General features: G+C 31.8%; 7 protein-coding genes and 3 long non-coding RNA genes across 14 annotated transcripts; 5 read left to right on the top strand and 5 right to left on the bottom strand.

The window, feature by feature from the left end:
* Positions 1-19,089: 19,089 nt before the first annotated feature.
* Positions 19,090-24,621, bottom strand: LOC121207727 (mRNA-decapping enzyme subunit 2). The gene is made up of 8 exons (XM_041078098.1): positions 24,165-24,621; positions 22,920-23,071; positions 22,272-22,399; positions 21,741-21,836; positions 20,970-21,122; positions 20,458-20,561; positions 20,298-20,365; positions 19,090-19,640 (listed from the first exon to the last, which is right to left on the bottom strand). The coding sequence occupies exons 1-8, from the start codon at positions 24,242-24,244 to the stop codon at positions 19,456-19,458; spliced, it is 966 nt and encodes a 321-aa protein (XP_040934032.1). The 5' UTR covers positions 24,245-24,621; the 3' UTR covers positions 19,090-19,455.
* Positions 24,622-29,579: 4,958 nt separating this feature from the next.
* On the top strand, positions 29,580-32,410 carry LOC121207726 (uncharacterized). Of its 4 annotated transcripts, none has more exons than XM_041078096.1 (4): positions 29,580-29,988; positions 30,246-30,300; positions 30,410-30,806; positions 31,916-32,410. In XM_041078096.1, the coding sequence occupies exons 1-4, from the start codon at positions 29,965-29,967 to the stop codon at positions 32,205-32,207; spliced, it is 768 nt and encodes a 255-aa protein (XP_040934030.1). In that variant the 5' UTR covers positions 29,580-29,964; the 3' UTR covers positions 32,208-32,410. The 4 variants fall into 4 exon arrangements, with proteins under 4 accessions (XP_040934030.1, XP_040934031.1, XP_040934029.1 ...); XM_041078097.1 differs by having other exon boundaries at positions 29,606-29,988; positions 30,410-30,731; XM_041078095.1 differs by lacking the exon at positions 30,246-30,300 and having other exon boundaries at positions 29,610-29,988; positions 30,410-30,731.
* A 56-nt stretch (positions 32,411-32,466) lies between these two features.
* LOC121208106 (RING-H2 finger protein ATL73) lies at positions 32,467-32,886 on the bottom strand. The gene has a single exon (XM_041078606.1). It carries the CDS (start codon positions 32,884-32,886, stop codon positions 32,467-32,469), a length of 420 nt encoding a protein of 139 aa, XP_040934540.1.
* A 2,421-nt stretch (positions 32,887-35,307) lies between these two features.
* LOC121208105 (uncharacterized) lies at positions 35,308-36,967 on the bottom strand. Its single transcript, XM_041078605.1, has 5 exons — positions 36,850-36,967; positions 36,288-36,349; positions 35,826-35,921; positions 35,527-35,681; positions 35,308-35,447 (listed from the first exon to the last, which is right to left on the bottom strand). The coding sequence occupies exons 1-5, from the start codon at positions 36,965-36,967 to the stop codon at positions 35,336-35,338; spliced, it is 543 nt and encodes a 180-aa protein (XP_040934539.1). The 3' UTR covers positions 35,308-35,335.
* Positions 36,968-41,704: 4,737 nt separating this feature from the next.
* LOC121208104 (uncharacterized) lies at positions 41,705-43,567 on the top strand. The gene is made up of 4 exons (XM_041078604.1): positions 41,705-41,729; positions 41,893-42,289; positions 43,084-43,164; positions 43,462-43,567. Exons 1-4 carry the CDS (start codon positions 41,705-41,707, stop codon positions 43,565-43,567), a joined length of 609 nt encoding a protein of 202 aa, XP_040934538.1.
* A 444-nt stretch (positions 43,568-44,011) lies between these two features.
* On the bottom strand, positions 44,012-44,428 carry LOC121208102 (RING-H2 finger protein ATL73). The gene has a single exon (XM_041078603.1). It carries the CDS (start codon positions 44,426-44,428, stop codon positions 44,012-44,014), a length of 417 nt encoding a protein of 138 aa, XP_040934537.1.
* Positions 44,429-46,671: 2,243 nt separating this feature from the next.
* Positions 46,672-47,585, top strand: LOC121207725 (uncharacterized). Its single transcript, XR_005902842.1, has 2 exons — positions 46,672-46,924; positions 47,285-47,585. It is a non-coding gene; the product is annotated as an uncharacterized lncRNA (long non-coding RNA).
* A 535-nt stretch (positions 47,586-48,120) lies between these two features.
* LOC121207724 (phosphomannomutase/phosphoglucomutase) lies at positions 48,121-54,603 on the bottom strand. 2 transcript variants are annotated; one of them, XM_041078092.1, is made up of 18 exons: positions 54,452-54,599; positions 53,503-53,727; positions 53,182-53,248; positions 52,498-52,681; positions 51,983-52,035; positions 51,376-51,464; positions 50,961-51,188; positions 50,710-50,774; positions 50,534-50,594; positions 50,330-50,447; positions 50,172-50,253; positions 49,978-50,050; positions 49,845-49,906; positions 49,246-49,341; positions 48,946-49,100; positions 48,770-48,866; positions 48,616-48,693; positions 48,121-48,525 (listed from the first exon to the last, which is right to left on the bottom strand). In XM_041078092.1, exons 1-18 carry the CDS (start codon positions 54,456-54,458, stop codon positions 48,418-48,420), a joined length of 1,848 nt encoding a protein of 615 aa, XP_040934026.1. In that variant the 5' UTR covers positions 54,459-54,599; the 3' UTR covers positions 48,121-48,417. The 2 variants fall into 2 exon arrangements, with proteins under 2 accessions (XP_040934026.1, XP_040934027.1); XM_041078093.1 differs by lacking the exon at positions 53,503-53,727 and having other exon boundaries at positions 54,452-54,603.
* Positions 54,604-57,691: 3,088 nt separating this feature from the next.
* On the top strand, positions 57,692-58,410 carry LOC121207722 (uncharacterized). Its single transcript, XR_005902841.1, has 2 exons — positions 57,692-58,005; positions 58,122-58,410. It is a non-coding gene; the product is annotated as an uncharacterized lncRNA (long non-coding RNA).
* An 884-nt stretch (positions 58,411-59,294) lies between these two features.
* LOC121207721 (uncharacterized) lies at positions 59,295-62,267 on the top strand. Its single transcript, XR_005902840.1, has 2 exons — positions 59,295-61,189; positions 61,281-62,267. It is a non-coding gene; the product is annotated as an uncharacterized lncRNA (long non-coding RNA).
* Positions 62,268-71,379: the final 9,112 nt, after the last annotated feature.

Here is a 71,379-nt window from a genome sequence, read left to right as displayed (position 1 = left end):
ACAAGTTTTAGATATATAAATATATTTCAATTATATACATATAAATATACTTATATTTAATTTTAAATCTATTTTCATACCAATCGGTGTATGTAATAACAAAAACTAATATTGATGGAAACAGTTGTTTAAATATATAAAATAAAAGAAAAAAAGTGAAAGAAAAAAGAATAAATAGAGTTGGAGAAGATAAGGGTTGGGGAAGTAATTGGCAGCAGATGAGTGAAGTCAGAATGTAAGAGGTAGATATTGAGGCACTTGGAAATGCATGTAGGATGTAAGCATTTTGTAAAGACAGATGTAAGGTTTGATTTTCATATCACTTCACTTCTTTTTCAGGCAAAAGACAAAATTTCATAATCTTTAGTAATATTTGCTTTTTTTTTTCTTGAGAGAGAGAGAGATTGATTCCTTTGCTTTAATTATTACCAAAATTCATTCCTTTGCTTTTATCATTACCAAAAGGTTATATATAAATGGAAAAGGTTATATTATTTATTTTTTTAATAGTTTAATGTGATATTAATATTTTTAAAAAAATAAATTTAAATAAAAATCTTGAAATTTAATATAAATTTATTAATGTAATATTAAATGATTAAAAAAATAATATCTCTATTTTATATAATCATTTTTAATATATGTACATATAATTGAAAAAGAAAACCAATCTTAAACCAATGGGATATGCATGATTGTGGTTTCCTTTTTGGAACAACCATGTAATTTATAGAATAGAATTATTAATCTATATAAAAGAAATCATTCCAAATTTAAGGGTTTGATTTTGGGTTAAAGTATTATTTGGGGTTTGAATAGTATTTTTTTCGAGTTAAGTCTTGAACTTGATATTTATTTTCATATTGAGGTCTAAATTAGACAACTATTTTTATATTGGGGCTTGAACAATTTTTATCCATATTAATCCCTAAACTGGCAATTATTTCTACATTGCGGCTTGAAATCTAAGATTTTCAAGGACTAACTTGAACAAAAAAATTTCAAACCCCAATATGTGAATAATTGTCAAGTTCAGAACCTAACTTGAATAAAAAAAATTTAAACTTGATTGTCAAGTTTAAGGTCTAACTTGAAAAAACTAAAATTCAAACCCTTATATAAAAAGTTATCGAGTTCAAGTCCTGAACAATGATTTCCCAATTTAGGTAGGACATGTTATCTTAAACTTTTAAATTTGTTTAAGAACTTAAATTTAAGGTTATTTAATAGAATTTAGAATGTTGTTCACTTTTGTGTTTAGCTTAGAGATAAAGGGTTGATCACTTTTAAAACTCGCTCGAGATGAATTTTTAAAAAAAATAAGTAGTAGATGTTTATTTGGATAGCTTCATTCTAATGCGATATGAATTTACATAAAATTTCTTAATTTATATTCTTAATTTTTTTTATAATTTTCTAATTAAATTAATACTTGAAATCTCTCAAGTGTTGAATTAACTTATAATTAAATTTAATCACTATTACATATTTAGCATATGTTTATAATTAAATTAATTGTGCTTGTTACCCTCTTTCTAATTGCCAGTCAGTCATTTTGTCATTTTACTCTTTTTGTTGCATTGGGTGGCCTTTCTTCTACTTAGCATTTTCTTGTTTTAACAACCCTAATTTTCTTCCCTTTTAACCTTAGAAGGCAATAAAATAAGGAGTAAGTTTCAACTTGTTTTATTTTTCTTCTTCCCATTTGTCATTACTATAAATATGAACATCCAAATAAGAATAAAGTTTCAACTTGTTCTATTTTTTTTTCTTCTTTCAACTGTCATTACTCATTGCTATAAATATGAACACCCACTATGGGATTTAAAAAATTAGTGGGTGGAAGAAAATATGTAGAAAAAAATTAAAATATATTATTTTAAATTAATAAATATTAAGTATAATAATAAAATACATTACATATTATACTTTCAAAAAATAATTAATAAACATCGAAATAATTATTTTTATAAACTGTAAAATAGATATAAAAGATAAGATAGATATACTATAAATATTTTCACTAGAAAAAGATAATAAAAAATTGAAGAAGTTTGGGGGAAAATCACGTGAACCACAATTAGAGGGCAAGCTTAGGGTTAGCCAATGAGGGCTTTTCCATTTGGCAAAGGGTAAGGACAAGCCATGGTGCGCACCGTTTACGACCTGACTATATGGACAGCCTTTCTAATGTCTCTAAGTCAATAACTGTTTTTGTTTTTTATTTTATTTTATTCTACTCTATCATTTAGAAAATTGAAAATTATAAAAATAGTTATTTTTATTTGTCTTGGGTTATATTGTAATCACTTATATTTAAAATGTTACGTTTTAATCACTTACGCTATTGTTTTATTACAAAGTAATTACTTTGTTATTAAGCTCCATTACCTCCCTAACAACAATTCTACCTGACAATATAAATGGGTTTTAAATGCCAACTTAGATGTCCAACTAGGATGAGAATAGATTTTTAATTAAATAATTAATTAATTAAATTTTTTAAATTAATTACAACTTAATTATTAGAAAAGAAAAATGTTTGTCTCTTTTTTCTTTTAGTTTTCTTCTCTATTTTGACTAAAAAAACTATTCTCATCCTAATTGAACATTTAAGTTGGCATTTAAAACCCATTTATACTGCCACGTAGGATTGCTATTAGGGAGGTAATGGAGCTTAACAACAGAGTGACTACTTTGTAACAAAACGATAACGTAAGTGACTAAAACGTAACATTTCAAACATAAGTAACTAAAATGTAATATAAGACAAACAAAAGTGACTTTTTTATAATTTACCCTTAATAATAAGATAATGAATGGGAAACATATATTTGTAACTTACCCTATAAAAGTAGCCTTAGAGTGGTTTCCCTGAACCCTCGTCTTCAACGTTGTAAACTTTACTGTGGGCGACCAAGCTCCGCTTAGTATATGCATATATATACACACCGTCCATGAAATTAAAAATTCCATAAACATGTTAAAACTATAATCAATATTTTATTTTATTTATTTATATTTATATTTTAAAAATAAAAAAATTATTTTTAAACTTCACGAGTAAAATTTTAAGGATGACATATATTTAATTTAAGATATAGTAAAAATTAAAAAATTAAATAAAGAGACTTGTGAAAATATTTAAATTAGTAGAATTAAAATATTTTATTGGAAATGTATGAAATATTGTGGAACTTTAGTTTTCATTTATTATGTACTAAATAATAACTATTTATAAAACTTTTGAATAAATTAATCAAACACCATTTAATTAAAAAATAAAAAACTAAAAATTATAAATGTATTTATATATATATTAAAAATAAATAACTTAAATTACAACTCCAAAGGAAATCTTAAAATGAATGATTGGTTCTAAAATCTTTTGAGTGTGGGAATCTGATGCTTGTTTCATATATTTTTAAAGTATTCATCATTAAAATTTGATAATTCTATATTTAAATTAAATAAAATTAATCATGTATATAATTGTCTTCTTTAACAATTCATATATTATATATAAAATATGCAAGTTTTATAAATAAATAAATAAGTCTTAACTAAAACTTTGATATCTCAAGTCAAGTTCCATTATGTATAAATAATATATGGGTCTCATTTAAATTTATTTTTGCCATAAATACGGATATATTTCACTTATCAATTTAATTATCTTTTATAATACTTAATTATGATCATAATTAAATGTATTGATTCTAATCGTCATGACGAGAATATTTATAATTATATTTATAATCTCTTAAAAAAACCATTGTCTAAAGTTAAATCATTTTTTTATTTAAAAGCAATATAATCAATTTTTTTTATTTAAAAGCAATATTATTGTACTAAATACAATAGTTGATAATGTCAAGAACCCTAGTACATATTGGGATATAATAACCTTAAACATCATCCTTCGCTATTTGTTAGTAAAAGCTTTAAAAATATATTAAAGGGAAAGAAGGATGGTTGTGGGCTACCAGTCTACCACCATATTGGATGGCAGAGTTTGAGAGAATCTTTAATCATAAGTTAATTGCTAATGCCCTTATTATTAATTTTATTATTTTGTTTAAAACATGTCTTCCTGCCTTCTTAATTTAATATAAAGTTGGCGATTAAGTTTTAGTTCGATTGATATGGATATTGTTATTAATAGAGGAAGACATAGGCTTGAGTATATTAAAGTATATTATCTTCATATTTATGAGTTGAGGAGGAACTATGAATAATTTTAAATATTATACAACTTATAATATAAGATTATTAAAAAAATTATTCTCTATCATCCAATTATAGGAATTAGGAACCCATCTTTATTTCTCTTTTCCACCTTAGCACGTAAATGAATTTTATTTTATAAGATAAAATAAAAATAGGGAATTTTGAGTCCTTAGCATCGCATAATAATTTTGAGGAAAATTGCTTTATAATTTCTCAAGATCCCAAAAAAACATTGTGGATCCCATACTTGAAAGAAAGATGTTTGTGATTGGTCGGTTAGCCAGCTAAGCAGCCTCCATAAGCACGTGGAAGCCCACCGAAGGTGACCCATTTTATCTTGTCTTTTAATCAACTTATCATCATATCAAAAATAAATAAATAAATATTATTTTAGAAATTAAAGTAAAAAAAAAAGGGAATCCAAGCTGCTTTTTTTTTTTTTACTTCCCTTTGGATTCTAGGGGGTAATGGAATATGCAAGAGAAAAAAAATAGTAAATTTTTGAAAATTTTAACTATTTTATAATACAACAAGTTGGGTTAAAAATATATAAATAAATATAATTGGGGTTTTGTTTTAATCTTCCAAAGCATTAGCAATGGCATCCCTCTAGTTTTTGTTGGGTGATTTGGAATTTACCGTTTGGTAACATGCATGAAAATAGTAAATAATTTTACACATTTGAATCTATAGTAATTTCCATATTTTCAATATAAAAAAAAGGTTCCAATGGTAAAATTATATATTATTTAGGGTTCGACTCTCACTGTTTTATTTAAGAAAATTATATTATAATTATAAACGTGCACGTACATTAGAAAAGCAAGAACAGTGTGTGAACATGAAATCATTTGCTTATTTTAATTGATTAACGTGCATGAAAAAAAACACAAGTTATTTGAGGCATAAAACGAAACCCCAAACCCTAAGTTCGCATGATCTTGCATGCCACCTTTTTTCTTAAAAAAAAAAGATTTGATTTTGATTTTCGGTGCCTAAATCCTAACTGGCAAAATCGGATTAAAAAAATTGAAATTTAATTGTAGCAATTTTTAATAAGATTGTGTTGGCTAAATGCATGGTTCATAATTCAAAATGGAATAATCAAGTTGTCCCTAAATAATTGTATTTCATATTTTTTGCAACCTTGGATTCAATCTCCTTTTATTTTTATTAGTATTTATTTTAAGTTTTGGGCTTATCAAAAAAATTAAAATCTTGTGACCTATTTCGACATTATATAGAAATAGATGAAGAATCATTGAATATTGGGTTACATAAAAAAAAAGGGATAACTAATTAATCCCAAAAAATTCCAACCTTGTTTTATGAGCATGATTTATACTTAACGAAATTACAATTTATTTAATTATGCCAACAGTTAGGTACATAAGACGTTCAACTTTTAGTTTTATGGATTAAAACCTTGTTAACTTCAAATAAAAATAAAATAGAAAATCACAGGGGATGGTTTCATTTAGGAAAGATATTGGTTAGGTTGAGTTCCTTTTTTTTTGGAATTTTTGAATCACCATCTATCATAATTTGATTCTGTTCTTATTTTTTCTATATTAAAATTTGATATTATTAGAGATTATGTGACCCGAATTTCGTCATTTGTTGAAGAAATAAATACAGTGGTAAGATTCCCATTAAGCACAAAACTGGATTGCGGTTGCAGGGGCAAAGCCCCTACGATATGGACTGTAACGCCTCAAAATTTTAATATTTGATTGTGGAATTTTTGTTGTAATTAATTCTTTATATTTGTGGTTCTATGTTCTGCTTATGTGATTAAGGTCAAGAGTTTGAGTTGTGTCTTTAGAAGTTTTACCGTTTTATTTTAAAGATAACCTACGATAACGGAATTTTTTTTTTTTGCTAAACGTGGGAAGTCTGGTTGGTGGTTAGTTTAAATTATTTTGAACTAATTCTATCGTTCTTTTCTTTTTGTTTCCTTTCCTATTTTCTTTGTTTTTCTTCTTCTTCTTTTTTAATCTTTTTGCTTGCTTCTATAATTGATATTGCGTTAATCGAGAGTTCTTTTGTTGCTCATTGCGTCGATTTTATGGTTGTTGTGTAAGTTATGTCGTTATCTCATTCCATCACTGCGAGTTTTCGTCTTGTTGTCATTCATTCTGTCGAAATAGGATTTTGCTCGTTTTATTTGAATTCTTAGTTTAAGTGTTCAATTGGTTACCTTTTTAGGCGAAGATCTTAAGGGAGACACCCCTCCATCACATTAGTCCGATTTTCCACTATTATGTGCAAGGTAAGTATGTGAATTTAAGTTGAGGTTGTGTCTTCGACATAAATTTTGGAAATATGTCAATCTTAGCGATGATTTGAGAATAATTGTGTAATTGATTATTGGATTGTCGTTTTAGGTTCTAGGATTCTTCTATGTTGTTCCTACTCCGAAACTATTGCAGGTGCAAATCAAAAACTCAAGTTTTTTCAAATTTTGGATGTTGGAAAATATGACTGTCGATGCCACACGGCCATGTGCTAGGTCGTGTGGTAGGCCTGTGAGCCACACAGTTGTGTGACAAGTCATGTAACACACTATTCACCAAATAGGAGCCCGCACATATAAGAGACATGGGCGTGTGTCTAGGTTGTGTGTGGCCATGATAGTGCAGAGTTCACACAGGCCAGAGAAACGAGCGTGTGTCTAGGCCGTGTAACTCACTGAGTTCACGATGAGGACCACAAGGGCAAAGGACAAGGGCGTGTGCCCAGGCCGTGTGGCTTACTGTCGTTTTTAGATATTACACGGGCGTGTGTCCAAGTCATATGACTCACTGTTTACTATTTAAAACCACATGGTCGAGCACACAGGAGTGTGCAAGGTTGTGTAAGCCACACGGGTGACCACAAGGGCATGTGCAAGGACATGTGGAGTGTAATAGACTCTAAAACTTGTCTCTGAGGCCACAGGTGTCGTCTGACACCTGTATTAGTCTCCACAATGTGTTATGCTCTAAATTAAAATCTATGAGTACTAGCTAATGCTCTAAAACTGATATCCGAATTATATAAATATATACGTGTTGTGATGACTATTGATGAGATTGGTCTTTATTACGTACTTATGAACTGAATTGGAATGGCTAAACGTATATTGTTGGCATTTGTTATCTGCATTTGCATGGGTTGGGAATTATGTAAAGGAAGAAGCAATATATTATGACTCATTGGCTAAGCCATGACTTATATGTGAACCTAGTGCTTGTCGCAACATGATTTGGTAGCTAAACTGTATTTTAGTAACTGTGTTTGATTGGCACTATATGGTGTGTAGGGTTGGATAGGTATTGAATGCTCTTAACGGTGTGTTGAAATGACCAAAGATGGTGTGTAGTGGATGGAGGTTGGAATAACTGCCTATGTTTTTTATTTTGTCTGTATCTAAAACTGGAATTGTTTATGTCATATAACTGATACGTTAAATCTGTACTGAATGTTTCTGATCCCCACTAAAACTTGGGATTCAAGAACTATCTTATAATCATGCTTAAGTTAAATATACATCTTTTATGCACTAGGTTCATAACTCATTTCATTGTTGATTGAATTTTAGGTAATTCTCAGACTTGAACGGGTTGGCGCTGCGGGAGCTCGGTCAATGCACTTTATCTTTCCTTTTAGTTATACTATTAGTAATTTCAGCTTTCTACGATATTATGACGTCTTAGGAAGGTTGAGTAGTGGGTTGATTGCTATGACAGTTATAATATGTTGAATGGTTTCGTTTTATTTGCATTTATAAAATGTGGATTTTCCAATATCGTCAATGTAACTCTCTGGATTTGGTCTGGACGTCTAGGCCGGGTTTACGGTGTTACACAGGCCATACAGCATAAGTTGAATTTATATAGAACTATTCTTCTTCTATTTGACTTTGAATAGAACAGGGTTTTTCAACCCTTAAATAGATGTAGTCAAAACTTCTCTTGTACCATTTGTTTTTCAACATTAGCGAATTTCTCCTCCTCTGCCCGTAGTTTTTCTTGAAAGGATTTTCCATGTAAAATCTGTGTGTTCTTATTTTTACTTTTCTTATTGTTTTACGATTATTCTACCATCATTATCGACGTTTATTATAACAGACATTGAATTTTTAGACTGATTTTGACAATATGAGTTTTTGTTAGTTTTTTTTATAAATAATTTTTAAAGTAAATAAAAAATAATCAATAAATTGTATATTATTTTTTAAAAAATATATATAAAACTTTTAATTTATTTTCACTATTTTAAATACAATATATTTATTTTTATATCATAAAAATCAAAATTAATTATAATTAAATAAAAATAGAATTCGATCCCGTTTCAATTTCTAAGTAAACGTAATTTTATTAACTTGCAATCCATAAGTTGTTCAAACACAATAAATTATTTAGATCAATTTTTCGGTTTTTTTTTTTTACTTAGCCCTAATTCCATTAGGTACGAAGAAAAAACTTATATATGTAAATATCTTAACAACTAAACTCGAAATTTAACTCAGGTGATTTATGCAACTTCTCTTCAAGAAGTTAGAATTTATTCTTCTATCTCTAAATTATTATCCCATTTTTTTTTAAAAAAATGAAAAACTAAATTATTGGTGAATTAAAAAATGGTAAGGATGAATCTTGGATCTATGTATATTATTTATTGTTAAAGAACAACTAAAAAAAAGGAACCCTAAGTTTAACATCAATCGAAAGTATGATATGCCATATCATGTCCAAAGATCAAATTCCATTATAACAAAATAAAAATTAAATTGAATTTCCCCAAAAAGAAAAAAAAATCATGGCTTGGGAATATGGTTTCCAACATGTCTAATCCATTCCTCTTACAACAAAAGTACAAAAAAATAATAATAATAAATTTGTTCCTAAATTATAATAATCAAACCAACAAGTCCTTGAAAAAAAACAACTTTTTTTTTTATCAATCATGATTCAATTATTATGGAAAACGAGTACATTTATACCAAATTACAATTAAATTGTTATTCAAGTTTTTTTTAATCATTTTATTGTAATTAATTGAGTCCTCAAAATTGAATTTCCCCTGATTTTGTCATTAATTGGACGGACATTGATTAACAAACGTCATTTTTACTTGCCTTACGTGATTACAAGAGCCTAATTTTAGTGGAAATAAATGTCCATTTGAGTTAAAATAATTGTTTACAAGGCTTAATTAATATTGCAACAAAAGTATAAGAATTAAAGGATAACTTAAAATACTGATTAAGTCTTAGCTCGATGAGTATGGGTATTATTGCCAATATAAGACGACGTGGATTTGAGTGCGTCAAAGCCTATTATTTTTCTATTTACGGGTTGAGAAGGAATTGTAATTATGTGAATTGATAACCCAATTAACAAACAAATTAAAGTAATTTTCCAAACATTTGTCATCTCCATATAACCTAAAATTCCCACTTAGAATTAGAATCACATAGTATTATTCATCAATTACCTTTGAAGTCAGTACGTAAGCTCTACCTAGATCTATTTTAGGGGTCAAAAATAAATTATAATTTTTTAAAAGGGTCAAAGTATAGTTTTATCATTGTATATACTTATAATTTTAGAATTTTAAAGGGATTAAATTAAAATTTTATCATATTTAAGGAGTCAAAATGTATTTTTACCATTAAGCTAACTTATAATTTTAAAAATTTAAAAGAAATAAAATGATATATTGCCTTTTTTTTTATGGGGTCTAGAGTTTCAAATTGACACCATCCCTATATTGAGTTCATTTTAATTCCAGTTGATGTCCGAAAAAAAAATTTTAATCCTTACAAAACATTGGAGAAAGATGTTGAAAATTGGACTTCCATACTCATAATCTCCATACAAAATTAGCACATGGTTGGGAAAAATAAATAACTAAATGTGATGAAAAGGAAATTTGAGATTTTTTGGGAGTGAATTATGAGCTTACATACATATATATATACAAAAGAGGCCCTTTCACGTTGAAAGTGAGTAAGAGGACCACTTTAACATAACAAAGTAAGAATTGATGGAAGCTTTTATTATGAACAATAAACCTCTCAATTATCATTTAAAGCGCATCAATGAATTTGTTCTGTCTCTAAATTTTGATTTGAAATTATTGCATTTATTAGAACTCGAATCCTGAAATTGCGATGTTAAAATTGAAAATAAAAATAAGGGTATGTTAAGATTCGAACCTTAAATTTATAAGATTTTTTTTTTACAAAAATAATGGAGTACACGTGAATTGCTACGTGGAATTACCATGTCAGTGCCAGCTTTTCCATTAAAAAAGAAAAGTAATTGAACTAAAATTTGAAATTTGAGTGCCAACGTGATAAAGAAAAAGAAAATTGTGACCAAAGTGACAGAAAAAAAGGTTTAAGGACTAGATCAAGCATTATGCCAAATAAAGAAGGAATACCTTGGAGATAGGGACTGGACTGAAGGGTTTTGAAGACAAGAATAAAGCACGTGATTTTATACATAGTGAAGATAGTGAATGGAGGGATGAGTTGGTGATGAATCATATATATATATATATATATACACTTTAGTAATCTAATTTAAAAGAGTGAAGATAGTGTATTCGTCACATGCAAATGAACAATTCTATTTTATTTTAAAAATATAACGTAATTCAATTTAATACAAATTTCTCAATTGGATTTTAATAATTAATCAAAAGAATAGGAAAATTGAATTTTTGGATTTAGAGCAATGAGATTTTCATTAGGAAAAATTGTATATTAAAAAAAAGTTTAAATCCAGTGTTTAGGTTTAATTCCCACTATGTGCAAATTATAGGTAAAAGTACCATAGAGGCTATTATACTAGGAGTCGGATTGCATTTTGTCATTTTTATTAAAAAATGAGCAAATTAGCCTCTGTATGTTAGATCAAAGAGCAAATACGTCCTTCTGTTAAAATTTAATCTATTTCTACTGTTAAAAGCTTGTCTTTATACATCAACATGAGGTAGTTTCAATGCCTAGTTATTACATCAGCCATGCCAATTTTTACCAATAGAAATGGATAAAATTTTTAATCGAAAGGATTGATTTGTGTTAGGATTTTAACCCGATTAAGTAACGAACAAGAAAATAGCAGAATAAATTGAGAAATTGAACACACAAATTTAACATGGAAAAACCCCTCCAAAGAGGATAAAAAACTACGGGCAAAGATAATTTTATTATAATGGTAAAAGAACGAAGAGTACAAAAGATGGAGATAAAAACTAAACCCCGAAAACTCGAAAATAAAGAACCCACAAAACGTAAACACAAAATTCTCTAAATGTGTTATGAGTTCTAATCTCTAATGGGGTGTCAATTCTAAGGGTGTAAAAGAGCCTATTTATAGGCTAAATTCATAAGTCAAATAATAATAAAATAATCTAAACTAATCAGTGTTTGATTGAAACAAGTAAACATAGTTTAACTGAAATATTATTTCTCAAATTTGACTGAAAATAGGAGTCATATTTAACAAATCTCCACCTTGACTCATATTTCCACAACGCCATCTTTTCCAAAGCCCGCCACGAGCCTATCTTGAACTATGCAGGGAATTAACTGAGTCGAATTTGTGCTTAGAAACTGGACTAGCCTTCGACTTGTACACTGCCAAATCAAAACTAACCTGGGTCTGATTTTCATGAACACAGTGCCCTAATTTTTCAAAACCTACATCCAAAAGAGAACCTCTCTTAAACGAAACAGTCATACCTTTTTCCCTCCTATGACCAAGTTGCCTCCGCTCCAAACAAGTTGACTTCAACTCCGTAACGGACGAGGGACGTCTGATTTCACTGGTCACTGTATAACCTTCCAGAATATAAAGACTGTCGGTTCTTTTACCTTTTAACAAAACGAGAGCTCCACGAGATACTTTAATACCGCTCGACTCGATGTTGATTTTGCATCCTTTCAAGTCTAAAATACTTAAGGAGATGAGATTCTTTCGTAAATCAGGTACATATCTGACATCTAAAAGTGTCCTAATCGTCCCATCGTGCATCTTAATTTTAACAGTACCAATACCAATTACCTTACTAGATGAATCGTTTCCCATGCGCACAACTCCACCTTCAATCGAATTGTATGTGGAGAACCATTCTCTATTGGGACACATGTGGAAAGAACATCCTGAATCTAGGATCCACTTGGACGTGAGCTTGGTGTTATCACTTGTTGACACTAACAAGAAATCATCCCCATTTTCATCGGCCAAATTAGCACCAGCTACATCTTCCTCGTTTCTCTCAGCAGCTTTTTTTATTTCGCAGTTTATAACAATCTGGTTTGACATGACCTAACTTTTTACAATAGCGACACCTTTTATCTCGTTTCTTTGATGCTACCAAAATGGAAGCTTGCCTATCTGTCTTGCTATCCAAATGAAGCTTATTGTCGAGTTTGTCTCTACTCAACAAATGACCCTTCACATCTTCAAACGAGAGTTTGTCTATGCCATAAATTAGAATCTCCCTGAAAGACTCGTATGAAGGGGGTAAAGAGCACAATAATAGCATAGCCTAATCTTCATCGTCAATATGAACCTCAACATTCTTTAAATCATTTAAAAGAGTAATAAATTGACTGATGTTGTAACGACCCGAACTTTAAGGTTTTTATAAAAGTTTATTTTCGGGTCATCGTTTCTGAAAAATGGATTAGAAAATATTTATTAAAAAAAAGTAAAAATATTTATGAAGTTAAGTGATTAATTAAAGTTTAATTAAGTAAATTTAGCTTAATTAGGGATAATTGAATAAAAGATTAAATTGAATATAATGTGAAAGTTTAGTTTTAAAGTAATAGAAAATAAAAGGATCAAAATGGCAATTAAGCCATACCCATGAAATGAGGCGGTGAATGGAAGAAAAATCAAGATTTTTCTTGAATTATTTATATTATTAAATTATTAAATATATATGTATATATATATATAAAAAGAAGAAAAACAAGTGTATAAAAATGATTGGTACAAGTGTTAAATAAATATTTGTTATTAAATAGATTTTTATTATAGTTATTATTGTCATTATATATATAAAAGAAACAAAAGAATAAAAGGAGGAAAGAAACAGAATAGCAGGGGACGAAACAGAGAAGGGAGAAAGGAAGAAAAGAAAAAGGGAAAAATAAGGTTTTAAAGGTTCCAAGTTAATTTGGTAAGTCAATTTAGCCCCTTTTCTTATGATTTTTGAGTTTTTGGAATCCTAGAGATAAATACTACTTGTTTTAAGTAGAAATTTTGAAAGTCATTAGATTTCTAAGTATGGTTCATGTTGAATAAAATGATGGAATTGGGGGTTTATTTGATAGAAATTTTGATTGGAATTGAATAAAGGATTGAATCGTAAACTAAGCTATAAGTTTTGAGTTTTAGGGATTAAATGGAAATAAATTCGAAATTATGAAAATATGCTGGAAATTTAATAGTTAAGTATGAGTTTGGACAAAATTTGAATAGAAATGAAGAATGAATTGAGATAGAAAAAGTAAGTGAATCTAGTTAAGATTAAATTGAAATTAAAGTAGAAATTGAATAAAAATTGTATTAATTAGATATAAATTAGTAGTGAATTAACGAATATGAATTGTTTTAATTCCCGTAGCTAATGTTGTCTCGGGAAACCTCGGCTAAGCAAGGAAAAAAATGGCAAAGACAAAGGAAGTTAGCTCGAGAAAATACGGTTTGTATTTCTATAATCTGAACCTAGTTATTAATTGTTATATTTTTTTATTCAATGCATTTAATAAATGTTGAAGTGAGAATTATTGTGTTTATAATGGAAATGGATTAATTTGGTATGTGATGAATTTATATTGATCGAATTAAATTGAATTATATATTATAAATATATAAATATATATATGTGTGTGTGTGTGTGTGTGTGTGTGTGTGTGAATGAGATATTATGCAATTATGATAATTGAATTTTGGATAAATATTATGATAAATAATTAAGATGGGAATTATTTGTATTGTGTCTTTATAATTGAAATGAATTGATTTAGTGTGTGATAAATTTATATTGAATTGATTTATGAATATCTGTTTTATTGAATTTATATTGATTGAAATTATTTTAATTGAATTTATATTGATTGAATTATATAATATATATGATTTATGTAGAAATTTGAATATTTGATATTGAAAAATGAATTGAATTGTACTGAATTATGAATTAATGTGAATAATTGAAATATATTGTTAAATTGAATGAAATTGTATGAATTGTGAAAATGGATAAATATATGTAATTATCTGAATGAGATATTGATGAAAGAATTATTAAATTGAGAAAGTGAATGAAATACCCTATTAACTAGTCGGCCTAAGTCGGATATAATTGGCATGCCATAGGATCTGAAAGTGTACGGGATTTGCCGGCTTTACCGATTAGGCACTTTATGTGTCGTATTTCAGGCATCTCGTGTGTCGTATTAGGCACCTCGTGTGTCGTTTTAGGCACTTTATGTGTCGTATACTGATCAGGTACTATGTACCGTTTTAGGCACAATGTGCCGTACTGGTGTGTTTGGGTTGGAATCCGTGTATCCGTTAAAGTCCGGGTTTATTAATAGGGGTAAATAAGTGAAAAGATAAATCGAGTGAATTTGATTGATTGAACTATTGGAATGAAATGAGAAATTGAATTGAGAATTGAAATTGAGATATGAGATTGAAAACATGAACCAAAAGGTTCATGAAATGAGTGAAGTTCAAATGGATGATGATTGATGTTAGAATGAATTAAAATGGTATATTGTTAAGAAGTAAAGTGTGAATACAAGTGAATTGTGAATATATTGAAAGAATTTATACAGTAAGCAAATGAAAAGAATTGAGCAAATATGTTGTTGTGTTTGTTATATGGCTTGTATAGAATGTTTATGGTAAGTAAATGAAACTTATCTATAAAATAAATAAATGAATGGTTATATTTATCATTGTGATTTTAAGTTTAATTGCTATATTACCAAGTGTTCGGATTATAGAAATACCACTGAGTATACCATACTCAGCGTACGGTTTGTTTCCTTGCGCAGGTTAAGTAAAGATAGTACGTTGAATCAGCATCCCAGTCCGATCCCGAATTCATTAAGGTAAAGTGTGTTAATTATTGGTAATGGCATGTACTTAGGATGTCTTATGTGTATGTCATTTTGAAATTGTAAATGTAAGGATGAAATAAATAAATTTAGATTTGGCTATGGTATAAAATAGGATTTGACTAATTTGGTATGAATTTGAATTTTTGTGAGACAATGTCAGATTGATTTTGGAATTCCCTATTCTGAATTGGGAAAATCATTAAAAATTGTATAAAAATAATTACAGGCTATAATTTATATTCTTAGAATCTTTAATGAGTTTATTTTCAAGAGAAATAAACGGGAACATCATCCAAGTCCTGTGCTATGAGATAATTAAAGTTTAGTAAAGAAAGGTCGAAACTGTCAAACAGCAGATCAGGGGTAACTTTGAGGAATAAACTGTACTAATTGGCTAAACCAAAAATTCTGAAAATTTTATGGTAGAAAGGTATATGAGTCTAGTTTTAAGAAAAATTAACGGAACTTAATTTGGAGTTTCATAACTCTAGATATAAATATTTTAGTGACTGTTACTCAAGAAGACAGTTTTGACATGAACATAAGAAAGTAAATGAAATTGTGTGTAATTATTCTATAAACTCCGGTAATGCTCCATAACTCTCTTCCGGGACGGTTTGGGGTTAGGGGGTGTTACAGATGTGATCTCTAAGAAGCTTACCTTCGTTCATGCGAAACGTAAATAGACGTTGTTTCAACACTAAATGATTAGCCAGAGACTTAGTCGCATAAAGAGTTTCTAACTTTTTCCACAAAGCGGATGAGGTCTTCTCCATCAATACCTCCTGCAATACCATATTCACGAGGCACAACTGGATTGCAGACAAAGCCTTTTCATCAAGCTTTTCCCATTCTGTTTTATTTAGATTCTCAGGCTTTTTCCCAGTAACAACCTTTTTCAAACCGGATTGAACTAGGATTGCCATCATCCGAACTTGCCACAGATTGAAATTTGTCTCACCATCGAACTTCTCAATTTCAAACCTTGTTGTTTCCATCTTTGAATGGGTTGATCTATGAAAATTGAACTAGCTTTGATACCACTTGTTAGGATTTCGACCCGATTAAATAACGAACAAGAAAATAGCAGAATAAATTGAGAAATTGAACACACAAATTTAACGTGGAAAAACCCCTTCAAAGAGGATAAAAAACCACGGGCAAAGATAATTTTACTATAATGGCAAAAGAACGAAGAGTACAAAAGATGGAGATAAAAACTAAACCCCGAAAACCCGAAAACAAAGAACCCACAAAACGTAAACATAAAATTCTCTAAATGTGTTATGAATTCTAATCTCTAATGGGGTGTCAATTCTAAGGGTGTAAAAGAGCCTATTTATAGGCTAAATTTATAAGTCAAATAATAATAAAATAATTTAAACTAATTAGTGTTTGATTGAAACAAGTAAACAGAGTTTAACTGAAATATTATTTCTCAAATTTGACTGAAAATAGAAGTCATATTTAACAACATACAGAAACTAACTAGCCCATTTTTTTAGCAGAGGAAGCAAAATACAAACTTACTCTTAGTACAAGTGCCTCTGTAGTATTTTTACCCAAATTATGTGTAGGTTCTCTCTAGATTTATGACTTAAGATTTCACCATGTAAATTGTATTATGGTATATAAGTCGCTTGTGCTTTGAAATGCTTGATTTTGATTATAATCAACTCAGATATGTTAAGTTTGTGTACATGTATTGTTATAATAAACATCGATCATGGCAATAAAATGATCGCAAAGTAATAAGAAATAAAAAATAAAAAATAAAAAATAAGAACACAAATTTTACATGAAAACCCTTGTTAGGAAAAATTACGGGCAGAGAAGGATAAATTCATTATGTTGAAAAACACACAATACAAGGAGTTCGACTACATCTATTAAAGTGTTAAACAACAATGTTATAATCAATGTCTAATCCTATACTAATTCAACTTGTGCAGTATGGTCCATATCGATTTGCTGCTTAATGGGGATTTGTGGTAGGCTATGACCTCGATCCTTCGCCCCCACAGATCCCCCTATTTTGCCTCTTTATTTTATTTTTTTAATAAATAACGGGATTTAAGTCACACAACTCTAACATGTACATCTAACTTCAAAAAGAAATTCCTAAATTAAAAGTAAGAGGACTAGATTTAAATGTCCTAAAACTATAGAGATTAAAAGCATAATTAAACCCTTAAATATATATACAGCCGTGGTCCAGCTTGAAATCCTTGATGGTATAAAAGGTAAGGAGACGGGTTTGCTGGTGGTCCCTTGGAACTACCATCATGCTTTGCTTAGCACTTGATGTGATAACATTAACAGCCAACCAAAACTCCATATAGAAAGAAAACAACACTCAGTTTTCTCTTTAATTATTATTTAGTCTGTTTTTTAAATTATTATTATTTATTCATTCATGGCTGATTTTATTTTTTTTTTAACATTAATTTTATTTCATTTTCTTTTTGATACAATGTTTAAAATTACCTATAGTTCCTCCTCAATGCTTAAATAGGAGAATAAAATACTTCAGCACATTCAAGCTCATTTCCTCTTACATTGATAACAATGTCAATACCATTCGAACGACTCAATCGACGATTCCATGACCTTTAACCATCAATCACTTTTAACTTGTTAGCACCACAATTTATACAAAAAAATCTTATCTTAAAATCCTTATTTTTCACATGACAAAATTACCTAAATTCATTTTCTTAAAATAATATATATATATATAGACGTTGTAGATAAATTATTTTTAAGAAAAAAGCATCTGAATCAATTTGCAGATATCATGCCAAAGAAATGGAGTAGACGTTTTCTTATTTATTTTATTTTCTGAATATTCAAAGAGATTTTTTTTTTTTTAGATTTTTACGACAAAATACAGTCCTTCTGTCTGTGGTAACAATAAAGCAATTCAAAATGAATTTATTTGATGTTAATGTCATAACTTTGATTATAATGTGTTTTACGTTTATATAAATTGATCTATTAATATATTCTTTTATGTCTTATCTTCAATTTCTTTAGTCGCATTTCATTTCTTAACTACAATGTTTTTTATATCCAAACCATCTCATGAAGCCCTACTCAATAAACCAAATTTACTATTTATATATTAAAATAATTATTTTATTTAATTAGAATTCAAATCAACCCAAGCCAATCGAAAACAAAAAAGAGTTTTTGTCTAAAACCCGACAACAAAAAAATGTTTTTGTCTAAAACCCAACTTCTGTATAGAAGTCGGGCCTACAAACCACCTAGTTCGTGCACTATCTCACCCAATATTCACTAGATCTATCTGCTCATGGATTCAATATTTCTTAAACCAGATCAATGGTGGTCGAATCGCGCACAGATTCAACTGATTTGATTAGAAGTTTCAAAAAATAATAAAAAAAGATTTTTAAAAAAAAACCCAATCCAATCAATCCATATCGATTCAAAATCCCTCTCCGAATTAGTATCTAATTCATCAGATTCAAACAATTGGATTCTTCATTTTCTCAAGTATTCATCTCCATCACCCATTGTATATAACATATCCTAATGACCATATGAAGACCTCATTTTAGAGTTTAAAAAATATATATTATAACGTATTCATATATTAGCACATACATATCCGATTCAAATCAGATAACATAGGCAATTAAGCACTAAATCAACCAAGTCCATGAATCAATTACATTAAAGAAACAGGGATCTTAATCGAAATGCTACTAAGAAGAGCAAATACAACATTTTGATAACAAGAAATCAACCAAGTGAGCAGCGGCTTTTAGCGATGTAGCTGTTAGCCGTACAAAGGGGACTATAGTATTTTAATATTTCACCAATCACCAGTTTTTGACTTACATATAACAATGAACAAGACCACAGCATACATTGCCACCAAAGGTTCTTTTTCTATACAGAATTTACATGTCAAACAAACCCCGACATGACCACAAGAATATACAACCGATTGGGGCGATGATGCTGTTTGGTTTTACAGGTGAACAAGTTCTAGCAACCAAAAGTCCCACCTATACCAACATAAAGGACGTCACAGTAAGAACTTGGTCTGATCTTCAGGTAGAAAAGCTACCTTCCAATGCTCTTAATACTGCTGCCGTATCAAATCTAAAGTTTCTGAAGCTCTTTCCAGGACCAGTATCAGGCGGCTTAGCATCGGATTGAAGCTTATTCGATTGGCTCTCTACAATCATTGAGTTACTTCCTATGGAACTGTTCTTTGCTTTCCAAATAGAGACCCCTTGCCAATTTGAAAAACTCGTCAGAAAACACACACTAAAACATCTCCAAGGTACCCGAAGTCTTTAGAGAACATATAACCTTAAGTAATTACACTACAACCAACTAATCAAAATTACAAGCGATATGCTTTTGAAAATATAAGGAGTCATAAGTAGATTAAGGTAAGGCCAGAATGCAAAATCACAGTGGTTGAGTTTAATTAATGACAAAGATAAGTACTTATAAAGCAAAACATGCAACGCTCATATCAAGCTCCAATTAGTGTTTTAAATTGGTTAGCTCAAACATCTTAAACAAACTGACATTTACATTTACGAATACTTTTATGCGATTCAATTATGAGCTATAATATCATTCTTCTGCCCAAACCAACCAACAGGTCACAGGCTGAATTCTGAGCAGTTATATTATCTTATCTGAATTTCACCTCTTCACATATAATCTCTCTACTAACGAAAGAACTGTTGGAGATGGAAAGAGTAGATTTGATTATTTTACTTTCTCCAACTGCCCTTGTCACTTAAGGTTCACAAAATCCCAACTCCTCCATTCACTCGACTACTTTTCCTTTTCATCCCCTTTTCTAGTCTTCCGTTGATAAGATAAACAAAAGCCTAATACTAATCACCTTCTAAAATAAAGGGAAGGGAAAAACCTTTTAGAGGCAAATCTGGTCTAGGAGGTAGTGGGGACGGATGCTTTGAAATCCATGATTTCAGAGATCTGCATACAGACATCATATATGAGCACTTTACTCAACAATTGAAATGCATGTGAAAATTAATCACAATGTAGTTGAAAAAAAAAATACTGACGCTAAGAATGGGGCCACCATATAAAGCTTTAGGCCAGTGATCCCACGAGATATTACTTCATTAGTTGCAGGCTGAAGATCATCAATCCGGTGCCATGCAATTTCCTGCAACCAGATAATAGCAGGCAGGCTGTCAACATCATTAATTTCTAAGAGATGCAATGTCTCAGATATCCTCTCCATCCCTTGGTAAAGACAGTTGTTTAAAGGACTCTCTTAATTTTTGTCATTTCCATAAGGCGGCAAAATACCAAGTAATGACAGGTAAGGCAAATGCCTAACATCTATAGTGGACAGGCATTAACCATTAAAAAAGCCCAAATGTGAAATTGCTCGAGGACTGAGCATTTTGAACACAAGTTAATTGGATAAATGCTCTGATGTTGCAAGGAGAAGTCAACTGCATATACAAGGGTTGCTTAAAACTGGAATTCTATCAGGCCACTAAATCTTTTGTAACCTTCCAAATCTTATGAACAAGTAATAACACTTATCAACAAAAGAAACACATACACTGATCTCCTTTTTCGTAAGTGGGGCAAAGGGAGTATCATCCTTTACGCCAGCAATTATATAGAGCCGCACTCTCTGCTGGCCAAATATTACTTCAATGTATTCATCTTTGTTTAGGAGAGCTGAAACATCGAAGCCTGTTTCTTCTAAGACCTGTATTTTCATTGGATGCACATCAACAATCACAGAAGTATAAAGAAAAAAGAGAAAACGGGAAACAAAGATTTCAAAGAGTAATCAGTAGTTATTTGGATTCCCTTATCATCAAAAACCAGATGCATCCCTTTTGGTGCCACAATATCAGCTCTATTATTTCTCCAAACAAGAATGGAAACATGCAGTGAATAAATTACAAGTAATGATTTACTCATACAATGGCTGCCTACCACTGATGAAGTTAAATGACAAATTTAATAGAGAGACTGGCAACCCTACTCTAGCTTTTATTTTTGAGAGGTAAATGAACCGATATGGGAAGTTAGTTAATAAAGTAATGTAGATTCCACATTTCTTCCTCATCTATGTCAGTTACAACTAAAGACCAAGATCATTCTGAAACAACCATTGACTCTGTAGCCATCTCCACCTAGTAGAGTCTAATTACAACCATCTGAAGGTCTCAAACCACGAGAATAGATTCACCTTGTCACAAGAGGTTAAACTATCAGTCAAAGGAAATACACTTCCAATCTGATTCTTTAGGAATCAGTTTCCAGCTCTTCAAAAAATAGCCAACAATACTAAAACCTAATCCATTATAAATAAGCTTACTTCTCGAATGGCACATGCATGGTCCTCCTCGTCTTTGTTCTTTTTCCCACGTGGGAAACTCCAGCTTGTCCCTTTCCATCCCTTCACTAGGATGCACTATTAATTGCAGCAACAAACACAAAGACATCATAGAATGAAAGTTCAGTAATTAACATCAACATATACGATAATCCTAGAAAATGTTATACAACCTGAATTTAATTGCAAAGAATAGCTTTCATTGAGTTCCACCAATTAGAAAACAACATTTGAATGAAAAACCCAAGAAATACAGTTGCACTAACACAAAATCTCCGATGAATTTATCAAGAGAGTGAAGAAGTGATTTAAAAAAAAAAAAAGATACGAGAAAAACTTCTGCTCTTAAGCACAAACACATGAATGCCTATGCCAGAAGTGTATTAGAGTTGAGCATAGAAGTGCAATGAAGTCAACTTGGGCAAAAAGCGAATTACTCAAAAAAGAAAAAAAAAAAGGAACACAAAGGTCAAAGGACTTCTTGTTTTTATCTAGCAAAAGGAAGAGACTCACCCGTTCATATGTTTCATCCAAAATAATTGCCCCAGTTACAGGAACTCGAACCTTGTAATCAGTGAAATCCTTAAAAATATCATCTATATGAGCAACATAAGGCCTTAAAACATCGCAGCTGTTAAACACTGGAACCAGTAAAGGAAATAGAGAATATTGATAACAGAGACAAAAACACAGACCATACTCAGTATGGAATAACAAAAAGAAATCAGAAAATGCCATAAAGATAATCTTCCAACAGTAAAATAAAATGTTAACTCAAAAAGAATTTAGACTAATACTACACTGAATAGTATAAACTCTTGCATTCAATTGCATCGAGGAAAAAAAGGATGGAATCTGAGGCCATCATCTTCAAAGAGAGAAGATATAATAAGCTCAAGCTCCAACTCCCTGTTAAAAAATATTATTTTTCCTTTTCCTAATAGTACAGATTCTATGAAATAGAAGTTCAAACTTCTGCAATCATAACATAAACTAGGGGAGTATATCACCTATAATAAATTCAATGAAATTAGCCAATCACAATATTAAAGTGTGCAGAGCTCACAAAATCATTATATAGAACCCATGCTTTTAAGTGGTGGACCCTTATTGATAACAACATATCACATAACAGTAAAAGATGCATAAAATATAGGATACATAAAGAGGTGAACTCCTTTAGGTTCAATGACTTCAGTGATGGATTTTTTTCCACTGTGTTGTCCTCATAGAACCAATGTGCATACTCCACAAGGAAAAGAATTCTCTCAAATGACTGCTGGTCCTCTTTTGGAACATTTAAAACAAACCGACTGCACAAAAATTATTAGCAGTAAGCTTTAGATAAAATCAAGAGGGGGAATAAAAAGAAAATGACAAGGATCTAAAGACTCTTAACCTTAAGCCTTATACTTATGATTAGTCTCACAAACAGCTACTACAAAACCAGAGATATCATTTAACCCGTTTAGTGCATTCCCCGGAACAGGATATACCATCTATATTGCCCTCTGACAAAAATAAAACTTTAATAAATAAATAAAATAAGGTATTTGAATTCAATCTTTTCTCTCAAAGTCAATATATTTTATACCAATTGAACAGATCGCACAATATTCAGTCTTTTTCCTCTTTTTTGAGATTCAGGATACAGTAACCGATTCAATAACATATGTGGTTCCAGTAAATAACTTATTTATCTTGTTATTAATCAAGGATTTCGGATATAGCTGGAATGACCCTCACAATTTGCAACTACAAATTTGTTAAGAAATGAGGCAATAACATCATCATTTGCTAGGATAGAAATATCTGCATGGATCACAGTTTGTTTCGATTAAACAAACATTTGAAATTACAGATCAAAGTTCCATAACTCCATGCTCATCAAGCAGGCTGGTAGCAGTACAAACTAACAACTCCACAGTCCCACTAAGTTTTAATCTATACAGTAATCTGCACACCACATTATTAGTCCCACTCACTAACAATCTTCAAAATACATCATTATCAATCTATCAACAGCAAAAAAAAAAAAAAAGTTATCCAACTAAAAATACATGGCCTAACAATATTTAACAAGGATCTGAACATTGAGGGTCTAAACACCAGCTTCTTCAATTAATACAAAGGATCAAGCTTCCAAATCAAATTATTTTTCTATCAAGTTCTAAAGCAATGCAATTAAGAATTCCCTATACCAAAATATGCAATATGAAACTAGGTTTAACTTTCATAATAACCTCCAAAACAGATATTTCCAAACAAGGAACATGAGCTAATAAACCTAACTTAACAATTTATTCTATAAAAAGCATTTTAAAAAAACCCAAGAACTAGTCAGAAAAACACTAGAACTCAAACATTAAATTATCGGTCAACAAAAGAAAAAGAAAAAGTTGAAACCTGCAGAGATCGTCAAGAAGCTCTTGAGGAGGAAGACCGTTCTTTAATGGCGCACTCGAAGACCGATGTAGACCAGACATAGCTCTTTCTAGTTTCAAAAAAGAAAAACAAAAAGAAGAAAAAAAGAACTAAAACCCTAACCCTAACTATTTCTTAGAGAAAGATCCAGAAGATTCTAATAGAAGCTTCAAACATTTATCGTAAATTCTTTTTTCTTTGGTTACTAAAGTTTATCGGAAAATGGAGATGGAAAGGTAGAAAGAGAGGTCCCGCCGGCCGGGATCTCTCAAGGGGGGATGGTGAGTGGTGACCCGAAAAAAAACCGTTTCTCCGCCTGCCTCTTTGGTTTGAGTGACCCCCTTTTTGGTGGATTTTGGGATTTTATATTGACCCGTTTGGTTTTTATGAACCGGGTTTTGAATTATGGGTTGAAACTGAAAACGATTTGGATATTCGCAAATATGTATTTATTATGGCCAGTAAGGTATAGATTGAAATAATTGGAAGAAATAAGAATAAATTATTTCTTTTGGCTTAATATAATATTTGGTACCTAAACTTGGCTTTTTTTCTAATTTGGTACCTATTCTTTTTTTGGTCCAATTTGGTGCCCAAACTTGACACTTTTTCTTAAGTTGGTACTTAAACTTTTTGGGAGGTCAAATTTGGTACCTAAACTTGACTCTTTTTCCTAATTTGGTTCCTAATTTTTTTTTGTTTAATTTGGTACTTGTCAAACGTTTTACAAATTACTCCAATATATTAACAATGTTATTTTTTTTATGAGATAGCATAAATAATCAATGTATGATCGATGTGTGACAAATGATATGATATTTTTTTTGTGTTTTATATGTTCAATTACTTTTAGTTTATTTATTTAATTAATTAATTTATTAATTAAAAGTAATGGATTTCTTTTAATTTGGGTTTTAAAAAAAAATTTTCCTTATTTAATATTAATTCGTTAAGCATATCTCAATTCCTATTTTTTTAAACATGAATTTCCTCTAATACTGATAATATTTTTGTAGCATAACAAAAAAATTAATATCGTTAGTGTTTTGCGTAATTTGTACAACATTTAATAAATTTAGATATCAAATTGAACCTAAAAAAAAGCTTAAATACCAAATTGAACCCAAAAAAATTTAAGTATCAAATTAGGAAAAAGCGTCAAGCTCAAGTACCAAAATTAAGCTAAAAAAAAATTAAATACTAAATTAGAAAAAAAGTACCAGATTCGGGTACCAAATATTACATTAAACTTTTTTTAAATTTCTTAAACTTAATATTTTTAGTAAGTGAAACATGAATTACTAAGTTGGAGATATAAGAAATGGAAGTAATAAAAGATATTAAAATAATAATATAGGCTAAACCACCTAAACCATATCGATACCTCAACCTTTTTTTTTTTTATAAGTAATACTTAAATTATTATTTTTCCCAAGTTAGTGTCTCCATTAGTTCTATTAAGTTTATTTAAAAAAGAAGCTTAACTCATAAATTGGACCTAAATCATATATTTTTCTCATTTTGGTACCTAAATATTTTTTAGTTACAAGTGGTACCGAAACTACTTTTTTCCCAAATTGGTACATTTGTTAGTTCAACTGTTAGTTAAACCATTAAATCATTTTTTTATAAAAAAGATAACCAATTAAAATTTGACATGTGACAAAAAAGATAAAAAAAAATATTATTTTCTCTTTATATATATATAAATATATATATTACCGTTTTTATTTTTTTCTTTCTTTGAAATCAGGAGATGACTGAATCAATTAAGTCATCAGTTCTCAACTTAATTAGTTCTTCTGGTTCAATCAAATAAATTATTAAAAATCATAAAAATAAAAAAAATTTATTTAAATAATAGAGGAAACCAATTTAATTGTTTTCTATCTTGGTTTAACTGACCTATATCAGTTTATAAAACAATCAGTTCAATCTTATCTTCGGACCGATACCCCAATCGATTTTCAGTCCAATCAGTTTGACTAGCCATTTCGGTTTGGTTTTAAAAATACTAGTTTTGATCAATAAAATAAATTTTCCAGTCTTGTCAAGAAAGCAATGAAGTTCAAAAACAGAATTAATCGCTAGCATATTAATCTCAGGAGGACGAACTTCGAGCCATCACTGATATTGTCATACATTATAAAAGAATAAGGAGAGAAAAAAAAAGGAAAAAAGAAAAAATAGAAAGAGAATGTAAGAAAATAAAAGAATTTAAAAAATATTTTTAAAAATTTAATGACATGACTAGACTTGATTATGGGCTGGGTTACTCATCTAGGCCTAATGACCTGCCTAAAAAATGAGAGGGTTTGTGTAAAAATATAAGCCCAAAAAATGAGTTTGGACAAAAAATAAGACTCGTTTTCTAAATGAGTCAAGCCTCAAGTAAGATTTTTTGGCCTGAGCCCAACTCGACCCGAATAAGCTTAAACTTTTTCCATTGTTGTTTTGTTCCTGTTATGTTGTTGTTTTATTGTTGTTAGGTTGTTGTTTTGCTACCATTTTACTATTATATTGCTACTATTTTGTTTTTATTATTTGGATATTGTATAACTCTTCTTTTATTGTTAATTTTGCTACTATTTTAGAGACATTTACTTGTTAAGTTGCAACTATCTTAATGCTATTTAAATATAAACACTTTTTTTAATGTATTTTTAATTTGTTGGGAAATATATATTTTAATGTTTTAGTGTATTTGATGTATTATGTTTTTTAAATTTGTTTTTATATAAAAATTCTAAAAAAATTAATGCGGGTGGGTCGAGTATGACTTGGGTTTAGCATTTTTAATCTAAGATGGGTTTGAACAAAATTTTAGGCCCATTTTTTAAGGGTCGAGCAGAACCCGAACCTAAAAAACGAGCCTATAATATTCTTCAACCCAACTTAGCCCATGATCAGGTCTAGACGTGGCAGACTATTATTGACTGGATTCTTTTTAACGAATATAACAATTTTGTGTAATATGGGTAACTGAACGATAGTTTAGGTACCACTTGTGATAAAAAAAAATTGTTTAGAGTCAAAATGAGAAAAATGCATAATTAGGTAGCATTTTATAGATTAAGCATTTTTTTTAAATAGATTTAAGAGTTTGATTAATAGAGATATTAACTTAGAAAAAAAAATTTAAATACTACTTGTGTCAAAAAATTAAATACCAAAATAAAAAAAAATTGTATAACTTAAGTATCAATTTGTGAGTAAAGTGAATAACATATAATTATTTTAACTAAAAATCCTTTTCAATATTTTATTTTTTAAAATTTCTTTTACTTTTCTAAACTTCTTTTTGCAATTAAAAGATATATAATATTTGTCGACTGAGTCTTAGTTTAGTTGGTATTAATATTGTTATCAGTCTAGGAGAACGTAGATTCGAGTGCGTTGAAGCGCATTATTCTCTAATTTAAAGGTTAGAGATAGATTATAAATACTTTTAAGTATCTCCTCTATGTATATCTTTTTTTACAATTAATAATTAATAATTAATAATTAATGTTTTTCTGGTTACAGTTATATATAAAAATAGAATATTCCATGATTAGAAGCTTTTGTCTCTTCTAATTATATATAAGTAAAATAAAATTAATTCTTTCGGTAGGAGTTGGTTGAAGTACATCGAATAATATCAAAATTAGAATGATTCATTCATTATCCAAGTTGAAAATAATTGGATTTAAATATCACCCTTTTTAGCCCTTAAAAGTTAATTAACTTTGTCAATGTGACATACATATTGACAACCACGTGAATGTCACTTTAGTAATTAATTAATTTTCTTAAAATTTAAATATTCAAATAATATTTTTAAAAATATTTAAAAAGTATAAAATATTTTGTAATTTTTTTAAAAATAATTAATTGTTAACGTGGCATACACACGGATTGCCATGTGGACGCCACATCAACAAAGTTGATAGACGTTAAATTTTCCATCAATTTTGGGGTGATTTGATAATAGTACAAATTCAAGGTTTAAAATAGATAAAATATTAAATTGAAGGCTGAAATGACTTTTTTTTTGTAAAATTGAAAGGTCAAATAAGTAATTATGACTTGTTTGTAATTTCACATGCATGACATATTTGGTGTAATTGGAGCATGAGAACGAGAATTAGAGTAATTATGCAAGTAATTACAAATAACATCCCAATTACACTATTCAATTCTTAGCTGAGAGTGAGACTTAAAATAATTGTGTAAGTAATTACAAATAATTACATTGTGCTTGACCACCATAGAGTAATTAGATGGAAGAATAATTACTATGGATGGTAGTAACTACATCCTATCGAAATTACAATAAATTATAATTTGCTAACAAAATGTAATTATATTGTAATTCTTTGTGTTGTATTTGGTAGTAGAAATTGTAACTACACAGTTGCATAATTTAAATTTAAAAAATATTAATTATTATAAAACTTATTAATAATACTTAAAAGAAAAAAATTCTAAACAAATATCAAAATTAAAATCAAATCATTGTATGTAATATGTTAGTCCAAGAAAAAAGTTGACAATACAAGTACAAATAAAAATAACAAGAAAGTAGTTGACATTGGCATTATTGCTAATGCATGAAAACTTGGTTTCGAGTGTGCTGAAACATGTTTATTCTTTTTTTTAGATTAGATTGAGATGGCGATGTTAATATGGGGAATAAAACCTTAAAATAACAAATTTCCTCTTAATTATATTCCAAACATTTCAAAGTTTCAAATTAAAAAGTTTATAAATCGTCTTTAGTGTTTGTGTGTAGCTTTATCTCTTAAACAGTATCGCATCTCATCATATGATATAAGAGAATTTTTTTATATCTACATAACTAATTTTGTGGATTACCATATACAAATTTTAAACTATTTTGGGGTCTCTCCTAAATAACATTTCTTAACACTCTATTATTTGAGGTGTAAACCTACTTTGTAATCCTTTAATTATAATAGTTTTTATAAACTTAATTTACATCAGACTTATGTTAGAGTGTCAAATATTATACTGCATGAGAAAACATTACTTTTTATTTAAATTATAACTGATAAATTAACAGATCAACATAATTATTAATAAATATGCAAATAATTAAAGTGAAAAAAGATGTTCGCCAAAAAAGGAAAGAAATAATTAAAGTAGAAAAAGGGTTAAAATTACGAATAATGCCGTAAATTAATATTATTTGAATTAAATTGAATTGATTGAATTAAAAATTAATTAAAATATTAATTTAAAAAATTTAAATTAATTAAATTAAAAATTGATACCAATTAATTAAACCTGTTAAAAACCGAATTAATTATTTTTAAAAATTTTTAATAATAATTTAATATTCAATTCATCCCATTAAACCAATAAATAAACTAGTTTCACCACTTGTCGGATTTAAAAAACATTGAAATAAACAGTGAATGAAGGGAGAGTGTCAGCAAACCACACAAAAGAACAAACAAATTTGTGTCCAAAGATATTCATAGCATTACTTTTGCTTACCTTTTGTCTGTTTGTTAACAAAATTCCTTTGCTTCCTTCATACTTCAATTCATTCCCTTTCTCTTCCCCAACAATCAAAGAATCTCCATACGTTAAAACAGAGACAAGGTGAGGTGAAACGAAAGACAAGCAAGTCTCCTAGAAATGCGGAGCTTAACATTGGGTACTTCACTTACACTGTCTCCATCATCATCAACCCCAACACCTTCCTCAAAATCTCCTCTTTCCCTTTTAATCAAACAGCCTCCACCCTTTTTCCCTCCTTCTCCCAGGGTTTCTAATGAATCATCAATCCCCAGATTTGGTAAAGATTCTGTCTTTAATGGGTATTTTTAGAAATTTTTTGATGAATAGGGATTTAACCCATGTCAAAGATTATTCCTTTCTTTTGTTTTTCAATACAAAAATTGGGTTTTTGTCATTTGTCTACGTGTGAATTTAGTTGTACATGAAGTTATTGGATTTGGGTATTTTTTGTTCTTTGCTATGAATTTGCCAATTTGCTTTGACTATAAGTGTCCTCTTTTATGGAATTTATGAATGATTCCTTTTTTATGGAAGGTTGGTAGTGATGGAATCTGGGTTTATTTCTTTTTTTTGGCTAGACATTCAACAGGTATTTCATGTTTGATTGTCTATTATATGGATAAAAAGAATCATAAAAGTGAAATTGCTATGATTAGAGGTCATTTTTGTTGAGAAAGGTGGATTATATTTGTTTGTAGGAGCATGTAGAGCTACTCAAGTTGTCGATCTCTTTCCGACTGTGTCTCCCGAGATTGTTGTTCGGGAGGCACGGTTAGAGGATTGTTGGGAAGTAGCTGAGACTCACTGCAGCTCGTTCTTCCCCGAATATTCCTTCCCTTTGGATTTCGTGCTACGAGTTGATAGACTGGTGGGGATGTTGTCTGGATTCTCTATTCCTCCTGGTTGCCGGAGAACTTGTTTGGTTGCTGTCATTGGTGGTTCAGTTGGTGATACGTTTTTATTTGGAACTGAAGATTTCAAAATCGGAGGTTTCGACGGAAAATTCAGTCTTAATAAAGGGTATGTGACTGGTATATTAACTATCGATACCGTTGCTGATTTTCTTCCTAGAAAAGGACCACTTCGACAGAGAAGGTGAGTGTAATTATTGGCTGCTCTTCTATACTAGTTTAATGTCATTTAATACAGACATGCCACTTGAAACTTACTCTATAAGAAACTTGTTTCGTTAAACTTTAACTACTTAGGATGCAAAATGACAGTCTGAAAATTTTCAGTTTTATGTTTGCGTAAATGCAGCTCATCAAATTTACCATAGCTTTGTCTTTGTTTCTTTAATTTACATTTTGCATGTCACCCCATTAATGTTATCAATAAACAACTTACATGTCCTGTCTTTGGAATCCATTAACAACTTATGAACAGTGTGTTCTAGTTCGAAATAAGGCTTTCAGGACCATTAGCAGACTATTTTAGTCCAACCTTGTTTGCTAAACCTAACCCTTTGTCTACCCCTTCATACCAAAATGCCAGGAATGGAAAAAGACAGGTTTTCTCCATTTTAATCGGTTCTTTTTGTACTGAGTTTTTCTTTTTCAGCTCATAAGCAATGAGAGTCCAAGTGAACCTAGCAAAGTTTCTACATAAATTATGTTGTCTTTCCATTCTCGATATTTTCATTTGGTAACGTACATAGAATCAATAGTTGGTAAGGATGCCTGGTGTCGGTGTCTTGAAAACTAAATTTCCTGCACAATGCCAGAGGTTCATTATTGAAGAATGGTTCTATGTGACTATTGATGCCTGTTAAAGCCTACGGGGATAAGAGAACTCATTTAAACCTCCTTTCTCCGTTAATCTTATTTAGTGAAAGTAACCAGAGTTTTCTGGCTAGGACAGAAAATATTCCGGCAAACGTTTGTGAGAGGGCTGAAAAACAGACAGTGAGGTGAGACAGCATGAACCTCTGTCAATTCACAGTTCTTAACTCGGGGCCTTATATATCACCTCGAGTTAAGAGGGCTGAAGACAGTTCTTAACTCAAGACCTTACGTATTGGTGTTCTGCAGATGATAGAGTTCCAGTTTTAAGCAATTATAGTAAGATTAGACCTGCTGGACGTTGTTACCATTATATATCGATGTTCATTGTTTTGTTCATTGAAGTCGACTCTTTACATGCAGAAAGTACTCTAATTATTAATCTTGTGATTATTAAATAACACACTTGTATCTTTATCACAGGACTGGAATTGCATACATATCAAATGTTGCGGTCCGGGAGAGATTCCGTCGTAAGGGAATAGCTAAAAGGCTCATAGCCAAGGCTGAAGCTCAAGCGAAGAGCTGGGGCTGCCGTGCCGTTGCATTGCACTGCGATTTGAACAACCCTGGTGCAACAAAACTGTACAAAGACCAGGGTTTCAGATGCATTAACGTGCCCGAAGGAGCAAACTGGCCTCAGCCGAAGACCGCACCCAATGTGAAGTTCAACTTCATGATGAAGCTTCTAAACACCCCTAGTACCACTGCATAAATTCTTTCACAAACATTGAAAAAGAGAACCGGATAAAACTCATCAAAGATGCAAATATGTAGGATGTCTGAAATTAGTTGTATATAATTTGAACATGATGGGATTCGCTTCAAATATTTGTAGTTACTGTATTTATTATCTGTGAGTGTCGGTTATAGATACGTTTAATCTTTTCTAAATGAATTTCAATATTTAAAGAGTAATCATATCCTCATACTCATGTCCGGATAAATACTTGAAAATAATAAAAAATACATGGTTACATGGTCGAACCACGACAAAGGGGGCGATGCGAGTTCTTAACCAGCCATTCATCTATGCAAAGTTGATGATACAGATGGTTGCAGTTTGTAAGAACCCTACAAGAATCTCCATCTTTGAACTCTTCTAAGCATCTGACACACTCGGTGCAACGCGATTCAGTTCCTTCTTCGTTCTTGTACTGAACAGCGGTCTCGACCATGATCAGCCTTGAAGCTTCTTTGAGCTGCTTCTGCAATGGTGGTCCTTGCATGCCCTGTTCAGCTATCGGATAGTTAGACACCCCAATTTCGGGATCTCGGTTGGAAGAATCCATGCGAAAACAAAGGACAACCATAAGTATCATAATCAGTACAATAATGAGTGCCCATAATGCAACCAATGCATACATGATGATTAAACTCATGGTGTCTGCCATGGTGAAAGATTTTCGTAATATTCTAAATCAGATGACTTGGATCAAGTGGTAAATAGGGGTTTTTTTTATAGGGATCGTTTCCTAATCCTTTACTTGCTAGGAAAGTAATATTTTAATCCAATAATGTTAGTGTTATACAATTATTTATATATCTTATATGACTTTAATATGGATTAGGATAATGTTAAATGTTATTTTTCAAGGCATTATTGCATTTTATTTGTTTAGACTTTATTAGTAATATCATACATCAATCAACACCTAATTAAATACCATTAGTTTTTATATCTCTAATCAAATCTCGAAATAATCCTAAACCCTAAATATTTTATTTTATTATTATTTTTAATTAATTTTATTTATTTATTTAACATAAAGAGTTGGAATAATTAGGGTTAATAATTTACTTTAGCGTCGTTATTATTTAATTAAGTGGAATAATTAAAGTTGAAAGATTATTAAGGAGAAATTGATTTCATGTAGGGCATTACTTTTCTTAAACATTGGTCTAATCTTGTTCCAAGTACCTACATTCTTCTAACATTTGAAATATACTCTTATTTATTTTTAATTTCAAGAATTTAATCTTTATATTTTTTTATTTAATAGTTAAAATTTTATTTTTTTATTTAATAATTAAAGTATAGCTGACCTTCTATTAAATTAGATTAGGTGACACTTTCCATATGCTAAATAAGCAAATAAAAATATTGAATATGAAATTGTAAGGTTTTTGGTTTTAAATGAAAAATAAAATATTCCATACTAATGGATTCCGGTCCATTACCGTGGATTCCAATGCACGAGATCTTGTAGCTCTTATCAATGAGGCCCTATCAATTAGTATTACACAAAAGAAATCAATTATAGACACTAATACAATTAGATCTGCTCGTCATAGACAAACTTGGGATTTACGATCCTAGGTAAGAACAGTTCAAGATCATGAGATCCTTTTCTATCATATAGGAACGGTTGTTGTACAAAATGTACTTATAAGTGATTGCCCCTTAGATCCTATATCTATCTATATGAAGAAAAAATCATGTAACGAAGGAGATTCTTATTTGTACAAATGGTACTTTGAGCTTGGATTTTGAGTTGTTCTGCTGAATCGGTCACTCAAGACCTTTGGTCACCCGAACTCGATGAAAAAAATGGGATCGCTTCATATGGGTTTGTTGAGAATGATTCTAATCTAGTTCATGGCCTATTAGAAGTAGAAGGCGCTTTGGTGGGATCCTCACGGACAGAAAAAGATCGCTGTTAGTTTGATAATGATTGAGTAACATTGCTTCTTCGGTCCGAGCCAGGGAACCCCTTATATATAATGCAAAATGGATCTTATTCTATCGTTGATCAGATAAATCTTTATGAAAAATACGAATCGGAGTTTGAAGAAGGGGAAGGAGAAGGAGTACTCGACCCGAAACAGATAGAGGAGAATTTATTCAATCACATAGTTTGGGCTCCTAGGATATGACACCCTTGAGGCTTTCTATTTGATTGTATCGAAAGGCCCAATGAATTAGGATTTCCCTATTGGGCCAAGTCATTTCGGGACAAGCAGATCACTTATGATAAAAAGGAAGAGATTCATGAGAATGATTCCACCTTCTTGCATAGTTTTAAATTCATGTAAGAATTTTTTTTTGGTTTTAAAATGCGACATGATTTATTAGCAGAAGTTATTTCAAAATCTTATCAATTAGGATACTAAATTTTTGACATTAAAAATAGAAAAAAACTAAATTTGAAATATATGAAGAAAAAAGTATTTCACCAAAGTATCCGAATGCAAAATAAATATAATTCAAATTTAATTATAAATATATAATATTAATATTCTATAATATAGTGAAACACAACAACATAGGAGTAAGTAAAACCATGGATGTTACTGTTAAGATTGGATATGTACATATGTATATATATCTTCAGACTTATCTCTATTATTGTTTTCAGGTAACATCCCTCCTCCAAAAAAAAAAAAATACAAACTATCTCAACCTCAAAACTACAATGATTACACTAGCAAGCCAACTCATAGCAAAAGAGGCTGCCATTGGAACACAATACTCAAATGCTGAAAGGCACGACCCATTCAGTGTCATTAAGGTTGGGAAAATTTGTCTAAAGCAGATGTGTCCAATGCTTGAAATTCCTTCACTGCAGCAGCTACTTTGAGTCCGAGTTTCACTGCATCTTCATGGCTTGGCGCCTACAACACGTGTTGTTCATAGTAGTATCAAATCAGTTAATTACAATGCTTATGACAACTTATGAAATTCTTTGCATACTACATTCATACCTCGATGTTAAGAGGAAGGGCGGGATCATGAAGTGAAAGCCTAAGGAGAAACCACCCTCCGAACCCGGAAACTCGAACCTGTTTTCAAAGGGAGTTAGCAAAACCTGTTTCCGTAAGGTGGTGAAAGAAAGCCTATATCTAACTTCTGGTTATCCCTTCATAGTTCACAGGTGCTTTCTGAAGCTTGGGGTTTGAAGCAATGGAGTTTCCCAAGTGTTGCAGCACTGCTTCTCCGTATTTCCGGAAGGATCTGTGAGGTTCTAACAGTCAGCAACTTTAACAGAAATTATGCGGACATAAAAAGATCAGAGCAATATAGTGCACCATACCGTCCTTTAAGATCGGGATGATTCTGATTAATCTTTATTCGCAGCTCCACAGCAATAGCTGGTTCCTCCAGACCCTCGACCAGATCGGTTAAAACTTTGCTTCCAACACCTTTTCCGGAAGCCCTTGTTGAAGCAAGTTTATTTCGGAGTTTGACCTGCACTCAGCAGAAGGTCAAATGGAATTGTATGAGATGGACAAGTCGATGTGTATATTAAGTCAATGTTTTCGTTGATATATACGGGCCAACCTAATACATGCAAGAATAGGCCTCTCTGCAACATAAAATTAAACAGCTTACCATCAAGTATGCCCCATCATCAAGCCAGTGATTCTCTTTCAGATCTCCATGGCCACTGGTTTCTATAGCTAGATGTGATTCCTCTCCAATAGAGTTCTGTCAGTAATTATTTTAGTTCAGTACAGGTAAGAAAGAACTGAAAGTTCGACGAGATGATGGGCCATGGTGTAAATAGTTGACAAGGATCTTCGGTACCGAATGATAACATGATTAAGGATGGATATTCTAAAGGATGAAAACATATAAAGAATTTCATCAATGACTAATGTTGGAAAATAGTGTCGATTAAAGTCTATCTACATTTGTAAATGGCAATGGACTAATGATCAGCACTAGTAATCGGGCGAAATCATTCATGCTAAGTTGTTGATATCCCATTCACTTATTTCGATAGCACTCTACCAACGGAACTATAACTGATATAAATATTGAAAAGCTAAGGTAAAAGAATATGAAACTTACCAATCGAATAGCCCCGTCAATGACATTCTTATAGCCTCTTTTGCATCTATGGTGCTTTCCCCCTAAAAGAAATTGTTGAAGTAATGGTCAGCATGCAGCAACCAAGACTATCGAAGGCACTACATGCAGAAGCTGCTGGTTCTTCTAGTCAGCAAGCTGTTTATGTTTCATTTTGTAATTTTAAGTTAGAGTAATGTAACTTAGTTGCTTTATAACTATGTTAGGTTTATGTTTGATGTAATTTTGATGTTGATTGAGCTGATAAATCAGCTTTGTTTATTTGTTCAAGCTAATTAGCACAAGTTACTATGTGTATTAGTGGTAGTAGGTGAAGTTTAGGTCAACCTACTGTTTTGTCAAGATTGTAAACTTGTTTTATGTATTGGCTTTGTGCCATATTCAGTTTAAGGAATGAATTCAACAAGTTTTCATCCATATTCTCTCCGTTTTTAGTTTTGCTTCAAAATCCATTTGAGTTTTCTGCTTTGTTTCTCCTACAAGTCACGAGACTTGCTCGACAAGCATTCTGTTGAAGCTTGCTGCTGTTGCACTTAGATCCAACAATTGGTATCTAGAGCCATATTCTTAGAGGACCTGTTGTAGTTCAGTATCAAAACGATGGCATCATCAGGTTTTTCACCAGCTTCACCACCTGTCTTCAATGGAGAGGGCTTCAACATTTGGGCAGTTAAGATGAGGACTTACCTGCAGGCATTCGACCTATGGGAAGTTGTTAACTCAGATGCTGAGCCAGCACCTCTTCGAGCTAATCCAACAGTTGCTCAAATAAGGCAACACACTGATGAAAGAACAAAAAGGCACAAGGCCATGTCATGCATACAGAATTGTGTGACAGATGTGATCTTTATGAGGATCATGGCCTGTGAAACACCAAAGGAGGCTTGGGACAAGCTGAAAGAAGAATTTCAGGGGACTGAGAAAACAAGGCAACAACAGCTGCTCAACTTGAGAAGAGATTTCGAAAATCTCAAAATGAAAGAGGAAGAAACAGTTAAGCAGTACTCAGATCGGATTATGGCTGTTGTAAACAGCATAAGGCTCCTAGGAGAGCAATTCAGTGAAGCTAGAATGGTTGAGAAAGTCATGTCCACTCTACCAGAGAGGTATGAAGCTAAAATTTCATCCCTCGAAGACTCAAGGGACTTGACAACTATCTCCTTAACTGAGCTAATCAATGCCTTGTATGCACAAGAGCAAAGAAGAGCCAGCAGACAAGAGGAGCACCAGGAAGGGGCTTTTCAAGCCAAAGAAGCCTCGAGCATCAAAACTCACAAAGGCAAAAAGTTCTGGAAAAACAGGCCTAAGCCTGATGCTGCTAGGAGCAGTGACCAACTCTGCAGACATTGTAAAAGAGCTGGTCATCCAGAAGATAGATGTTGGTTTAGACCAGATGCAATATGCCAACACTGCAAAAAAAAAGGCCATGTTGAAAAAGTTTGCAAGAATAGAAGCAAACCAAGACAGAATCAATTTCAGCAACAAAAGGTAGAAGCTCGAGTAGCTGAAGAAAGCAGTGATCAAGAAGAACATGTTTTTGCTGTGTCATGTGCAGCAAATCAGAAGAAGGGTTTAAAGGGCTGGCTTCTAGACAGTGGGTGCACAAACCACATGTCACCAGATGCAACTATCTTCAAAACCCTGGACAGAACCTGCAAAACCAAAGTAAAAATTGGAAATGGTCAGTTAATTAATGCTGAAGGAAGAGGAGATGTGCTGATTCATACCTCTACAGGTGGCAAAATCATTTCAAATGTACTTTTGGTACCTGAAATCGATAGGAACCTTCTCAGTATAACTCAACTACTTGAGAAAGGTTACTCAGTTGTTTTCAAGGAGAAAGAATGTCAAATTTTTGATCCAAGTGGATCAAACCTTATAACAGTCACCATGACTGATAAATGTTTTGAAGTAGACTGGCCAAATGACTTACATTCAGCCTGCATAGCCTCCACTGATGACTCAAGACTCTGGCATCAGAGGCTTGGACATACAAACTACAAATCCATAGCCCGCATGGTCAATGAAGGTCTGGCAGAAAATTTCATCGATTCAGTGAAGAATGATGAGCTTTGTGAGATATGTCAGCAAGGAAAATTGGCAAGATTGCCATTTCCAACAAGCACAACATGGAGAGCATCAGAGAAGCTCCAGCTTGTGCATACAGATGTGTGTGGACCAATGAAGACTGAGTCTCTCAAAGGAAGCAGGTACTTTATTCTATTTATTGATGACTTTACAAGATACTGCTGGATTTATTTCCTAAAACAGAAATCAGAAGTTCCATCTGTGTTCCTGAAGTATAAAGCTGCTGTTGAAACTGAGTCTGGTTGCAAACTTAGAGCAATGAGGTCAGATAATGGAACTGAGTACACCTCAGCTCAGTTCCAAGTCTACTGTGAAGAAGCAGGTATCAAACACCAGTTGACTAATGTGTATACACCCCAACAGAATGGGGTCAGTGAAAGGAAAAACAGAAGCTTGATGAACATGGCAAGATGTCTTCTGTTTGAGAAGAATTTGCCCAAAACTCTGTGGGCTGAAGCTGTTAACACAGCAGTTTATCTCCAAAACAGGCTCCCAACCAAGGCTCTGGCTGAGAAGACTCCATTTGAAGCCTGGTTTGGGTTTAAGCCATCACTGGCTCATCTCAGAACCTTTGGTTGTCTGTGCTACACACAAGTTCCAGCTGAGAAGAGAAGCAAGCTAGATAAAAGAGCTCAAGCAGGGATCCTGATCGGCTATAGCTTGGTTAAGAAGGGCTACAGAATCCTAGAACCTGCTACAAACAAGATATTGGTTAGCAGGGATGTTGTTTTCAATGAAAAAGGACACTGGAATTGGGAGAAGGCTGAACCAGAGGCAGTGGCTGAAGATCTGGCAGTAGACCAAGTTGAAAATGATGAAAACACACCTGAAATGGATGTAGATGATGTTCCAATCAGAGGCACTCGATCACTGGCTGATGTTTATGAAAGAGCACAAGTGGCTACTGTTTGCTTTGAAGAAGCAGAAAGCCAGGAGGACTGGAAGCAAGCAATGATTGAAGAAATCAGAATGATTGAAAAGAATCAGACCTGGAGTCTGGTTGATAGACCAACAAACAGGAAGATTATTGGTGTCAAATGGGTTTATCGAGTAAAGAACAATGCTGATGGTAGCCTAAACAAGTTAAAGGCTAGATTGGTTGTGAAAGGCTTCAGTCAAAGGTATGGATCAGACTACCTGGAAACCTTTGCACCAGTGGCCAGGCTAGACACTATTAGACTGCTAGTTGCCTTAGCAGCACAAAAACAGTGGCTGATACACCAACTTGATGTAAAATCAGCATTTCTAAATGGATTCCTTGAAGAGGAGATTTATGTGGAGCAACCTCAAGGTTTCAAGGTGTTTGGCAAGGAAGAAATGGTGTACAAGCTCAACAAAGCCTTGTATGGCTTGAAACAGGCTCCAAGGGCCTGGTATAGCAGAATAGATGGCTATCTGACCAGTCAAGGATTTGAAAGAAGTCTTAGCGAGCCAACTCTGTATGTTAAATCAACTAGTGCTGAAACTCAGCTCATTGTCTCAATATATGTCGATGACCTACTGGTGACAGGAGGAGATCATGAGATGCTAAGCAGCTTTAAAGTCAAAATGCAACAGCACTTTGAAATGTCAGACTTGGGATTGATGTCTTACTTCTTAGGCATGGAAGTAACTCAAGCTAAGAATGGGATTTGGCTAAGTCAAAAGACCTTTGCTATGAAGGTTCTCAACAAATTCTCAATGGAGAATTGCAAAGCAACCAGCACACCAATTGCTGTTGGAGAAAAACTCTCGAGCCAAGACAAGCATGAAAAGGTTTGTGAAACAACCTATCGAAGTCTAGTTGGATGTTTGTTGTATTTGACTGCTACTAGACCTGACATAATGTATGCTGTGAGTCTACTCTCGAGGTTTATGCATTGTTCAAATGAAAGTCATTTTAGAGTTGCAAAAAGGGTTCTAAGATACATCAAAGGAACTTTGTCCTATGGAATGCAGTTTACCAAGGCTGAGAACTTGAAGCTAGTTGGATATTGTGACAGTGATTGGGCTGGTTCCTTGGATGACATGAAAAGCACTACAGGTTATGCATTCAACATAGGCTCTGCTATGATTTGCTGGAGCTCAAAGAAGCAGGGAGTAGTGGCTCAGTCGACTGCAGAAGCAGAATATGTGGCTGCTGCTGCAGCAGTCAATCAAGCCATATGGCTTAGAAAAATTTTGAAAGATATCAATCATGAGCAAAAGGAAGCAACTGAGATAATGTGTGACAACCAATCAGCAGTTGCTATTGCAAAGAATCCTGTTTTTCATGGAAGGACCAAGCACTTCAACATCAAACTTCATACAGTTCGAGAAATGGAGCAAGCTCATGTTGTTAAGCTGATACATTGCAGTTCTGAAGAGCAAATTGCTGATATTTTAACAAAAGCACTAAGTGTTTCCAAGTTTCAACACCTGAGAGCTAATATGGGAGTTTGCAACATGCTAACCAAGGAGGAGTGTTGAAGTAATGGTCAGTATGCAGTAACCAAGACTATCGAAGGCACTACATGCAGAAGCTGCTGGTTCTTCTAGTCAGCAAGCTGTTTATGTTTCATTTTGTAATTTTAAGTTAGAGTAATGTAACTTAGTTGCTTTATAACTATGTTAGGTTTATGTTTGATGTAATTTTGATGTTGATTGAGCTGATAAATCAGCTTTGTTTATTTGTTCAAGCTAATTAGCACAAGTTACTATGTGTATTAGTGGTAGTAGGTGAAGTTTAGGTCAACCTACTGTTTTGTCAAGATTGTAAACTTGTTTTATGTATTGGCTTTGTGCCATATTCAGTTTAAGGAATGAATTCAACAAGTTTTCATCCATATGCTCTCCGTTTTTAGTTTTGCTTCAAAATCCATTTGAGTTTTCTGCTTTGTTTCTCCTACAAGTCACGAGACTTGCTCGACAAGCATTCTGTTGAAGCTTGCTGCTGTTGCACTTAGATCCAACAGAAATTGATACTGAGTTTTCTCTAGAAGAGGCAAAGCAAGTATATACATGTCAATTCCGTTTGTGTCGTGCCAAGTTTCTTTTCAATGAATGAAGTAAGTCTGTCTGAAGTCACACTGTCAATTTAGTATCCTAATTGATAAGATTTGGTAAAGATTCTATCTTTAATGAGTATTTTTAGAATTTTTTTTATGAATATGGATATAACCCATGTCAAAGATTATTCCTTTCTTTTTCTTTTCAATACAAAAATTGGTTTTTGGCATTTGTCTACGTGTGAATTTAGTTGTACATGAAGTTATTGGATTTGGGTATTTTTTGTTCTTTGCTATGAATTTGCCAATTTGCTTTGACGGTAAGTGTCCTCTTTTATGGAAGTTATGAATGATTCCTTTTTTATGGAAGGTTGGTAGTGATGGAATCCGGGTTTATTTCTTTTTTTGGCTAGACATTCAACAGGTATTTCATGTTTGATTGTCTATTATATGGATAAAAAGAATCATAAAAGTGAAATTGCTATGATTAGAGGTCATTTTTGTTGAGAAAGGTGGATTATATTTGTTTGTAGGAGCATGTAGAGCTACTCAAGTTGTCGATCTCTTTCCGACTGTGTCTCCCGAGATTGTTGTTCGGGAGGCACGGTTAGAGGATTGTTGGGAAGTAGCTGAGACTCACTGCAGCTCGTTCTTCCCCGAATATTCCTTCCCTTTGGATTTCGTGCTACGAGTTGATAGAATGGTGGGGATGCTATCTGGATTCTCTATTTCTCCTGGTTACCGGAGAACTTGTTTGGTAGCTGTCGTTGGTGGTTCAGTTGGTGATACGTTTTTATTTGGAACTGAAGATTTCAACATCGGATGTTTCGATGGAAAATTCAGTCTTAATAAAGGGTATGTGACTGGTATATTAACTATCGATACCATTGCTGATTTTCTTCCTAGAAAAGGACCACTTCGACGGAGAAGGTGAGTGTAATTATTGGCTGCTCATACTGACATGCCACTTGAAACTTACTCTATAAGAAATTTCGTTAAAAATTAAACTTCGACGGAGAAGGTGAGTGTAATTATTGGCTGCTCATACTGACATGCCACTTGAAACTTACTCTATAAGAAATTTCGTTAAAAATTAACTACTTAGGATGCAAAATGACAGCCTGAAAATTTTCAGTTTTATGTTTGCGTAAATGCAGCTCATCAAATTTACCATAGCTTTGTCTTTGTTTCTTTAATTTACATTTTGCATGTCACCCCATTAATGTTATCAATAAACAACTTACATGTCCTGTCTTTGGAATCCATTAACAACTTATGAACAGTGTGTTCTATTTCGAAATAAGGCTTTCAGGACCATTAGCAGACTATTTTAGTCCAACCTTGTTTGCTAAACCAAACCCTTTGTCTACCCTTTCATACCAAAATGCCAGGAATGGAAAAAGACAGGTTTTCTCCATTTTAATCGGTTCTTTTTGTACTAAGTTTTTCTTTTTCAGCTCATAAGCAATGAAAGTCCGAGTGAACCTAGCAAAGTTTCTACATAAATTATGTTGTCTTACCGTTCTCGATATTTTCATTTGGTAACATACATACAATCAATAGTTGGTAAGGATCCCTGGTGTCGGTGTCTTGAAACTAAATTTCCGGCACAAGGCCAGAGGTTCATTATTGAAGAATGGTTCTATCTGACTATTGATGCATGGTAAAGCCTATGGGGATAAGAGAACTCATTTAAACCTCCTTTCTCCATTAATCTTATTTAGTGAAAGTAATCAGAGTTTTCTGGCTAGGACAGAAAATATACCGGCAAACGATTGTGAGAGGGCTGAAAAACGGACAGTGAGGTGAGAAGGCATGAACCCCTGTCAAGTCACAGTTCTTAACTTGGGGCCTTATATATCACCTCGAGTTAAGAGGGCTGAAGATAGTTCTTAATTCAAGATCTCATGTATTGGTGTTCTGCAGATGATAGAGTTCCAGTTTTAAGCAATTATGGTAGGATTAGACCTGCTGGACGTTCTTACCATTATATATCGGTGTTTATTGTTTTGTTCATTGAAGTTGACTCTTTACATGCAGAAAGTACTCTAATTAGTAATCTTGTGATTATTAAATAACACACTTGAGCATCTTTATCACAGGACTGGAATTGCATACATATCAAATGTTGCGGTTCGGGAGAGATTCCATCGTAAGGGAATAGCTAAAAGGCTCATAGCCAAGGCTGAAGCTCAAGCAAAGAGCTAGGGCTTCCGTGCCGTTGCATTGCACTGCGATTTGAACAACCCCGGTGCAACAAAACTGTACAAAGACCAGGGTTTCAGATGCATTAAGGTGCCGGAAGGAGCAAACTGGCCCCAGCCGAAACCGCACCCGATGTGAAGTTCAACTTCATGATGAAGCTTCTAAACACCCCTACTACCATTGCATAAATTCTTTCACAAACATTGAAAAAGAGAATCGGATAAAACTCATCAAAGATGCAAATATGTAGGATGTCTGAAATTAGTTGTATATATTTTGAACATGATGGGATTCGCTTCAAATATTTGTAGGTACTGTATTTATTATCTGTGAGTGTCGGTTATAGATACGTTTAATCTTTTCTAAATGAATTTCTATATTTAAAGAGTAATCATATCCTCATACTCATGTCCGGATAAATACATGAAAATAATAAAAAATACATGGTCACATGGTCGAACCACGACAAAGGGGGCAATGCGAGTTCTTAACCAGCCATTCATCTATGCAAAGTTGATGATACAGATGGTTGCAGTTTGTAAGAACCCTACAAGAGTCTCCATCTTTGAACTCTTCTAAGCATATGACACACTCGGTGCAACGAGATTCAGTTCCTTCTTCATTCTTGTACTGAACAACGGTCCCGACCATGATCGGCCTTGAAGCTTCTTCGTGCTTCTGCAATGGCGGTCCTTGCATGCCCTGTTCAGCTATCGGATAGTTGGTTACCCCAATTTCATGATCTCGGTTGGAAGAATCCTTGCGAAAACAAAGGATAGCCATAAGTATCATAATCAGTGCAACAATAAGTGCCCATAATGCAAGCAATGCATGCATGATGATGAATCTCATGGTGTCTGCCATGGTGAAAGATTTTCGTAATATTCTAATTTAGATGACTTGGATGAAGTGGTAAATAGGGGTTTTTTTTATAGGGATCGTTTCCTAATCCGTTACTTGCTAGGAAAGTAATAGTTTAATCCAACAATGTTAGTGTTATACAATTATTTATACATCTTATATGAGTTTAATATGGATTAGGATACCGTTAAATGTTATTTTTCAAGACATTATTGCATTGCATTTGTTTAGACTTTATCAGTAATATCATATGTCGTAACCATTTTTTTGAAAAACGGGAATCGACTTGGATTTTGAAAATGAACACAAAAAAAAGGGGAGTCGCCACTGATCCTTTTTTTACTAGGTGTGATCGGGTCACCTCGTTACAGTGGTTGTTTTTAATAAATAACTTGATTTATTTAAAAAAACAACTTTGGTCTACGCAAATCAAGAAAACAGGTTCGGGGGTCGGTTACGCATGAGGAAGGATTAGCACCCTCGATACGCCCAAAATTGGTACCTAGTTGATTAATTAGTGTCTTAGTGCCGAAGATTGAAAACTTGGAAGACTTTTGAAATATGATCCCTCTTTGTAAAGAAAATGCTTAAATATTAAAGACCTTTTCGTCTCAAAATATGAAATGTCATATTCAGTGAGTTAGGACACAACGTCTTGAATCTTCGAGAGCGAGCTTGTCTTTTATAAAATCTGTGTATTTTATTAAAAGGGTATTCGATTATTTAGAGTAAACGAGAGAAATCGAAACCCAGTAAGTTAGGGCACGTTTTCTCGAATTCTCAAACACCGAATATTGCCTTTATTCCAAAACAAATTTTTATTTCGAGATGACAAAATGTCATACCCGGTAAGTTAGGGCACAACACTTCACATCTTCGAGAATAAGCATTTTTCAAAACTCGTATAGTGATTTAAAAAGAATATATTCCGTTATTTAGGTTAAATGAGAAAAGTCGAAACCCAGTAAGTTAGAGCACGATTATCTCGAATTACCTAATACAGGATATTGCTTTTATGAAAGAATTGTTTGAATATATTGAGTGACAAAATATAACGTGATTTATAAAAGCAAATTTTGGTATTAATAATAATGTATAATAATGAGTGTGACGATATCAAAAATAATAATGTGAGCAATTATATAAAAATGAAATAATAGCAGGCCTAGTAATGTGTAAATATAAACAAATGCATGAAGAGAATAAAACCATCGAATACATGAATAAATAAATAAAGATGCATAAAACATGACAAAAGAAAAATGACAATGATGACGAAAACAATAATAATAGCAATAGTATAAAATGATAATAATACATATGGTATTAAAATATATATAATAATAGAGACAAAAAAATATATATGATATAAAAAATATACGAGATATATATGAAATGAGTACATAATAGTTAGAAAAATATACATAATAGAATGTACAAACAATATGATATTTACAATATATATGTACATAATATATATGATATGCATGACATAATATTAATATACGTGTGCATAATATGGAGTATTATATATATATATTAAAAGGATGCATATATACAAATGCATTAACAAAACAATAATACCAAAAATTAATAATAATAATATATAAATGTAGATGTATATGTATAGGTTAAAGATATATACACATATAATAATACATACACTAATATTATTATCAAATATAATGGGAGCAAAAATAGATATAACATATCTGTGTATAGTATTTAAGTGCGTATACATGAAATATACATTGGGAATAATAATATATAAAAACTATAAACATATACATAAAATATATATATATAAGTGTTAAATGGAAAATAAAAAGATTACTAAATAATATTATAAACATGCTAATAATAACAATAAGAATAATAACTAAAATGATAAATAATATTAAAAATAAAAAGAAGGGAAAAAATAATACAAAAAAAAATCGTATTTAATATGAAAAAGGGACTGAATTCGAAACAAAACGAAGTTTTGGGGCCGATTTAAAAAATAATAAAGGATAAATGGACTAATTTGAAAATGCGCGCGACTGTGGAGGGACAAAAGGGAAATTTTCCCGAGTCCTTAAAACGACGTTGCAGAAGGGAGGATCGGATCACGAACGCTATAAATTTCAGGGCCAATTTAAAAGAAATTAAAACCTGATTGCAAAACATATAAAAAGCGAAAGGACTGGGCATGGAATTAGCCCTTAAGAGCAAAAACTCGCGGATCCCAGGTAAGACGGGTCGGGTCTTCGGGTCGCGCCTAAACGGCGCCGTTTCTGGGTTTTAAAATGGCCGGGCAAAACGGTGCGTTTTGCCGGCCTATATAAGACATTTGTTTTTTTTATTTTTTTCATTTCTCCTCTCTTCTCCTTCAAAAAAAACCCAAATCCTCTCTCCCTCTCTCAGTCTGTCGGCCCAGAAGCCGGCGAGGTGCAGGCCGAGCGCCGCCGTGTCCCCGTCGCTCCGGCCACCGTACACGGTGGCCGGAAATCACCTCAGGTATAAAATTTTCAATTTTTTTCTTGTTTTATATATTTATTTAATGATGCATGTTGTTTTAATAAACATAAATAATATGTGCTAATAATGTTCAAAGAAAGAGTAAAAGAAAGGGCAAAATAATAAATAAAAAAAAACAGTAGATAGACCTTTAGATCGGTCTTCGAAATTCTGTGTTGCAAGTTCGTGTTTGTGTTACAAAGCCTTTTTGATTGTTAATCTCCTTGATATATTTCGAATGGAATGAAAATTAAGAGCCTAAAAATCCAACCCTTACACCCGATCCGCATTGTGGCTTTTATAGCCTATTTTTTCAGATCTTCTTCTCTGCGCATTGCTCTTTCCCTTTTAATGCTGCAGGTACAAGTGGGCGGTGGCACAGTGGCGGTGCTTGCAGGAGATGTGACTGGGGCGGCGGGATGGGACTGATGGCAGAGGCAGCAGCAGTTTGGGGGGCTAGGGTTTATTTTTTGTGTTAAGGTTTTTTGGGCTGTAATTGTTTTGGGTTGGGCTAGGTTATTTGTTTAGTTTGGGTTTGGGGATTTTGGGCCCAAAATTGAGCCTGTACATCGTACATCAATCAACCCCAAATTAAATACCATTAGTTTTTGTATCTCTAATCAACCTCAAAATAATACTAAACTCTAAATTTTATATTTTACTTTGTTGTTATTATTAATTAATTTTATTTATTTAATTAACATAAAGAGTTAGAATAATTAGGGTTAATAGTTTACTTTAGCGTCATTATTATTTAATTAAGTGGAATAATTAAAGTTGAAAGATTATTAAGGAAAATTTGATTTCATGTAGGGCTCTACTTTTCTTAAATGTTGGTCTCATTTTGTTCCATGTCCCTACATTCGATAACATTTGAAATTTACTGTATTTATTTTTAATTTTTAATTTTTTAATTTAATAATTAGAGTCCAATTGATATCCAACTTCTATTAAATTAGATTGGGGGACACTTGGCAAATGCTATATATAAAAAAGAAGTTGAATTGAAAGTTGATATTATTTTTATTATTTTAAATTCATATAAGTTTTTTTTTAGAAGGTCATATAATTTATGAGGGTAAGTTATTTCACAATTATCAATTAAACTTCAATTATTTATTAAAAAAAAGTAAAGATACTTAAAAATGTATTTCACCCAAATATCCGAATGCTAAATAAATATTATTTAAACGTAATTATAAATATATAATATTAATATTGGATAATATAGAGAAACAAAACAACGTAGGTGCAAGTAAAACCATGGATATTGCTGTTAAGATTGGATATACATATATATATCTTCAGACTTATCTCTATTATTGTTTTCAAGTAACATCACCCCCCCCCCTCCCCCCTCTCTCCAAAAAAAAATATACAAAGAAACTTCCTCAAAACTACAATTATTACACTAGCAAGCCAGCTCAAAGCAAAAGAGGCAGCCATTGGAACACAATACTCAAATGCTGAAAGGCACGAGCCATTCAGTGTCATTAAGGTTGGACAAATTTGTCTAAAGCAGATGTGTCCAATGCTTGAAATTCCTTCACTGCAGCAGATACTTCGAGTCCGAGTTTCACTGCATCTTCATGGCTTGGCGCCTACAACACGTGTTGTTTATATTAGTATCGAATCAGTTAATTACAATGCTTATGACAACTTATGAAATTCTTTGCATACTACATTCATACCTCGATGTTAAGAGGGAGGACGGGATCATGAAGTGAAAGCCTAAGGAGAAACCACCCTCCGAACCCGGAAACTCGAACCTGTTTTCAAAGGGAGTTAGGAAAAACCTGTTTCCGTAAGGTGGTGAAAGAAAGCCTATATCTAACTTCTAGTTACCCCTTCATAGTTCACAGTTGCTTTCTGAAGCTTGGGGTTTGAAGCAATGGAGTTTCCCAAGTGTTGCAGCACTGCTTCTCCGTATTCCCGGAAGGATCTGTGAGTTTCTAACAGTCAGCAACTTTAACAGAAATTATGCGGACATAAAAAGATCAGAGCAATATAGTGCACCATACCGTCCTTTAAGATCGGGATGATTCTGATTAATCTTTAGTCGCAGCTCCACAGCAATAGCTGGTTCCTCCAGACCCTCGACCAGATCGGTTAAAACTTTGCTTCCAACACCTTTGCCGGAAGCCCTTGCTGAAGCAAGTTTATTTAGGAGTTTGACCTGCACTCAGCAGAAGGTCAAATGGAATTGTATGAGATGGACAAGTCGATGCTGTATATTAAGTCAATGTTTTCATTGATATATATGGGCCAACCTAATACATGCAAGAATAGGCTTCTCTGCAACATAAAATTAAACAGCTTACCATCAAGTATGCCCCATCATCAAGCCAGTGATTCTCTTTAAGAGCTCCATGGCCACTGGTTTCTATAGCTAGATGTGATTCCTCTCCGATAGAGTTCTGTCAGCAATTATTTTACTTCAGTACAGGTAAGAAAGAACTGAAAGTTCGACGAGATGATGGGCCATGGTGTAAATAGGTGACAAGGATCTTCGGTACCGAATGATAACATGATTAAGAAGGAAGGTTCCAAAGGATGAAAACAAATAAAGAATTTCATCAATGACTAATGTCGGAAAATAGTCAGCATCAATCTGTCGATTAAAGTATATCTACATTTGTAAATGGCAATGGCCTAATGATCAGCACTAGTGATCGGGCAAAATAATTCATGCTAAGTTGTTGATATTCCATCCACTTATTTCGATAGCACTCTACTAGCAGAATTATAACTGATATAAGTTGTTGATAGCCCATTCACTTATTTAGATAGCACTCTACCAGCGGAACTACACTGATATAAGTTGTTGATATCCCATTCACTTCTTTCGATAGCACTCTACCAGCAGAACTATAACTGATATAAATATTGAAAAGCTAAGGTAAATGAATATGAAACTTACCAATCGAATCGCCTCGTCAATGACATTCTTATAGCCTCTTTTGAATCTATGGTGCTTTCCCCCTAAAAGAAATTGAGACTATCATTTTGTTGGCAAAGCAAGTACATACATGTCAATTCCGTTTGTGTCGTACCAAGTTTCTTTTCAATGAATGAAGTAAGCCCGTCTGAAGTCACACTGTCCGTAACGATGGTCGTTCCTGGATGCTGAAGGGAACAAGATGAGGAGATTAAATGTAAGAGGAAAACGGCATTGGAAAAGAAATTTTAAAACTTCCACTTGTTTATAAAGGGGGTGTTGAAAATGTAGATTCAGAAAAAATCTTACTTCCTCAAGAACAATGGCGGACATTAAAGCAATCAAGCGATTTCGATTGAGTTCACGTCCGGTAGAATCCACAGCAGCAGACCTTTAAGAAAATGCTTATGAGAGAGGAAAAATAAAAAGCTTTGATAAAGCCGACATATAGGTAGTGAACCTATTACCTATCTACATCTGTATCAAAGATGATCCCCAAGTTGGCCTTGTTGTCTAGAACTGCTTGTGTAATAGCTTTCATCGCAGCCTTATCCTCAGGGTTTGGAATATGATTTGGAAACATACCTGATCCCATAACCACATATCACTTATACTATTAATATGTAAATACAAAATTAAAATATGGGATAGTTTCCAGGAAAAAAAGATACCGTCTGGCTCCAAGAACTGACTACCAGAAGTGATGGCACCAAGAGGCTCGAGTACTTTTGCCTGGGAAAAGCAATTAGAATAGATAGCTCAGAACCGACCCAGGAAACATATTGCAGTCAGAATAATATCAATAAAAAAATAAAGATACGCAGTTGATGGACTCAAGAAAACCTACTGCAAAAAACCCTCCTGCACCATTTCCTGCATCAACAACAATGTGGAATCCTTCCAATGGCTTCTCTAATAGTTGATAACACCAAACAACGATTAGTGAGATAAAGTTAAAGAACCTTATTAGTTCTGATAATATATTATACGACCTTCGTGATAAAGTAAAGACATGCAGCTTGGCTTATATTGCACTTCCAATGACGAAGAAAGAAAGAAAGATCGATAATTAATCATTTAAATTCAGGAAGCTATTACCTATATTCCCAGCAGCCTTTCGGACTGCCTTCACAAGATCAGATGTATAAACGGCCATATAGTCAACCTTTTTAACTGATTCAGAAGCCTTTACTGAGTAACCTTTGGCAAGGAAATTACTGTATATACTCGCAGCACGTTCCAAGATGTCTTTTATGTCATTTTTCCCAAGACCTCCGTCACTCGTGAAGAACTTGAACCCATTCCTGTTATAAGGTAGGTGACTAGCTGTTCACAATATAAAAGTTTATTAGGAAACAAATTAACTTTGAAAAGTATTCCAATTTAAAATTTAAAAATCCTGTTTTCACGATATAGTTCATCAAATATAATGATTACGACACTCCATTGCTGAACCTTTTACATGTTCAAGGATGGTATCGGCTATCCACAGAAGAGCATAGTGATAAACTACCTGTTATCATAATGGCCCCATCAGCTGGACATAAGATTGCCTCGTCTTCTGTAAGTGTACTATTAAACATTGCCGGTGTAGATGCTAAACTGCAAAAAGGAAAAAAAGACATGAATTAATTCTCAATAATATACTCACTAAGACTAGTTCTAGAGTTCATAATAGTTAATAGAAAAACTATAAACTACGAACTACATCAATCGATAAAACTGCTTGCATGTATTCAGAAAGGAAGCACCTGAATTATAGCCATAGTTTGATTTGTTTGACCTCAAAATAGGTTGCCAAATACTCTACATTGAAACCAAAACAAGCTCAGACAGCTAGTAGAGAAGCTGACCGGAATTACTTTTCTCATCCTAAAACTACAATTTAAGACAAGCTTAAAAAGTTCAGGTAAACTGTTCACTTTGAACATGTCATAAATCCTGCCTGTCTCCAACAAGAAATCAAGAATCTAAATCTCCAACCCTAGAACTTGGTTGAGACTTGTAATTTCAAACTGGATTACACATGCTTAGACCCATTAACCATTCCATGACAGACCGTTAAGTATTTATGTCATCCAATTATTAGATTAACATTAAAATAGAACACTGTAACTCACCCATATTGAACAACATCAAGTCCTGCACTAGCAATGCCTCGAGAAACAGCATCCTGAAAAGCCAAACAAATTTGTTCAAAGGCACAAAATTTTCTGTAGCATTAATGATTCTAGTAATATAAGTCAAAAAGAGCATTCATACACTCCCTGTTTTTGAATATTTATTAAATCAGATTACACATTTTTGCATAGAACTGGCCCTGAGAAATGTAAATACTATCCCCAATGAAACTGAAATTTTTGTTTCTTACTCTTTATATATAAAATTTGAAAATAACTATCAAAGTTATATGCGAAAGCTTTGCCACAGAGTTCAACTATAAGTAGCATCATACTAAATAGGCAAGGGTTACCACATATGTCATGGTTGATGATAGAAGTAACAATAAGAAGTTCCCACGACTTGAAAAATACTTTTCAAACAGGAACAATGTAAAATCTACAGATAGCAGGCGGATAAGATTCATATAAACTATTACACTACATTACACTGAATACTAAGGTAAGGGAAATACCTGTAATTTCTGTGCAGATATACGAGAATCATGACCAATGGAAACTCTCAACTTTCGAGATGCATCAACCTTTTTCTTATCTAACAACCATGCAGCAAAACCAGCAGCTATTGCTTCTGTAACTGGCTCAGTAAGGCTCACAGGTTCTCCCTCAACACCAGAAACAGCCACACCTCTAATATCACTGTATGATCATTAAGGGAATGAATGAAGAAGCAATCCTTGATCACCATAGAAAAACAGTTAAAAAAAATTAAAAACAATAAAAACAATAAAAAGGCATTTTGGTTCCATTACAATACTAAAGACCTGTAAACTAAAGTGGCAGCACTGCCTAAAAAGAGAAAGCTTACTTGTACTGTTAGGACCAGTGGATAAAGTATGTATATCATAACAAGTCCACCAGGAATTTATCCTATCAGGTCATCTTATACATCCTACTGCTAAACTGTTAATAAACAGGATACACAGCCACCATTCAATAGGATCAAAAGCCACAGAAAATTTGTTTTAAAATTAATCCAAAAGACATGAGTAATAGACTTGAAATGCAGTTAAGATCAGATAATCCAAGGAGAGAAGAATATAATATATGCGGACTACTTGTTGAGGAACAGTCATGCTAAAATATAAATTAAGAAAGTTATAAGTTTAAATGCATGGTGCAATGGATGGACTTCTCACCTGCCATTCTGAAGCTTCAGAAAATCGACTTTGTCCAGAGATGGTATTGCAGTAGCAGATGAAGCAGCTGCAGTAAAAGTTTCAAAGGAAAATACAACACTTCAGAAGATAGATATCTTTTAAATTTCAATGGACCATACAAAGAGAAAATTTCAAAGTTGTTATAACATCCTACAAATGGAATCTACCCTGATAACCAAAAAGATAAATACAATGCCAATCCGATGAATGGTGACAACAAAAAGAAATTTAGTCTTTTATTTCATTTAACACACATATTGTTGTATTTGATATGAACCAAATAGAGAGACTTGAACGGACCGTTGCAGTAAAAAGTTCTTCGGTTAACAAAACCATTCTGATATTTCAGTAGTTTGCGCATTTGCATGGAGGAGTTGCTAGTCCATGCTAACTTCCCTCCATGAAAAGGAGGCAAGGCGCGCATATAAGGGACACAAATGTCCCTTTGATATTGGGTCCCGAACTGCCTATTCTGTTGGTAGAACTGTGCAATAAAAACATTTTGAACAACCTTCCCTGACAATGCTGCATGAAATTTGCAATTTTATCAGATTTACACAAGGGTAAACTCTTCATTAATAGCTCAGAGTCATCTACATCATTATCAATCTTCAACTCCAATCAGAACCCATAATTTTCACCAACTGTGTTCCTTTAACTTGCTTTAGTATTTAGTTAACCTCATCATTAACTATTATTATTCAATAAAATCAAAATTTTCATTCCTGTTAGTGTATCCATTCTTTTTTCTATTCATTTTTTTTTATTCACTTAAAAGTTCATATTCTTTTAACAGCCCACCCCAATAAATGGGAGAATAAAAAAAAAAGACAAGAAGAAGAAATGTGGCGGCCTCTAAGCAAGTATAAAAAAAGGGGAACTTAGGCAAAAGCAAGAATCACAAACCAGCCATCACTATTGAACTTATTTAACTATTAAGCAAATCAGAAGCAGGAACTCAATTATAATTCATTAATAATTATCAACAACAAATCCAAATTTAAAAAAAAGTTGAATATTTTAATCAAACCCAAATTTCAGAAACATAGTAAAGATTAATTCAATGACTAAACAAATGTAAGATATAAGGCATAAACTAACAAGGGTTCATCCATATTTACTCAAATAACAAGATAGCATCAAATTCCCATAAAAAATTATTAATCAAGAGATATGTAATTAACCAAAAGAAGAGAGCTTTTGTGTTAAAATAAGAGGGAAAATGAATGAAAAATTGAAAACTTTTTACCTGCCATTTGAAGAGGTGGAAGGTTTGATCAGAAAGAGAATAAAATCAATGGGCTGAGAAAAAGAGGAAGTGAAACAAAAATTGGGGGTGCTGAGGAAAGAAAGAGTAGCTGGGTAATCTCAGAAGCTGCCAGATGCCTGCCGAATTTTATATTTTTAAACGCATTGGACAGTTTACCCCTGGTGAATACAATAAGTTAATATACTATATAGTACTTAAGATTGTCTTTAATATTCAATTTAGTACTTAAAATTTTTTTATCTCAATTTAGTACCTAAGTTTGGATTCAATATTCAATTCGGTACTCAGACCAAATAACCTAATAGATGTTTGACACATGTACTTTAGTAAAAGAATAAAGGTATTTAACTGGAACAAAAAAGCTTAAGTATCAAATTGAAAAAGTTCGGGTACCAAAATGAACATTGAAGCTAAACTCTAGTACTCATTAGGACAAAAAACTCAAGTATCATATTATACATTAAATTCAAATTCAAGTACCAAATAATGTATTAACGCTAAGTTAATTACCAAGATTTTAATTTTTTTTATAAAGAAATTAAGGCCTTGTTTGATAAACCATTGAAAAAATTAAATCCATTGAAAATAATTTAACCTTTTTACACATGTTTAATAATCCAAAATAAAAACAATCTTATGAAATTCTATAAAAAATGTGAAAAATAATAATTAAATATTTATTACTTAATAGAAAATATTTTTAATTAATTTAATTTAATATTATATTATCTTATAAAAATTTACATTTAAAATTTAATTTTTTATTTAGAATAAAGAGAAATATTTAAAAATTAAAGTTAAAACGTAGAATTTTTAATAATTTAAATTTAAATTTAAATTTTTTAAAAAATATAATTAGATTTCGTAATAATTTGAAGTAATATATTAAATAATTTTATAACTTAAATTCAATATTTATTTTTTTAGCACTTAAATTTTTAATATTTATTCTTTTTAACACTTTATTTTTTAATTTATCAAACAACACGTAAATTAAAGAATTATTTTTTTAATACCAAAAGTAATTTTTTAATGATTAATGGAATCCTTATATTATTAAATAATATGTTTTTAATTAAAAATAAATTTATTTTCAATAAAATCTCATGGATCATAATCAGTTTTTTTATTGTGCTTAATAGTAATTCATTTATTTTAAATTTATTAAATAATTGATTAAAAATAAGCTTAAAATATTTAGAACATATTTAAGTTTAGAATATATTTAGGGATAATATAATTTTTCGCACTTGAACTTGTTAATTAAATTCATTTTGGTATTATACTTTTTTTGGTCCATTTTCACACTTTAACTTGACAATTAGATTCATTTTGGTTCTTGGACTTGAATAATATAAAAGTTCGATAATGTGACACTTTAAGATTGTGTCACATCATCACTTGAAAAATAAAAAATTTATAAAAGTTTTCAGGTGATGACGTGGTACAAACTCATAGTGTCACATTCAATGTTTTAATAACCGAATCAGTGGTTGAACGGGTTAGACTATCGATGCTTGATTAACCAATTTGATCAACTTGACCACCGGATCAACAAATTAAATAATTAATTAATTTTTCATAAAAATAAAAAAACTATTAAACCAGTCCAACCTGTTCAATTGTCAATTTCTATCCCAATTTTTGATTTTTACCAATTTCAAGTATTTCTTGAGTCAATCTTTTCAACCCATGTATTCGGACCATTATATCAATCAGTTCTCAGTCCATCTAATCCAGTCTTGTTCCAATAGTATTGGTCACATCATCAAATCTCCATAGATTCCACATTTAGGGATCAAATGTTTCAAGGATCAAATTGAACAAAAAAATGTATGAGTACTAAGAACAAAAAAATATATGAGTACTAAAGTGAACATAATTATCAAATTCAAAAACCAAAATTCACATTATCCCTAAAACTTATTATGCTTGTAAATAGAAAAGCATTTTAAAACTAATTAAATTCATTCTTAAAAAAATTAGAAGAATGAATAAAAAATAAAAATAAATAGAGAAATTAATATTTTCTTACAAAAAGATATCACTATTTATTTATATAATTTTATGTGGCAGAGTATATTATTTGTGAAATATAAAAAAATATTTTTTAAATTTTAATTATATATATAACCTTGTGAAAGAAAAAAAAAATTCTCCTAGAAGGGTGCTAAATAATATCTCTTTATGTAACTCCTTTTATATGATATATAAAATATCTCTTATTCCATGGAATATCCAAATTAATTCTAACATAAAAACAATTTGTCCCCCTCTTTTTTCTGTCTTTTCTCTACCAAAAATATCCTTTAGATAATTAATTTTTTTATATAAAAATATTTTTCCTTTTTAAAAAGAAAAAGACAAATGAGCAAAACCTAAAAACTAATAAAATTCAGTTGATTCAAGAATCAATATTAATTAATTGAACAAGATTTAAAAAATTAATTGAACCAAAGGCTAAATTAATTGAAATAGATTTTATAAGTTTTTAACAATTTTCTTTTCAAATTTTTAATATTTATTTAATTTAAATCTAATAGATTAGTTTAATCAATTTAACCATCGACCTATAAAATAGATTTTAAGCCTCCTTTAAAAATTAGAGTACTGGATTTAAATTTTTTTAAAAAAAATTTGGAGCCCATTACTATTTTTTGAATTAATGTATTATACTATTCTTTTTAAAGTATTATGAATTACTAAAAACTCTATCACACATATATGCGTATGAAAATCATGTATTTAGAATACGAATTTATGTTTAAAAATAACATATAATAAATAATGAAATGTATAATTTAAAACTAATTAATAATAGCATATGAAATATAAGTTCAAAGATGCATATTTTTTATTTTAAATAAAAACCTAAAGTGCCTACAAATAGTATAATTTATTGTTTAAAGTACCTACAAATAGTATATATTTTTTTTAGAGATATCAATTTTTTTCAATATCGAAAGGTGCTTTTACCAAAAAAAATAAACTAGAAGAAGGAACAAATGAATAAACTAAAATATTGAGCTAATTACGCCAATGACTTAGTGGCATACGTATGCGAGTTTCAAGTTAATTGACATAAAGTACAAAATTTGATCCTGTGTTTGTAAATCATTTCTCCAATTTCCGTTGTAATGTTTTTGTCTAATTTATTAAAAAAATCGAAGTATTGAAAACCACAACTAAAACGGAATCGTTTCAACAAACAAAAGTCAACCTAGTTGACGAGTGAAAGGTGCAATGCAGGTCGGCTTCAAAGTTCAAAAATCCTAGCAGAAAAAACCCATCCTCTTCTCTTAATTAAATTCTCAATTTTCACAGTATTAACAAATTTAGGAATTAGGGTTTTCTCTGAAATTTCATGAGAAATCCCCTCAAAATTCATGGAAGATGATCGAGATGGTGTTGAACGATCGTTTAGGGAAGAAGGTGTGCGTGAAGTGCAACGACGACGACACCATCGGAGACTTGAAAAAGCTGGTGGCGGCTCAAACCGGTACCCGAGCAGACAAGATACGAATCCAGAAACGGTATATGAAGTTGTGAATTTGGGTTTCTTTCTATTCCAAACTTAAATAAAAACACAGCAAGTTTAGAACAGCTATTATTAGCGACAAAACTAACAATCAATTATTACTAACATTAGTAACATCAGCTGCATTTACTTTCTGAGTCTGCCACATCCCAACTACGATAAAGACAACGAGGGCAAGCAGACGCCAATGAAAGGAGCCAATGCTTTGCAATAACCATTGCAGCAATCATCCGAATAAATGCAGTAGGCAATGTCGAGAAAGCATTCCTCGACAGCAACTAGAGTGGCCGCTGCTAAAAGTATGTTGCCATTACAATTCAATCTCTTCATTGACTTTTTAATTTGAATATCAAGTTCATTTCATCGCATTTTCAAATTTATTTATAATGTTTTGCTTGAAGTCTAGTAAACAAGTTCGGATATACAGGTATATTACACCACGCCAGTTACTCATCCAAGCTGAGTATATATATATATATCAGGTTATCCGTTCAGACTAAACCTATATCATGACACATCAAGTTATTCATCCGAGTTAAACCTGTGTCACATAATACCTGAGAATCTACAACAAATGTTGGATCTCACTAACATCTATAATAAGTGCGCACAAGACCCTATTTGCATACCAATTGTATCCTAACCTTTACTAAGTTCACACAGACACCAATTTTCATACATATCACACTTTGTAAAAGGGGTAACGTTTTTTTATTCCATACCATGTCAGCATTTGCATTTTCACATTTGTACCCTATTTTATTTCATAATCATCAATCACTACACAATATTTCAATTCAATCCATTACTAGTCAAATGTACCAAATTCCATAATATTGCAACCATATAGAAACATTTATATATATTAAATTAAATACAAACATACAGTTATAATACAAAGTGAGATAATAAATTCCAAATGAACTTGTTCAAAATGTGAAAAGAGTGAATGCTTTAGAGACTAATCCACAAATTTAACTTTTCCCCTATTAACTCCAATTTGATCCAAATCTTAATCTATACAATTATTTTATATAACCAATCAATAATTCCATTTTTCAATTTTCCCATATTTTACATTTTATTTAATTTAGTCTCTAAACTCAGAATAAACATAACTTTAAATTTTTAGTTTTGGATTAAAATTCATTTTCACATACTTTCATTAAGGACCTTATACTTTCTATTTCTAACAAAATTTTATGATAGATTTTACTTTTATTCAATTTAGTTCATAATGTAACAAACTTAACAATTAAACTAAATTAACTTTGCAATCTAGTCCTTTTCATAATCTAAGCTTAAAAACTATCAATCCCAAGCCTAATTATTCAAGAAATCAACAATTAAAACTTTAAAAAACTTTAATAAATTTACAAATTGGTAAACCAAGCTCCCATTACCTCAAATCTATAAAAATTACAAGAAAAGAACTTGAATTTATGTACTAATTGAAAACCAAATGTCTTGAGATTTCTTTGAAGTTTTCTTTAGGTCTTAGCTATGGTAGGCGGTTGGGGGAGTGAAGAAGATGGCAAAAATTCCGCTAACTTTTACCTTATATACTATAATTAATCCTTAATTATTTAATTTAATTAGTTACATCATGTTTTAATTAACTTGATCTACCATTAATCAAGTTTAGAGGAAACTTTCATCACCATCCACTAACTTTCATTTAAAGATGGTTTAATTACCAATTTGGACTTTTGTCTAATTTCTATTTAAGTCCTCAAGCCTTTTCCCAATTAAAAATCTGTAGTGATTAAACTTTTACAATTTAGTCCCTAAACCTTAATTAGCTATTAATTCAGAAAAATTATTGGTCACACCTTTAATAAATTTTTATATTATCATTGTAAATATTCATATTTAATATTTATGGACTCGGTTTTCAAAAATTAGATTCTGAAACCCCTGAAAATTGGGGCATTACACTTCCTACTAATCACACCTATGAAAAGAAAAATGATATTTTCCATCTTTCTATTTTTCTATCCTTCAATTTTCCATCTTTCCAATTTTTTCAACTCTACCAATCAAAGCCTAATAGAATCAAATTAATCAATTTGGTTTGGTTAATTATTTATTTTTAATCATATTGGATTGTTTTAAATAGGCATAATGATAAATTTAGCAATTAACTTTTATATCTTTTGTTATTTTGCCCCCTTTTTTGTTATAGCTAAATTTGGTACTCAACCTTTTTAGAAAAGTCAAATTTAACCATCATCCATTCAGAAAAAAGTCGACTTGTTGTTTTTTATGGAAATATTGTCTAAAATATTACATTTTTAAACATGGTAGCTTGCATGACAATCCACATGTATTTAATTATAATTTTTTGAATTTTTATGAACTATTTATATATTTATTTTGATTCTTTTTGAATTTTTTATAATTATTTGTTGACGTGGCAAACAAGATAAATAATATCATATCAACATGAAATATACATAAACTGCCACATTAATTACCATGCCAACATCGTTAGGAAATTAATGTTTTAATGATCATTTCCATTTAGAAAAGCAATTCAACTCTTTTTAAAAGGTTGAGCGCTAAATTTAGCTAAAAAAAAAAGAGACAAATTGACAAAATATTAACGTTGAGAACTAAATTTATCATTATGCTTTTTAAATAATAGTGATGTTTTAAAAACTAAGCTAAATGAATTGGAGTGAAAGTAACATGATTTACTTTTTTTTTTCTTTTAATTTTTAGAATTTAGAATTTTATATATAAATTATCTTATATTTTTTATTTAGTGTCCACATTGTATAACATTTGTCCCCCTTTGGCCAAATTGTATTTCATATAATTCGCCCCCTTAAGCCATAATATTATACTTTATTTTAGCAAAGTATTTTTCAGTTTTTAATTATATAACTTTAATAATAATCAAATAGTATGATGGGCCCTAAAAGACTAAACTTAGAGGCCCAATATGGACTTTAAAGCCAAATTCCAAAATTAATTGATTTGGTTCATACATACATATTAGGTTAGTGACTTTATTGTTTTTTGATTTGTATGTGTTGCTAATGAGTTATCTTTCTCTGGTACGGTGCCGACATTGCTGAGAGAAAAAGAAAGGAGTTTGATACCAAGACTGAGAGGACAAAGTAAAAAAAATACAAATTATCATTCTCTCGGCTCCTTATGCGAAGGACCTCTTGGTAAATGTTTTGCATAAATTATGTTCTTTCTTTATTTAACTTATTATTTTTTCCTTCTCCTAATATGTTTTTGTTTAATATATTATTATAGTCTTCAGGTTTTTGACTAAATTATAGTCAATAAAAAGATTGAATCTTTTTTCAAGAAAAGGGTGTTAGAAAGCAATAATGATCAATCGATTCCTTATGTCAAATCTTCCCAAGCTCCTGAACGAGATATCAGGTCTTCTCAATCCCAAGCTCTTGCAAGTAATATGCGTGGAGAATGGAACAACTTACAAGCGCTATTTGCTAAAAAGTGTCGATTTGCATACCATGTTCATTGCCTCTCTCATCGTCTCCAATTAACTTTAGTAGCTACATCCAAGGAGGTTTTTCCTATTTGTCAATTTTTTCTTACTTGATTGGTGTAATCAATTTGGTTGCTTCTTCAAGAAAGCGACATGGTCAATTAAGAGACATTAAGACATCTCATACCGCGGAGTTGATTGATAGTGGTGAGCTTGAAACTGGCAAAGGGAAAAATCAAGTCGGTACTCTTCCACATCCAGGTGATACCTGATGGGGATCTCATTTAGCTTCTCTCAATAACTTGATGAGGATGTTCTATTCCGTATATATTGTATTACAAGATATCATCAAGTTTGGCAACTTAATGCTCATCAAATCACGGAATTGCAGAAAGGTTCTACAGTTGCCGAGTTATGTCAAGTGCTAGCTAAGACAAATAAGTCAAGTATTTATCCTCTTCTTGATAGAATTATTCTTCTTGTGCTAACTCTTCCGGTGTCTATTGCAACAATCGAACAAGCATTTTTAACCAAAAATTGTAAAGACAAGGCTTCGCAACAGAATGGAGGACGATTTTCTTTCAACTTACTTGGTGGCATACATCGAAAAAGAGATAGCTCAAGAATTTTGAACAGATTCTATCATTGATGAGTTCGTTTTATGAAAAAGTGGAGGGTGCAATTTAGGATGCCTAGTATTGAGAAATAAGCCTAAGGCCAAGTTTTTTTTTAATTTAGTTTTTGGAATTATAATGATTTTTATAAAAATTTTAGTATAGTATTAGTTATGCTTTTTTGCATATTAGAAAGAAATATTTAGTTTTATATAGTGCAATTTTTTTCTTTTAATTTTTTTATAGTTAAATCTTTCATACTTTCTACAAAATATTAAATTGATTTGTTTGATAAAAAAAAAGTATCCGAGAAGAATTGACACCTTCTTACATTAAAAAGAGATCATTCGGATTTAAAAGTTTCGCCTTGGAGTATAATCCTGGATCCGTCCCAAGTCGTAAGTCTTGTACTTTTTTGAAAATTAAAAATTTAGCCTATGTGCTTTTATTTCTAAGAATTTAGTCTCTCTACTTTTCATATTTCAAAATTCAGGTTCTAACGGTTAACTCACTATTAATTTTTTTTTTGTTAAATTTGTTGGTTTGAGATTTTGAAATATAAAAAAAATATTCATTTGGTAGCCATATAATTAAAACAAATGACGTTCCAATTAACTTGAATTTAAAAAAAAGAAAGAAATACTAACTGAATTTTAAAATTTAGAAAGTAGATACATAAACTAAAATTTAAAATTTTAAAGAGTATAGGGGTTTATGATATACCTTAACCTAAATAGTAACACCATTAGTAAACTGATATATTCGTCCCCTCCGCCATCTCGGGATCAGGATTACGACGGAACGCACCTTCCGAAGTCAACACCATTAGATGTTGTCACACTGAATTTTGTTACAAAGCATGATTATTTTCGTTGTTCATTTATTAGCTTTTTTATTTCTTGATAATTCATAGAAATTTTAGTAATTAATAACAAGAACAACAACAGTAAATGATAACGCCATTAGCCACAAAAGCAACAAATCTTGCGACGAAAGTCATACAACCAAGAAGATGAGGTGGATAAACTGATATTCCTCTCATCGGCCACCTTCGGATCGGAACTACTGTGTCAAGCACGTCCCTATACCAGGACCATAAAGAAAGCAATAGCCACTGCAACAGTCATTTGGATACAGGCAGGGCTAATTGTCGTCGTAGCAGGCATGAGCCGCCGTTGCCAAAAGTAGCAGCGCCACCATTGCAGCCCATAGGAACCGACCAAACTTCTAGCAGTTCATTTTTTGGTTATGTGTGGGGAGCGTCCTTAATTGCTCAAAGGCCATTTATAGAGATACGATGATCACAATGAGCTGATTAAACAAATATATAATTTTTTATGCAGAGAACATGTTTCATTTTAATATAATCAATATTTTATGGAGGTGTGTAAATCAAAATGGTGACTAAATTATAACATTTAGATTAATCTGCTAATTATGTAACACCACAAGTAGTTCTATTTATAAATCTCAACTTGGTATTTTAAATTAATACCACAAAGAGCCAGCCATGCAGCACTAATTATCATATCCTTTTCACGGTAAAATTATTATAGAGGTAACTCTATTAAGAGTTAGATTATATTTTATTCTATTTATTAAAAAATGTATAAATTAACTTTATGCATTAGAAAAAGCGCAAATTGCTCCTTCTTTTAAAAAATTATTATTAAACGATGAAGTGGAAGGTAATTTCCAAGGTGGAATTAATTTTGTATTTGAAAAAAATAAAATCCCATATGGTATATTAAGGAAAAATAAAATGAAAAAAATATTATGGGCACCCCGTATTAGGGATCAGATTGTATTTTACTTTTTCTACTCAAAAAATAAATAAATAAATTCTTATATGTTAAATGAAAGAACAAATTGATCTTTCTATATAGAATTCCATCCATTTCGAGGTTAAGTATTAATGTGAATATGAATAATATTACTTAAATCATGCTTGAAATGGTTAGTGCATAAATAAAAATACGATAGAGTTCAAGATATAAACATATTATGTTGCTAAAATGAATGCTTTGATAATTGTGTTAAATATTAAAATATTTGTATTGATTGAGTTATAACTAATTTTTTATTTTGTAGGTACACGGGTTTGATTATATATATCAAAATAAAATATATTATATTTATTTGAATAAATTTTGTTGTAGAATTTGTAAGAATTAAAAAGGGATAATGTCTAGTTTAGTCCTCAATATTTACATATTTTATCAATTTAGCTCTTATTCTTTTTTTAGCTTAATTTGACCTTTAACCTTTTAAAAAGGAGTCAAATAACTTTTTTTAACGCAGTTCGGATTTCTCAATTCTACTTTGCAAAGTCTTGCTTGAAAAATGATTTTATTCAACAATTCATCTAGTACAATTCTTGGTTTAAACCCAATTTATTACTTTCTCCCAAAAATAACCGCGAACCTAAAGTCAAACCCGAATTGTTAGAAACCACTCTCTCCAAATACCTCACGTTATAAATCTCAACTTGTTATTTTAAATTAATACTACAAAGAGCCAGCCATCCAGCACTAATTATCATATCCTTTTAATAGTAAAATTATTATGGAAGTCTCTATATTAAGAGTCAGATTATATGTTTTGTCCCCTTTATATATATTATAGATTATAAATATGTATACATATTCCTAATTAATTGTTATAATTACATAAATAGAGTTATAATTTTTTAGTTATGGAAGAAACACATTTTTTAGGGACTTTCCATCAATTATAATTTGGTTAAAATATAGTCATCATACATTTGAAATATAGTTCTTATACTTTTATTTTTAGAAGTTTAATCCCTTTACTTTTCATATTTAAAATTATAGTCCAATTGTTAGTATTATTAAAGTCATTTTTAAAAATTCATGTTTATTACGACATTATATTAGTTATATGACTACCAATTGAGTATTTTTTTATTATTTTAAAATGGCATACCAACATATTTTAACAACGTTAATAATTAAACTTTAATTTTTAGATTCAAGAAATAGAGGGATTACATTCTAAATGTGCAAAGAGATTAGGGACATGGAGCATATTTTAACCTTATATGTGAATGATTGTATTTATAGATGAATGAATGTAAATTTTTGTTTGGACAACACAAATTAATTGAATGAAAATATAATTATTAGGGTTGTAATTATACTCTCTTGTAATTATAAAGAATTGTAATTCTCTAGACATATTTGACTGACAGAATGTAATTACATCATAATTCCCTAAGTTGCGTTCGGTAGTACAAATTGTAATTACATACTTATATAAATTATATATTTTAAAAATATTAATTACTATCAAATATTTATTAGTATGATAAAAATAATTTCTAAATAGATAATAAAATCTAAAATCAAATCATCATATTTGTTATGTTAGCTTAAAAAAAATTGATAATACTATTAATATAAAAAATAGCAAGAAAAATAAATATCACAAACAATTTTATCAAGGAAAATATGAGTTAATTGTATCAAGGAAAAAATAGCAAGGAAAAGATGAGTTAATTGTGTCGAACATCTCCAAACTATGACCCTTTTTTTTAATTGGTCTCCAAACTTTAGAATATTCTAATTGTATTTTCAAACTAGTTCCAATCCCACATGTAACGCATGCAATTTTAAGTGTTTATTTTTTAAATTTATTATATATTTTTAAAAATATATATTTACTAATTAAATGAGAATTGAGCTAATTTATAATAAAATTTAATTAATTTTGAAAAACAATTAAAACATTTTTAATAGATTCAACATGCACTATAGTTTTAGTATATGAAATTAATGCAAAGTAACATTTTCAAAATAATAATTAATTAACACAATTAACTCAAATATTAATTAAGTGGTAATTAATATGCTTAGAATTCTGTTCAAATAATAATTTTATTTTACATCAATAAAATTAGCACAATTTTTATCTACGCCAAAATTTTTTAATTAATAATGGTAACTTTTATAATTATAATTATAATTATCACAATTTTTCCCTATATTTTCTGCTTAAAGTTGTATTCAAGTAATAACCTTAAGTTAAAATTAGCACAACTTTTTAATTAATAATTGTAATTTAAATTCTAATTATTTTTAAATATGTAATTATCGCAACTTCTATTAAAGTTGAATTAATTTTGAATGTGGATTTAGTAATATGATGGAATATAAAGATATTATCATCTATTCAAAAGTTTTTTTTGGCTCATGCTTTTGTTATATATGTTATAGATTATAAATATGTATATACATATGCCTAATTAATTGTTATACTTACATACATAGAGTTATAGATTTTATAGTTAGGGAAGAAAAACACTTTTGAGGGAATTTTCATCCACTATAATTTGGTTAAAATATGCTCTAAATCTCTATACTCATCATACATTTGGAATTTTGTAACGTCCCAAAATTCTTGTTTCGGCTTTTGTGAAAATATGGTACAAATGTGTATTTGCTTCAGTGATTAAGTCTTTTGGGTGTGCGTGAGAGGTCCTAAGTTCAAGTATTGTATTTGGTAAATTTTGGAATTTTTCTGACTTAAGCCATTTATTTGTTCATGGGCTTATTTGGAGATAAGTGTAGAAATATATTAGAATGGGCCTGTTAGTTTGGTGGTTAGGAGGAGTGTCAATTTGCTAGAGGTTTTGTGTTCAAATCCTTACGCAAGCTTGGGTATTTAATTTTTACTCAGCTTTGCCCAAGAGTTTCAGTAGAAGTTGAAGTCTAAGGTAGTTGAGATGGAGAGGTTAGTGGGGGAGGGGGGTTGAGATATTGGAATTATCAGTTTATTCTTTTGGTTTTTTTCAAAATTTCGTTCCTCTCTCTCCCTCTCAAAAAATTTTGACGCTTTCATCTTCTCTTTTCCCCCCTTTGTTGTTCTCATTCGGTTTTGCGTAGTTATTCTTCGTTGATCGTGCTTAATCCTTTGTTCGTCAGGTAAGTAATCTTTTCCAACCTTTAACTTTTTGGTTTGGGATTTGTAACGCTAGATAATGGACTAAGTGGTGAATTCTGCGTTTAGGGGAACGTTTTGAGGCAGAGAACCACGTTCCATCGGGGTTCGTTCTTGGTTGCGGTAAGTCAGTTCATGCATATTTGTATAAGTGTGTTAGGCTAGATTGTTGGTTGCTAAAGGGGTTGGATAATCTGATTGTAGGTGTTGGGTATCTCGGGAGTGGTTTAGCATTGAATTATTACCAGGTGTGTACCCGAAAATGCAGAAAATAGGGTTTCAGTGAAAGCCAAAAACCCCATTGTCGACGCCACACGGGCATGTGGTCGCCCGTGTGGTAGGCCGTGTGCCATAACACAGGTGTGTGATCGACGAGACCAGGCCGTGCGCGCAAGACACGATCGTGTGATGGCTAGGTAGGCTGTGTGCGACACACGGGCTAGACTGATTTGAGCCCTGTGGTCCACACGGGCGTGTAGGTCCACACAGGTAGGGGTGTGCAAAATTGGGGTAAAATCGAAAAAATTCGGTTAACTGACCGAATTCGGTTAACCGAATTAATTTGATCAGGGGTCGGTTAATAATTTTTTGAGTTTTCGGTTAACAGTTAATTCGGTTTGAAACCGGTCGGTTAACCGAATTTTTTCGGTGTAACAAAAAAATTAATAAATAAAATTATAATATATAAATAGCCCATTATTCACTTAAATCTAATCCAACATAAACCCAAATGCCAATCTAATATATATTAACCCAAGTACCCAACCCAACCAAATTACCCAACCGAATCATAAAAATTACAAATAATTTAATAAATAAAAATAAAAATCTAAAACTAAAAATAAAAATAAAAACATATAATTTTATACAAATAATTCGGTTAATTCAGGTAATTCGGTTAATTCGGTTAATTTTATACTTATTTTAACCAAAAATTAAAAAACATATAATTTTCAGTTCGGTTAATTTTTTTGAAAAAATTTCAGTTCGGTTAATTTTTTTGAAAAAATTTGGTTCGGTTAATAGTTAAAAATTTTGAAGGGTCGGTTAATTCAGTTAATGTTATTTCCGGTCGGTTGACCAATTGAACACCCCTACACAAGAGTAGTTTATACGGGCGTGTGAGATTCTAGGCCAGGTCATGTGATCCACACGGCTAATGCCAAATTGGGCCGTATGGGCCACACGGGCGTGTAGGCCCACACGGGCAGACCACATAGACGTGTGAGCTCATTTAACTGAAATGTGTTCTAAGGTTGCATGGTTCGCCCAAGTTGACGTGAACCTACTGTAGGTTCGGTAAGCACTACTTAGATGCTTAAATGCGTGAACTATATGTATGATGTATGTACTAAGCATGATGATTATGTGAATGAATACTGAACCATATGTATAACTGATATTCATGTATTAGCCTGTCATATACTGTATATTGCATTACATTAGGTTGGGATGTTGATATTTGGAGGAAGTGTACTGAAAGGCTCTTAAGCCTATTATCTGGCAGCTTACCTGCAATTTACTGATTATGTGCAGCATTCAGTACTACTTGGAGTGCAGGGGTAGGTGGGTGTTTTAAACCCTACATGGAGTGCAGAGATGGACGGAGATGGTGTGTAGATGTTGGTTGAGTAGGACTTTGTTTACTGATTAAAGTATATATGATACTGTTACTTTGATGGGCTTAGGCCCTAATGCATATTTGATACTGAAATTGAAAAGGGTTAATGCCAGGACTGCTACTGAAACTGAAATAGGCTTAGGTCTAGTCTGCATTTGACTGTTTGTTGTGTTTGACTTTATGCGTGCCTTCTGTAGGGATTACTCACTGAGTTTACGTAAACTCACCCCTTTTTGTTTCATCTGTCCAGGTAATCCCCAGACTTAGACAGATCGGTACGATGGAGGACTCGACGGTGACTACATAATTATTGAACTATTTTAATTTTAGTTATGATATTTATTTCCAATTTATTTTTTGGGTTATTTTTTTATGTAAATTAGACTTTTGGACTATTGCTTTTACTTTGGATTTTCATTGTTCCATGAGTTTTTAAACTGCTAACTCAATAAAGGCTCGGTTAAATTCAAAATGATGTTTTTTTAAACGGGAGTGATTTTCTTTAAATATTACGATTTTAAAAGCTTCCGCTACAAAATATAGTTTTAAATAAATCAAATTAAAGAGGAAATGATTTTGAAATTTATGAGAGATAAATAGAAGATAATAAACGGATATGGTTTTAACTTGATAACTTTAATTTCAAATCCCATTCCATGTGATATCGCCAGATTCGGCCATAATGTCTAGGCTGAGTCTGGAGTGTTACTTTTAGTGGTATCAGAGCCAAGTTACAAAACTTAGCTGTGGAAATTTTGGGTTTTAAAATATGGTTTTTAAAGAACTAGTTTTTAAATGATTTGAAATGATGTGACTGAAAATGTAATACACCGAGTCTTTGGTACCGATTCTGTAAGCATTCTGATAAACTGATATGGTAATATAGATAGTCTGTTCTGAAAACACTCCAGTTAGTGTATACTGAAACTGTAGTGAAAATGAAACTGATATAGACTGTACTTGCGAAAAACAAACTCTAAATTTATGATACTGCTATACATAAAACATCTGTTAATAAATATTGAAACTGTAACTGATTCATAAAAATTCGTAATACAGATAAATTCGAATAAACATGAGCGTGCGAGGTATCCGTGGGCATGGTACTAGAAGCCAAGGTCGACGCCGGAGGGGGCTCGAGCTAAGTTCTCTTCTCTGGGCAACATGCCGAACCTGGATACGAGTGAGACACCTGTGTTACCTGCTACTGAGACTAGGTCTTAAGATCGTATGACTGGGGACGATACATTGACCTAGGTTATATTAAGGATACTGGAAAGGGTCGCTGAGCCTAACACTGGATCTGGGGGCCAAGGGTCGATTACGGAACGACTCCGGTCCAATGGAGCTGAACTTTTTAGCGGTGTCACTGGAGTCACCCCTAATGTGGCTTAGTACTAGATGGAGGCTACTAAGAGGGTAATGGATGATTTAGACTGTACCTCTGAGTAGAATTGAATGGTGTAGTCTCGTTGCTTCGTAATGAGGCTTATCAGTGGTGGCTGACTATTAAGGAGGGCATTCAGCCCGATCATCTATCTTGGAAGTTCTTTAAGTCTACCTTTCAAGGGAAGTACGTGGCAGTAAGTTACATAGATGCTCGTAGACGTGGGTTTCTGAACCTCACTTAGGGTAACCAATTTGTGGCTGAGTACGATGCCGAATTTTTGAGGTTGAGCCGTTATGCCCAAGGTATGATGGCATCAGAGTATGAGAGATGTGTCTGAATTGAGGACGACCTTAGGGATAATCTGAGGGTACTGATAGCTCTACTGAGGGAGCGAAAGTTCTCTGTCCTAGTAGAGAAGGCGAAGATCACCAAAGAGGTTAAGCACATTGAGTGCCAAAATAAAGATCGTGAGAGGGGTAAGAACAAGAGAGATTCGGAGCTCTCGAGTTTGGTACAAAGGCATAAGAAAAAGGCCAGGACGGTTGGGCCGGTTAGAGCTGGGCCCCCTGTTGCTCCTACTGGATTGCAGCCGTGTGAAGATTATGGTAGACACCATCAGGGTGAGTCTTGGAGGAGGACTGGGGCGTGTTTGAGGTGTGGGTCATTAGAGCACTACATTTAGATGTGTCCACTGAGGGCTGATCAGATACAAGCTCCTGGTTCTGGTACTCCGCAGTCATAGAGGGTAGTTCAGCAGCCACTGAGAGGCTGTGGTCAGGCTAGGGGTGGTAACAGTATGGGTCGCGAGAAGAGAGCACCTAGAAGAGGTGCTGGATAGACTGAGGCGAACCAGCCTGCTCTCATTTATGCTTCTCGTCGCCTAGAGGACAGAGATGCTCTAGATGTCATTACTAGTATGTTCTTAATTTATGATATACCTTACTTTGCTTTGATAGACATAGGTTCCACACATTTCTATGTAGCTAGCACTGTGTCTGAAAACTTGGGGATTTTGGTTGAGAGTACTTCTAGTGAGGTGACTGTACTGAGTCCATTGGGGCAATCAGTTCTGGTTAGTAAACTATATAGAGATGTTCTGCTAGAGGTTCAAGGGTCGGTATTTCTGGCTAATCTGATGGAGCTTCCATTTGGAGAGTTCGACTTGATTCTGGGTATGGACTGTTGGTCAAGCACCATGTCAGTCTAGACTGTACGACTAACAGGGTCATCTTGAGAACCGAAGAGGATAATGAGGTAGTCATGATTGGAGAACGTCAAAATTATTTGGCTAATGGGATCTCTGCATTGGTGGAGGA

This window comes from Gossypium hirsutum, chromosome A10 (assembly GCF_007990345.1).
Source record: "Gossypium hirsutum isolate 1008001.06 chromosome A10, Gossypium_hirsutum_v2.1, whole genome shotgun sequence".
Taxonomy (NCBI): Eukaryota; Viridiplantae; Streptophyta; class Magnoliopsida; order Malvales; family Malvaceae; genus Gossypium; species Gossypium hirsutum.
The sequence above is the reverse complement of the archived record's forward strand: the minus strand, read 5'-3'. Positions and strand labels throughout refer to the sequence as shown.

Bases quoted from the DNA above. Each gene is read 5' to 3' on its own strand.
- LOC121207727 (XM_041078098.1), bottom strand. From the start codon at position 24,244: ATGTCTGGTCTACATCGGTCTTCGAGTGCGCCATTAAAGAACGGTCTT. The intron at 23,072-24,164 runs GTTTCAACTTTT...ATTTTTGTGCAG, and splicing joins CTTCTTGACGATCTCTGCAG to TCGGTTTGTTTTAAATGTTC. The intron at 21,837-22,271 runs GTGAGTCTCTTC...TGCAATTAATAG, and splicing joins TGGATGAAACATATGAACGG to TGCATCCTAGTGAAGGGATG.
- LOC121207726 (XM_041078094.1), top strand. From the start codon at position 29,829: ATGCGGAGCTTAACATTGGGTACTTCACTTACACTGTCTCCATCATCA. The intron at 29,989-30,409 runs GTAAAGATTCTG...ATTTGTTTGTAG, and splicing joins ATCATCAATCCCCAGATTTG to GAGCATGTAGAGCTACTCAA. The intron at 30,807-31,915 runs GTGAGTGTAATT...TCTTTATCACAG, and splicing joins GGACCACTTCGACAGAGAAG to GACTGGAATTGCATACATAT.
- LOC121208106 (XM_041078606.1), bottom strand. From the start codon at position 32,886: ATGGCAGACACCATGAGTTTAATCATCATGTATGCATTGGTTGCATTA.
- LOC121208105 (XM_041078605.1), bottom strand. From the start codon at position 36,967: ATGTTGAAGCCCTCTCCATTGAAGACAGGTGGTGAAGCTGGTGAAAAA. The intron at 36,350-36,849 runs GTTGGATCTAAG...AATTTCTTTTAG, and splicing joins TATGGCTCTAGATACCAATT to GGGGAAAGCACCATAGATGC. The intron at 35,682-35,825 runs GTAAGCTGTTTA...TGCTGAGTGCAG, and splicing joins ATGATGGGGCATACTTGATG to GTCAAACTCCGAAATAAACT.
- LOC121208104 (XM_041078604.1), top strand. From the start codon at position 41,705: ATGAATGATTCCTTTTTTATGGAAG. The intron at 41,730-41,892 runs GTTGGTAGTGAT...ATTTGTTTGTAG, and splicing joins TGATTCCTTTTTTATGGAAG to GAGCATGTAGAGCTACTCAA. The intron at 42,290-43,083 runs GTGAGTGTAATT...AATCTTATTTAG, and splicing joins GGACCACTTCGACGGAGAAG to TGAAAGTAATCAGAGTTTTC.
- LOC121208102 (XM_041078603.1), bottom strand. From the start codon at position 44,428: ATGGCAGACACCATGAGATTCATCATCATGCATGCATTGCTTGCATTA.
- LOC121207724 (XM_041078092.1), bottom strand. The intron at 52,036-52,497 runs GTATTTCCCTTA...TTGGCTTTTCAG, and splicing joins TATCTGCACAGAAATTACAG to GATGCTGTTTCTCGAGGCAT. The intron at 50,051-50,171 runs GTAAGATTTTTT...TGTTCCCTTCAG, and splicing joins CCGCCATTGTTCTTGAGGAA to CATCCAGGAACGACCATCGT.